Consider the following 72,089-nt stretch of genomic DNA (forward strand, 5'->3'; position numbering starts at 1 on the left):
CATTTACATAAATAGATTTATATACACTACTTCTGTTAATGAAACTTGCATGTATACGCAACTGTGTTTAGAGCAAACAGCGTATATCTTGCAAAATTATAATTTAGTTAGTTTATTTTTAATTTGTGTTCAGAACCATATAACCAGTAATCAGATGTAGTAAACAGAACAAGCAATCACACACATGAACACACGATATAAGGTGGAAACTCAACATGGGTGAAAACCACCTACTGCGATTGTCTCTATCTTTCAATAATAAGAAACTTCTTTTTACAAATTTTGTATTGGTGCAGCCTTATACCAGTACGCAGGCTTCTACCTGTAGAAGGCTACAACCTTCTCTCGTTCTCCAGCTTTTCCTGGAAGGGAGCTACAACCCCATTAGCTCTTGTACTAGCTGACGTGTTTACTAGTACGTAGGTGCTAACCTACAGAAGGCTACAACCTTCTCTTTCCTTCCAGGGACCACATTTCATATATTTTCAGACTGGATCCATCAATAACTTCAATCAAACATCAAATATATCTGCATCAATCAGTCTCCTTTGTACCAAACAAAACTGAATCAAACAATCACTTTTCTGAATGTTGTAACTAGAATACAGTAACAGTAACCAGAACCCAATCCAAAACCCAGAACACTACAACAGCAAACAAAAGTAGCTAAAACATATTTTATGAGACGTACACTACTTCAATGTGTTGAACTTGCATTCATACACTGTTATATGAAGGCAAACCTGAGTATATGTTGTTTTGAAATGATGAACCAACGTGTATACGTGCCTTTGCTATACTCAACCTACGTACAAATCTATAAAAGATGATTTAACCTTTACAACTATTCAGACATTAGTTATACCCAGATCATCAGATTTACAGATTATCACATGCGCCAATAAAAGATCAAAACCACACAAAGATACTTCTATTCAAGCCTTAAGATCTTGACCCATCAATAGAACTTATCCTTCTCAAGCACTCAGGTTCCTCCTTGATTCAGATCTAGCTGTGCACCATAACCCAATGACCATTATTATAGATCTTGCTCTTCATTAGATATCCAATACTTGAGTGCCTTTGCCCAATGATCTCATCCTCCTTTTATATTCTTAGGCCTTACTCAATACCATGGTCCAAAACCACTTAGAACCAATACCTTAGACCAAATACCTGGGGTCAACACGTCAGAAAATATACCTTGGACCAATACTATGGATCACAATACCATGGACCAAATACCATGGACCAAAACCAAGTTTTCCAACATGTATGCACTTTTCCTTGCGTGAAGTGCGTGTATACGTATACGCACATTTTGGTCTGCGAACCCACGTGTATAGGTGGTTTGGTCAAGGGGAAACTGCATATACCTCTTTTTCCTTCATTCTGTGATCTTGAACTGTGATCTGTCATCTGAGCGAGTTGTCATCAAGGACAACACCTGTGTCATAGTGCCAAATGTGTGTCATAATGCCAAAAATCTCCCCCTTTGGACTTGATGGCAACCCCAAGTCACTCTCCCCCTTTGTCATCAAGGTAAAAGGGTTATGCTCCCCCTGAGTACAGGCTGAATTCTCTGATATGCTGAAGTGTGATGTTCATGCTCCCCCTGACTGTAATCAAGGTCTGTAAAAAGATGTTCTAAGAAAAACATGGCTCTATACATCATAAATGACCTTCCTATCACCAAAGACTCATACATACATTCATCTCCCAACCAAGTGGGGATACACCAAGATTGACTCATCCACCCAACCGGGGATACACCAAAATTTTATACATGATAAAACAATAATATTACAACATCCATCTCAGGCATGGTGGGGAAAAAAATAGGTCATTATATGACCTTGATAGTAAAATATATACATAGCATAGAGACAAAATATCTAAAACAAGAATATGATAGTCATCAGCAACTATCATCAGCAACATCTGTTAATCACCATCCAGACCAGCAACCATGATCTCCCTCTGCACCTGAATCAAAAACAACTATGAAATTGTACCAAGATCTTCTAAGATAATGGAAACAATGCATTATTAGAAGTATATGCTCCCCCTGAGCCTGTGCCAAATGATCACTGTCAGGCCCATATCAGACTCTTTTCATCCTGAGTATGGCCCACTGATATTCTTCAAACCAACATATACGCAGCTGTATCCACAGAAACTGGTGTATGTATGTGGATACACTTCATGAAACTCACGTACAACCATCGTCTCTCAAACAGATAAGTGTCAACAACAAGATGATGCATCAACTACTCCCAACTTCTATTTGAGGTATTCAAATGTCTCTCTAGGTAGTGGTTTCATGAATATATCAGCAATCTGTTCCTTGGAGGGAACATACTCCAATTTGACCTTTTGTTCATGCACTTGTTCCCGAATAAAATGATATTTGATAGGTATGTGCTTGGTCTTGGAATGCATGACTGGATTCTTTGAAATACTAATTGCACTTGTATTATCAAATAGAATGGAGATGGGTGGAGTACATTTGATCTGAATGTCTTGTAATTTTTGCATCATCCAAAGAAGTTGTGTGCAACAAGATGCAGTAGCCACATATTCTACTTCAGCTGTAGATAATGTAATTGAACTTTGTTTCTTACTGAATCAAGACAGTAATCAGGAACCCATATAGCATGCACCACCACTAGTGCTTTTTCTATCATCCATGCTTCATACCCAATCTGCATTTGCATATGCATGAAGTGTAAGATCTGTATCTCTAGGATACCATAAACCAAAGTTTTGTGTTCCTTGAAGATATTTGAAAATCTATTTGACTACTTGAAGGTGTGATTCTTTTGGATTTTCTTGGAATCTGTTATGAAACTAGCTCACAAAAAGATAGAAAAGATAGATCAACGCCTTAGAATTCAGCCTCTTCGAGGGGGCAACCTCCTTTACATTACACAAATGAATGATTCCTTAATGATTCAAATGAAAAGAACTCCTTTCTATATATAGGAGCCTAAGGAGTCACAATATAACCTAGCCAACCTAAAAATAATAATATAAAGGCACAAAAATAACAATAGAGGGATTCTACGTGGCACAGTAATAATACTATGGGGACAATAGGGGCACAACAATATTAATAAGGGACACAACTACAATAGTAATGGGGTAATAACTAGTATTATAGGGACCTAACATGCCCCTCTCCTTCAAAAAATTGTTGTCCTCAATGCTTGATTAGTTCTAGATGCTTCTGTATAAAATTCTCATCCTCCCATGTGGAATCTTCAGCGGATAAGTTCTTCCACTTGATGAGATACTCTGAAATTGATCGATTTCGTCGCTGTCAAGTTCTTGTTTTTGTGACTGTTTCTAGTTATAATATAATTTTTCCTTCCTCACCAAGTTCTGGCAATATTGTTTGAACTGGGAGTTTGTCTCCTATAACCTTCTTTAAACATGAAACATGGAAAACTGGGTGCACTTGAGAAGTTGTAGGAAGCTCCAATTTGTATGCCATAGTACAAATCTTTTGCAACACCTTGTACAAACCATAATACTTTGGTGATAATTTATTATCCTTCTTAGCTTTCTTGAGGGACATTTGTTTATATGGTTGTAACCGTAGGAATACCCAATCACCTACATCAAAACTTCTTTCACTGCGATGTTGATCTACCTGTTGTTTCATTCTATTCTATGCCAACATGAGGTTATCCTTTAAGAGTTGGAGGACTTGTTGTTGATGCTCGATGTGATGTTCCACTACTTGAACCTTAGAATTTTCTCTTAAATATGATGTGATGGATGGTGGCTGATATCCATAAAGTGCCATAAATGGGGTAATTTTTGTTGTTGTATGGAAGGAAGTTTTATACCACCATTCAGCCAGAGGCAACCATTTGACCCATTGTGTTTGTTTATCAGATACAAAAAAATGAAGATATCCTTCTAAACATTTGTTTACTATCTCAGTTTGCCCATCAAATTGAGGATGATAAGATGAGCTATGAGCTAACTGAGTACTGAGACAAGAAAATAATTATATCCAAAAATTTCCAGTGAAAATGGGATCTCTGTCATTTACAATAATCTTTGGGTTTCCATGTAGCTTTTGAATTGTTTCCATAAATGCAATAGAAACTGTACTGGCTTCAAAAGGATGTGATAATGCACAAAAGTATGCATACTTGGTAAGTCTGTCAACTACCACCATGATGAAACTCTTTCCCTCGGACTTGGGTAAACCTATGATAAAATCCATTGAAATCTCCTCCCAACATTGGCTTGGAATGTATAAAGGTTGTAATAGACCTGGGGTCTTAATTGTTTCAACTTTATTTTGTTGGCAAACCAAACATTCTGCCACAAACTTTTGAATATCCGATTTAAGGCCATCCTAAAAAAATTCCTTCTTAACCCTGTGGAAAGTTTTTAAAAATCCTGAGTGCCCTCCTAAGGGAGAAGTGTGCAATTCCATAAGAATTTTTTGTTTGAGTTGGGAATTCTTACAGAGGTATAAGTGATATTTGTACCATAACGAATCATTTTGCCAGCTAAATGTATCGGATGTATTGGAATATTTTTTTAACTTTCGAATAAGTGCCCACATTTCTTCATCATTCTTCCATTCCTCCCTTGCTTCGTTTATCCAATCTGGTTGGATAATAGAAATGGCACACAACAATGCTTCCACATCCTCATCCTTTCTTGAGAGTGCATCTGCCACCACATTTTGCTTCCCTTTTTTGTAGATGATTTAAAAGTCATAACCCAACATCTTTGTGACCCACTTTTGTTACTCTTCAGAGGATAATATTTGTTCTAAAAAGTATTTAAGGCTATCATGATCAGCTTTTACCTTGAAGTGTCTTCCCAATAGGTAGGGTCTCCATTTCTTAAGTGCATGTAGTATTGCCAACATTTCCTTCTCATAAATAGCTTTGTGTAAAAACTTTCCCTTGATTAGACGACTTTCAAAAGCAATGGGTCTTTCATCTTGCATTAAAACAACACCAATTCCATTTCCTGAAGCATCACATTCCACAATAAAGGATTTTGTGAATTTCAGTATAGCTATGACCGGTGCTTAACACATTGCCTCTTTAAGATGTTTGAATCCCTTTGTTGCTTCTAGAGTCCATGAAAATGCATCTTTCTTCAATAATCTTGTTAGAGGTGCCGCTATTCTCCCATAATTCTTAAAAAACTTGCGATAATACCCTATCAACCCAAGAAATCCTCGCAGATGCTTTATGGATGTGGGGATTTTCCATTCCTTAATGGCTTTAATTTTGCTAGGGTCTACCTTAACTTCTTCATGAGATACAATATGACCCAAATATTCCACCTCTTGTACTCCAAAGAAACATTTGGATCTTTTTGCATATAATTGTTTCTCCTCCAATAATTGTAGCACCCTGTCAGCATGTTCAACATGATCCTTCCAAGACTTGCTATAAATTAGTATATCATCAAAAAATACTAACACAAATTTTCTAAGGAAGGGTTTGAAAATGGAATTCATCAAACCTTGAAATGTAGAAGGTGCATTGGTAAGGCCAAAAGGCATGACGAAAAATTCATAATGACCCTCATGAGTTCTAAATGTTGTTTTCAGAATGTGTTCAGTCTTCATTCTGATTTGATGATATCCCGAACAAAGATCCAACTTGGTGAAGTAAATTGATCCATGCAATTCATCCAGTAATTCATCAATGATAGGAATGGGAAACTTATCTTTAATAGTGAGCTTGTTGAGCTCCCTATAATCTGAACACATGTGCCATGATCCATCCTTCTTGTGTACCAATACTACTAGAGCAGAGAAATAAATTTGACTAGGTTGAATTATACCAACCTCTAGCATTTCTGCAACCATACGTTCAAATTCACTCTTTTGGGCATAGGGATATCTGTACAGCCTAATGTTTGGACGAACACTTCCTAGAATCATATGAATAGCATGATCATGATTATGAATAGGTGCGAGACCTTTGGAAGTCTCAAATACCTTGGAATGGTTGTCCAAGACATTTTGGAGATCTTGAGAAATAGATGATTTTGATGTAGAAACATCTAGCGAACATAATTTTTCAATTACGCCTCTTTGTTCCTTTTTTAGAAGCTTTGTCATACCATTAGAGCTGATTATCTTTCCTGGTTTCCCTGCAATGCCCCTTAATTCAACTTCCTTTCCTTCCGTAGAAAATTTCATGAAAATTTATTGAAAATTAAAAGCTATTGTACCCAAGGATTGTAACCATTGGACTCCTAGTACAACATCAGCACCTCCCATTGGAATGGAAAGAATTGGGCTAGTCAATACATATTCTACCATGGATAGCTTGATATTATGGCACTTTGCAAAGGAATTTATCGTTCCTCCATTTGCAACCATCACTTGACACTCTAGTGCTGGATATAGGAACAATTCAATTCTTTTGCTATCTTACAATGAATAAAATTGTGGGTACTTCCTGAATCAATCAACACTATTAGCTTTTTCTTCTTGATTTGTCCTTCTATCTTGATGGTTTGAGGATTGGTAATTCCAGCAAATGCATTAAAAGATATGGTCGGATTCATTTCTTCTTTATATAGGCTTTGTTCTAGGAGTATATCCTCTTCTTTTGACCTTTCTTGCTCCTTTTCTTCTTCCTCTTCACAATCTATGTAGAATAATTTCTTCTCAGCACACTTATGACCTTCAGTGTATTTGCTATCACAACTGTAACAAAGCCCTTTTGCTCTTTTTCTTCCAATTGTTGTGGTGTCAACCTTATAGGTTTTGGAAGATTAGGGGCAACAACACTTCCATCTTTATAGTTGTCAGTGGTATGCTTCCTGGTTGCCATAATTTTGCTTTCCATTTTTCTTGCTAACCTGAATGCTTTCTATAATGAATCAGGTTCCTAAAGGTGAACATCATGTTGGATATTATCCTTTAAAGTCCCTATGAACACATCAATCCTATGCTCCTCTGGAATATTTTTTACCCTTATGTTCAATTTCTGGAACTCCTCAATGTGCTCCATTATTGAACCCTTTTGTTTGACACTTATCAATTGGCTAAAAAAAGTGTTGTTTTTTGTATCCTCATAATGTGCTGTAAATTCTTCCGTAAAAATTGCCCATGTGATCATTTTTTTATGAGAGCAAAGCCATTGATACCATACAAACTGATTTTGTTCCAAATATAAAGTTGCAATACGTACCTTTTGTGTGTTTTGCACATTATTGAGATCGAAAAATTGCTCCATCTGTGATATCCATGTTGCAGGATCCTTGCCATCAAACTTCCTCATATTAATTTTTTGAATATGGTGGGTCTTTGATCCAACATTAGAGTGTATGAAATCATGATTAACATTTCTTTTGTTTCCATCATTGTTGGTCACTTTAATTGCTTATTGAATTAAACAACAAAGTGCGACATTAATTGTCAACCCAAGGAAGTCTTGTTATTTCAAAGGCAACTGCGTACTATATGCGCTCAATTTTAGAAGCAACAAAAGTTGTAGCACAAACAAATCACACCTTAGATTAACAAACTGAAGCTCCACTCTGCATTACAGCAATTACACTCTATTGCAGATAACTAAAGAATGCTTAATTCCATTCAAAGAATCATATAATGAAAAGAAGTCAATCTGTAAAGGAAAAAAATGGTTGTGCTTTAATAGAAAGTCAGGACCCTATCCCCAGAGCGGGAATCTCCAGCACCTGCCTCTAATTAACTAGCTTGCCAATTCACTCTATAACTTAATCACTGGTGAAACACTCATGAATTAACTTTGAATAACACAACAATCAATTGAGAAAGAAACAGAGTTTCAGCAAAAGGTATTATAAACAATATTAAGGAAACAATACTTGTTAACAAGGCATGAATAAAAGACACACTTGAGAAACTGCAGAAATATAATGGGTGAATCTTGTGATGAAGGTGGGCCCTGTCCTTCTCACAAGATTCCCCAGGAAACAAGAACTAGAAAAATATGTTCAGAACAAAATATTATTCATCCATCAATATGTCATATTACAAAAAGAATTCCAGTCCTATTCCTTCAGCTAAGCCTTTTTCCATAGTCTGTTCCTCCCCTTATAATGTAGATGTCTCCTCTTTATAAAGAGGATACATCTATTACAAAGGATTTACATTATTTTAACCCATTATACAAAAATAGGGAAATCAATTCCCTGTCAACAAAATGTTGTTACAGTAATGTTGTCTTTAGATTATAAGCGTTATATTTAGTGTAACAGCTTCCTCGGTGATCAGTTCTGGTTCCTTTGCTGCTGTCAAATTTAGAACACAAATCTCAATTGTTTTAGCATCAAGATTCGCGTGCCGTTTTTACTGTTTCAGCAACTACAAAAATAGTCCCGCAAAATCCAGGTTGTTTCAGCAGCGTGGACTGCACATCATTATTTAACTGTTCAACACTTAATAATTCAGAAATTAACTATGAAGATGTCGTGATTATATGCTAAATAATTAAACGTATAGTGATGAGAAGAATCATTACATACCTTTGAGATAACTGGGTTAAAAAACTAACAAAGACTTTTAAATGTAAGTTGAAAAGGATGATATCATGGCAATATGTATGGTCAAAAAGTGACAATATGAGGTCCTGTTGTGCCCTACAACAACCCGCCATTTCATATCATTCTTATTTTTCAAAAAATTAACATATGGAATGGGTCCCTTTTAAAATTTTGGCATCAATGCTTGCATGTTCAAAAAAGGCCGCATAGTCAAATGAGTTTTCAGGTATTTAAGCCTTTTTGGGATATCAATATTTCAAATAATAAATAATCTTTTGTTATTGCGATAAAGCGATCGCAAGATCGCATATCGCAACAACATGAGAGACGCTTTCAAATGGCATTTTGATCTCCGCCGATAAGATATCCCTGTCGGCAATCGGCAATGTTACATGCACACCACTAACGGCACATAACTCATGTCCCGACGCGACGCGATATCGGCGATCGGCTATCGGCGATACCTCATGTGAAACCGCTTTATGATTTAAATCCCAACCCGATGCGATATCGCTATCGGCCGTCGACAGAATTCCACACACTTCGGTGAGGCACCCGGTTCCTACCCCCGATGCAATGCGATATTGCAATCGGTAACCCCAAACCATTTTATGTGCACCTACTTCTGTTTCCATGCGCTATCCCGATGCGATATCGCTTATCAGCTATCGGCATGATCTTTTGGTAATAATTATGCAGCACCTATTCCCCGAAGCGATGCGATATCGCTCATCGGTGGTCGGCAGTCTAAAAAGCCATCACTTAAAGCTTTAATTTTATATTCATATCCGGTTGACAAAGCGCGAATCCCAAAATGCCGTTAATGCAAGGGATAAGGTAATGCGTGTGTATTTAAAAGATTTTGCCCCTTCGATTAATGAACATCTGCGTTTAACCGCCAGAATATCTGTTGCACGCTTAAGTGAGTCATTCACCCTGATAACGGTGTAATCATCACATTTAATGGGTAGCAGGCCTCAAATCACCATTAATGCATCTGCAATATCCTCTTAGCGATTGGATCCGCAGCCACTTTTGAAAATTAATCTTGGCACGCTTCAAATGATATATCTATCCCACCGTGAAGCGTTATTGCTATTATGTTGTTACGATTTCTCTTGCAATTGTGTAGGATTCGGCTTTTGAGAGAAGCTTAAGCATGATGGGGAAAAGATCCAAGAGGGCTACGGGCTCTGCTATTACACCTGTAGCAGGTCAAGCAGCCGTAGATAAGAAAAAAGGCCTCATTTCAGATACTACATGCACTGGTCTTAACAAGACTACATGGCAGGGCACATATAATCTATTAGAGGCCGAACAACCACAAGTTTCAGTGACAGTGGCTACTGCGGACCCACTCAAAAAGTCCGACGCAACTCTCAAAGAGTTGGCCGATTCCTTTCTTCACAGAATAGCCGCCAGAGAGCAAGTCCTTCCCTACACTGATGTAGTGCGATGGGCAATTGAGGAAATTCCAATCATTGACAGAACGTTCCACACAAGAGACGGACGGATTTTCGGGTCGTTCAAGCCAGAGCACCTAAGGGAAATGTATCATTTTCCTGAGCCAGAGAAAATCTACAACAAAGACTTCGTGGAGAAGTTTGCAGCTGAAAATGAAGTACCATCTGAGCCCATTCGCGATTGGAGGCAGAACCCGGCCAAACACAAGCACGAAAGCTCGGGTAAGTACTCCGTCGATTCCTTGGCTTCTCCCTATTGCTATGCGGGAATTATGATGTGTAGGTTATGGGGATTGCATGATTCTGCCAATTTCGATATAGAAATGGTTCCCCTAATGGAAGCAGCTGTTAATAGTTTTATCATGGATTGGGCCACCATTCTTTCTGATAAATTGGCTGTAGTTGTTCGGGATTTTAGAGCTAAATCTGTAGTCACCGAAAGGAAAATCCCCCCATTTTATTATAGTGCCTACATTATGGATACATTGTGTTTTAACTCTAAGTTTCCCATCCTCGGTTGGAGATGGACCACCCAAGACCCTTCGCCCATTCATTTGTATCATCAGAAATTGTGGAAGTCCTCTTACAAGGACCATTTGTATCAAATTTGCAATGGTTTTATGGTTCCCATTCATTATTCCATTTTTGATCGGCCTATTCCCAAAATCTCCTATCTCGCTTCCTTTGACTTACCAGCTGTAGCAGGATGGTTTGGAGAAGAGCACTTTACCTATATTAGGGTTTATGGAAGCCAAGCCAAACCGCATGTTCTCCCTCTATATGTTCCAGACAAACTGTTAGCCCGAGAGATATCCTACCAAATTATGGCTGAGAGTGTAACCCAAACACTCAAGAAAGAGAAGAAGAGGGGCTGGCCCTCTTTTCCCTTAAGGATGGGTGTTTTTACTCTGCATAATCTTCAGCATGCAGAAAAGGAGGCTATAAAGATGCAAGCTTTATCCCTGCCCACTATGCCATCCAGACTCTATGATCCACATAAAACTGCTTACAATGCCCTAGAACAGGCCAAACTGACTAAGATTGACCATCAAGAGGATGAGTTTGACGACCTGTTCAGAGCTGCTGATTCAATAAGCCAAACCAAGCAGCTTGCCAAGATGAGATACAATGATGAGAATTTAACTGAGTTCAATAAACTCAGAGAGCAGAGGTTGCAAACTCTGCCTCTAGATTTATCGTCATTAACCTCAGCGTCCTCCTCAAGCGAGCCCAGTCAAAAACAGACAAGCCAACCTCCTGTTATAAATAAAGAACAAAATAAACAACAGGAGGAAAGGCAAGAGAAGCAACAGGCAGAGAAGCAGAGAAAGGAGCAAATGGATAAGCAGAAGAAGGAAGAAGAAGAAAAGCAAAGGAAAGAACTGGCAGATAGGCAGAAAAAGGAATTAGCAGATAAGCAAAGAAGAGAGCAAGAAGAGAAACAGAGAAAGGAGTTAGAAGAACAGCAGCAGAAAGAGTTGGAGGAGCAAAAGAGGTTGGAACAAGAAAAGGAGAAGAGTAAATCCCAGACCTCCATAGATCCTGAATTGCTGAAACAATGGAATCAATTCGATTCCATTATCAGTGGAAAGGAAGGCTCCAAAGACGCACCAGACACCACTTCTTCTCAGGTTCTAAGCGGAACCAGTGGCCCACCCACTTCAAAGGATCTCGAGGTAATCACCAAAGACCCTTCCGATCAGATTGTGCTCCAGGTGGAAGATATTCCTCCCCTGGACGTTTTCTACAGCCCTAGGCACAAAGCAGTTGTTAAGCGCTCAAGGAAGAGACGAAGGCTTGATCAACCTTCCATCTTTCCTGAGTAGACAGTCACGGGGAATGTAGTCTGGAAGGAAGAATTGGACCCCTCTAACGATCTAACCAAGCTATCGCAGTATGCGGGAGCTTATTCTGCAGTGACTATTGATAAAGCATCAAAGGTAAGTCTTTTGTTAAAGACTAAGGACTAGGAAATTTGTACATTGCAAGCAGAAGTAGCCGAGGCACGAAACAAAGCAGCACAGGTAGAAGAGAAGTTGCTGGCACAATAGCAAGCAAACAATGTATTAACCCAGCAACTGCAAACTGAAAAGCAGAGGATTGATCAGAACGCAATCCAAAAGCAGAAAGAATTAACAGAGGCATTGGCACAATTGAGAGCAGCAAACGAGCTAATGACGAAGTCAAAGGATGAGAAAATCACTCAATTATTAGCACAGCTCGAAGATATCAAGGGCACCAAGAAAGTCGAAGATTTCAGAGCAGAGGCAGCTCAAATAAATAATGCATTAATCTCTCAGGTTAGACTCTTGTGCCAACAATTAACTGAGGCTGAGCCATTATGTGAAGTATCTACAGTAGTATGTCAGCAAATTGAAAAAGCCAGAAATGAGCTAGATCAGACCGAAGAAACCATAACCTCATATCTTGATTGGCAAGATACTGATGTGGGGAAAGAAGCAAAATTGCCTAGGATCTATGAGCCATTCAAAGACATACTCTTCACGGAATGGAACACTCAGATGATGAAAGCGGAAAGGGCAGCTTCAAGGTGTAAAATGATTGCCAACAATATGATTGATTTGGTCAACAATACACTCTATTGGGCCAACATGATCTCTCAGTGTACACCTGGAAGCATAACCACGGCAAACATGATTGAACAAACAAGTTATCATGGACTGGAGGAAAAGAGAAAGTTAATCGCTGGAGTAAAAACTTTAACCTCCGACGCATATTGGCTCTTTCTAATCAAACCGCACACTCAAAGGTCGGCTCTTAAGTGTTTAACAGATGCTCTCAAGTGCCTAATCCCCGACTTTCAGGATGCCACATATGATGCCCAGCTCACGTCTCGTCTTAACACTCCACCGGAAGTAGAGCCAATGCTGGCAATATGTCAGTTGAGGTTTAAAGGCAAAGAGCCCACCGAATGAAGCATTGCTGCCGACTGCCAGGTCGCCAAAAAAGATGGAGAAATATTTATTGATGCCAATTTAATAGTGTTTCAGTTTTTCTTAGATATTTAGATTAGATTAGTATTTATAGACCCTTTCATTGTTTTGGAAAGGGTCGTAAAATTTTGTAATAGACTTAAAGGCTGAAGTTTGCACTACTGTGCTTCAGCCTATATTCTTTTGTGAAACTCGACCGATAGTCCTTAATTTGACGAGGAGGCTGTTTTATGCATTTGTGCACTATTGTCTCTTGTTTGGAATGCTTTCTGGTTTGAAGGAAGGACCGCGACATAGCGATTTACATAATGGATTGTTGAGCAGCTTACATGGTACTTTTATCTGCATCTGTCTTCTTTCCTTTCATATGAATTGCTGTGTTATTATCTTTTGCTATTGTTGAATACATGTATGCGCTGTAACAGCAAATCTTCATTTCATTCCACTATTGGATGTTTTGTTATATGCCTTTCTTTTAATCATGCATGTAGCAATGATATGAATGACAATGTGTAGTAATTCGCTATTATCGCTCTGCATAACTAATTATGCAGAGCAATCTTAAATGGTTTAAACGTCTATGCTTTAGTGTTAGAGTCATCTATATGCCTGCCTTAAAGCACAGGTTATCAAACGCTACGCTTGGAAAGATTGATAAGTCCCGGGATTAGATTATAGTTAATATATATTTTGCTGATAGTTTTAGTTGTTCCCTTATCACTATCATACCTCATAAATTACTCGTCCATCCCACTTTTATCCATTATTGGGAAACTGGTCCCATTATCCCCAGTCAGAGCCACTATTCCAAACGGAAAAGGAGCTGTACTAAGGTCCGGACCGGGTGGTTTCCCCTTTGTTGTGGCAGCAATTTTCGAGGTCTCAATAGGTCCTAACATCCCCTCCAACTGAAGCAGTTGCATGTCCCCATGCGACATTTACTCTGAGTCTGAATCAGAGTACTGGGATGTACAGTGCAAATTACTTATACAGTAAGTATAGAAGGTGCTATCAGTCGAATCTCTGAAACCCCAGACATTCTGTAATCTCTGCCATGCTGCAAGCTCCTCCTTTTTGGACACCTTGAAGTACGCCTTATATTTTTGTACTCGCAACCAGAGAAGCGGGAAATGAAAATGATAACCCAACCACTTTTCGCCACACTGCTGAGCACATTAAACATAATTAGGCACTCGTGAAATTTCTATATGAAGATTAAGATGGTTAAAGGGATGGTATTCCCTTCTCTCCTTAGGGCAATGTTCCCAGAACAAATTGTTTGCCTGCATGGCAAGAGGTCCTTTCTTTTTGACGTACTATTGATATTCTTCTAACATTTCTACCTATAATTCTCTGATATGCTCAGTCATTCCTGGTTCTCTTATAACCCAATGATGTTCAGCAATGAAAACAACAACATTTCGTGGTTCAGCTCGGATCCATAGAAGGCGATTTTCTTCGTTATGTTTTGCTGAAAGAAAAGTGTTTTTCCACATGAGCTGATTGGCCATAAAAGAGATCAAGGCTCTAATCTGAATGTCACCAGCCACAGGAATCAAATTAAGCTTTCTATCTTCTGGCATGGTCTCATTATGGAGATAGAGTTCACATAAGAGATTCTATTCACTGATTGACGTTGCTGCAAAGGTTTCAATAAACTGCTGGGTTGTAGACACTTCATGAGGTCGTCCATCTCTGACTACTTTTACCTGAAGGAATGCTAGGCGTTCTGCTAGGAACACAGAATAATTAAAGGATGGTTTCCTGATAGCCAGAAGTCTTTGAACTAACTCAAAGATAAGAGATAGTCTAGTTTTTAACTTTTTATTTTCCTTCTGTTGTGCATGGAACTGTTCCAGGACTTCCCAATTTCTATATACATGATTCTGCCATAATGATTTATGTTCCTGTAATGCATTTTCTTGCGACAGGGCATACTCTTTCTTCCATATATCCCTGAGTTCTTGAATGCTTAAGGTTTGAGTGAAGACAGTCTCTGCACACAGAGGTTCAGTCTGGGTAAATACCGTCTTTGCAGACTTTGGTGCAGGATTCTTAGCTTTAACAACTAGGGTAGGCCGGGGTACTTGCGGTTTCTCTTCTTCTTCAGAAATCTTTGAAGGCCCTGCTGGTTCTTGTGTAACAGCAGGGCATTCATTTTTAACTACAAAAGGAGTAAATGCAGGAGTGGGTCCAACCAATGGGACTTCGATTACCTTATAACCAGCTCGAGAATAGAGGTCACCACATTGGCTGCACATGTATTCATCATACCGATCCTTATCTGCACTTTTCTTGGCTGCAGATGCTACCTGAGATAAAGTATACAGATTAAGTTCCTTTTCATAAGCTTCCCTTGCTATTGTTAACTCTTGCTTATAAGCCTGAATCTCAACTTTTAGAAACTCATTCTCTTGTTGAAGGGAAGCTAACGTGACAGGCCTTCTATAGCAATTGCAGTCTCTGTAGCTGGTTCAAGAGGATGGGAGGATGGTTGTTTGGTGGTAGCTTCATTATTTATATCTCTAGCAGGTGGTTCTTGTGTGACAACTGCTGGGCCATCAGCTAGTTTTATAACAGCTATATCCTCCTGAACATGCAAATTCTGCATATCAACCAACTGAGTGGCTAGTTCTTCTGTAGTAGCTATAGTTTGTGTAGTATTCTGGGTATCTACACTTCGCTCATCGGCAGGTGGCTCTTGTGTATCAACTGTTGAGTCAGTAGCAGCTAAGTCTTGCTCTATTTCCTGGTCATGGTCATCAACAGGTGGTTCTTATGTGACACTTGCTGAGACAGTAGCTGATTCAGCTATATGTTGATTATCCATTTCCTGTTTATCAGCAGGTGGCTCTTTGTGTAACACGTGCTGAATCAGTAGCTGCTATGTCCTGATGTGTTTCCTTATTATGATCGTTAGTAGGTGGTTCTTGTGTAGCACCTGCTGGACTAGTAGCTAGTTCAAGTGGGACAGCTACCTCTAGATCATCTAACTTTTGCTCCTCAGCACCTATTGAGTTAGTAGCTGGTTCTTGTGGGGCAGCTACCTCTAGGTCGTCTATCTTTTTCTCCTCAGCAGGTGGTTCTTGTGTAACACCTGTTGAGTCGGTAGCTGGTTCTTGTGTAACAGCTACATGCTGTACATCGTCTTGGGTGTCTACTCTTGATAAATTAGCAGCTGGTTCTTGTAGAGCAGCTGCGTCTTCTGAAAGGAATGATGTCACAAAATCCTGGACATTTTGCATTTCAGTACACGAGGGTGAGGAAGGTAAGGATTCGGGGTTTGGTGGGGTATGGGGTTTTAGGATAATTGGTGGGGAATTTGGGGTGGGGGTCTCTATTGCTATTTCAAAAGACATCCTCCTTCGTCTTCGGGGTAAGGAGGTAGGAAAAACAGTGGTTTTTCTTTTATGGATGGCCTTCTCTGCGGCAGGAGGAACATCAGAGGTAGTACCTTGTTTAATTGAGGCCCTTGTTCGTATTTTTGATGAAGGAACAACCATTTCTTGCCTTTTCCTTTTCCTTCTTAGCTTGGCCAGGGGAATGTTGTCATTTGAATCATTGCTGGGGATATGGACAGTGGGAGTGGATGATCCAGGTAAATTATGGGAGGGGGTTGATGCAATGGAGGGGTTAGTTGGACTAACTATCACGGATGGCTGTGGATTTTCAGCATTCACTTGGGGAGTTTCAGTTGCTTCTTGAGAAATTTCAGCAATTTCTTGACGGTTTTCGGCTGCTGGTTGAGTAACTTCAGTAGCTTCCTGGGGGTTTTCAGCTGCTGGTTGAGGGATTTTAGTAGCCTCCTAGGGTGGGTTGTTAAGGGGAGGAGGATTCTGCAGGGCAAAGCCCGTTAGGATTAAAAGCTGAACCAGGCGATGGTGAGTAAGGGAGAGGAGTGGGTACTTTGCATCCTTGGAATAATGTGACATATTCTTTAGACACCCAAGCAGATAGTATGGCATATTTAATAAACAACCATGTCTTAAAGGATTCAACAACACAAAGTCATGCTGGTACACTACCTGATAACGTCCTTTGCATGTGAGGTAGTGCTTGAAAAACTCTGCAACCTTTGGCCATGGAGGTGGTAATGAATGTAGTGCAACACCCCTACCTTTAGGTTCAACCCGCTCCGTAGGTAGAAGAAAATCTTACTATGCATTCAGAATTATGTGTTTACGGCTGAACCAATGGATGCCATTGGCTGGTAATCCTGAAACCTGCGCTATATCCTCCTCTGTCACTGAAATTCGCACTCCCTGAACAGTAGAATAACATTCCTTTAAATTACGTGCAAATTCCAGGACTTTCTGAGAATCAAATTCCTAGAGCCTCCGGAAGTAATCCACCCAGCCCGCTTGCAGAAAAATTTGATATGCTTCTGGGTGTAGTTCCAATAGAGCCGCTGAACCAGGTTCATTTCGAACAATGTTACCTCCCATAGTTACTGGTTCAATAAAATGCACAATACAGAGCCAAGTTACCGCATCGGAGACAGAGTAAGATATTGCAAATGGGGTTATGAAATAATAAGACAGAGATGGGGTGACGAGACTTGGTCGTGATAAAAAATGACGGTGAATGGCATATCAGGTAATGATTGCAAAACTTTGATATTCCCCCCCCCCAACTGTGGCTAAAATGATAAGTTTTTAATGTACAGCGATTTCGGCAATCATATCAGAATCTTCTCATTAACTATAGTTTAATATTTACACATAAACACGCATACCTCACGTTTTACCTTCGATTGCTGTGCTGAAAGTATATTTTCGTCGTTTAGTAGATCACCAATGGTTATGGGAAAGGGTTATAAGATATGAGGGTATTTATATAAAAGGATTTCTCTATTCACAGGAGGTAATGGTGAAGGAACACAATTATCAGGATGAATGGCTGATTCTCTCGATGGAAAGTGATATATATTAGTCGTTTTTTTTTAGAGAAGTTGATGCCTCAATTACGAAAAAATGGGAAAATTGACGCTTCTTCGGAAAGATGGAAAAAGTCGGTGTTTTGTCAATGGAGAAATTGGTGTATCAGCAATGGAGAGAACAGGGAAAGGTTGGTGTTTCAGCAACGGGGAAAAATGGGAAAAGATTGGTGTTTTAGCAACAATCGAAACTTGTGTTTCAACAATGAGAAAAAGAGATGATGCTGTTAAAGAAGAATAGGAAAATGTTGCTGAAAGGAATATTGTGAATTGTGAATTGAAGTGCAGTGGCAATGTTTCCCAAACTAAAACCTGATCCTGTTTGTAATGCAGTTGTTCCTTCAGCCAGCCTCTGAATCCAAGACCTGCAAAATAAATTGTAATATGGTAGCCCTTGACAGGGATTATTAGTTAAGTAATCTAATCTAATAATAATACAAGAATATATAATACAGAGATTAAGTGCAATGAGGGGCAAGAGGATCCCCCAAAAAGATATAATGTGAATCTGCCATGCAAGTGGCCATAAAGTCCTCCTTAGAAATTGGTTGCTGGCACAGACGAAGCCGATACCCATTTACTAACAATGGAGTTCTAGAACCATAGATTGTTAGGAGCCTTACTGTTCCATTGGGAAAAACAGTATCTATCTCATAAGGTCCCTGCGACCTTGTTCGTAGTTTCCCTTAAAAATTTTCAAACTTGGAATCATATAATAAAGCCCAATTACCTTTTTGGATCTGCTTATGCTTAATAGTTTTGTCATGCCACCTCGTTCTTTGCTGCCGAATCATAGTTGTTTGATGGATGGCATCCAATCTTTTTTCATCCAATTCCTACAGCTGCTGCAACCTAGCTGTCTGTGCATCAGCCAAATCAAGGTTAACAGCTAAAGCATTTCTTAAAGTTTTAATTTCAAATTCCACAGGAAAAACAACACTTTTACCATAAACCAATTCATAGGGTGAAAAACCTGTAGTGTTCCTCCAAGTAGTTCTGTAAGCCCATAATGCCTCAGGCAGTCTTTGAGACCAATCTTTCCTATTCTCCTTCAAAGTTTTTGTTAAAATATCTTCTATGACTTTATTTTTACTTTCCACCTGACCATTGGCTTGGGGGTGGTAAGGTGTAGTCATTTTATGATTGATATGATATTTTTGAAGCATATCTTTGAAACCATGTGAATTGAAAGGAGGTCCTCCATCTATGACTAATTCTCTAGGAACCCCAAATCTAACGAAGATCTCTTCAAATAAAAAGGTTAAAACAAATTCGTCATTAGCTTTAATAAGTGCCTTAGCTTCCACCCATTTAGTCATATAATCTGTACAAACCAATATGTAAACTCTTTGGTTGGATGGAGGATTGATGGGCCCAACAAAATCTAGGGCCCATATTTCAAAGGGTTCAAGTATTACCTGAGGGTTTAGTGGCATTTCATCTCTATGATTGGGTTGGCCCATTCTCTGACAACTGTCGCAGGCCCTGACATATTTCTTTGCATCCTTGAAAAGTGAGGGCCAATAATAACCCATCCTGAGAATTTTATGTGCTGTTCTGTTATCAGCAAAATGCCCACCACAAGGGCCATCATGACAAGCCTTCAATATATCATAAACCTCATCTCTAATGCATCTTCAGATCTCCTGATCAAGTCCTATATGAAAAAGACACCCACTTATCTAACTATACCTAGCACTTCGTTTAATGATCTTTCTTTTCTCCTGGTCTGATAGGCGTGATGGTAGCTTCCCTGCAACCAGATAATTGGCAATGTCTGCATACCATGGTGAGTGAGCAGATACTGCAAAAAAAATTCATCAGGAAAGGAATCATCTACTGGAGTATTATCATCAGTTTTTATCCGAGAAAGGAAATCAACAACTACATTTTCTTTACCTGGTCGATCCATAATTGCAATATCAAATTCTTGTAGTAACAATAACCACCTGGTAACTCAAGCATTTGTAACAAATTTATTCATTAAATACTTGATATCTGATTGGTCATTATGAACAAAAGTAGGATAACCAGTAATATAATGTCGAAATTTATTAATAGCATAAATAGCTGCTAAAAATTATTTCTCGGTAACTGTGTAATTAAGCTCAGCAGGGGTCATATTCTTACTAATGAAGTAGATAGCATAAGGAAGATTTCTTTCTTCTTGACCCAAGACAACTCCAATTGCAGTATCCGAAGCATCAGAGGATATATGAAAGGGAAGTGCCCAATCAGGTCCCCTCAGAATAGGAGTTGTAGACAACTGATGCTTAAATTCATCAAATGCTTTCTGGCAGGCATCAGTCCACTTAAATTCAACATTTTTCATAAGTAACACAAACAAAGGAGAAGCTATTTTAGAAATTTTTTTGATAATCTTCTCTAATATCTATCATGTCCTAAAAAAATTCTTACATCAGTTTGTGTTTTAGGAATAGGAAGGGTTTGAAATACCTGTACTTTGGATGGATCCACTTGAATCCCAAGGAATGAAATGAAGTGTCCTAGTACAATTCCTTTGTTCATCATCATATGACATTTTTCGGTACTCAAGGAAATATTAGCTTGTATGCATCGTTTAAGTACTTTCTCAAGGTTTTGTAACGCAGCTTCAAAAGTCACACCATAGGGAGTGAAATCATCCATAAATATCTCCAAAGAATCATTAAGCATATCAGAAAGGATTCCTATCACTTCCCTTTGAAATGTTGCTGGAGCATTACATAGTCCAAATGGGAGAACTCTATAAGCAAAAGTCCCTGTTATAGACATTTTTGTGCCTCGCGACATGGAGCATGAAATGTCAATAATTACAGGGATCCTCAGTCCCTAAACATGTTGTTCTTACCCCTAAAAGAACAAGGTCATCAAACAACAGCACTTGCAATCAGTTCTCCACCTGAAAACACTTCAAAACAGGCTAATTTTGGATCATGTCAGCTGCTCCACTGAGCATCTGCGCTGGAATGCAATTGCTCCTCCTTGTACCTGCGCTGGAAGTCAAATCTAACGAAGGCTACCTGCGCTGGGCGAGATTGGCCAAGTGGCACAGTCATTCTGCAAGGTGTCAACTGCCCAGGCAGCTTCCAAACTGACACTTGGTTCATGAGATTCGCCCTGTGATGAGTAAGAGGTACTTGATCACCATGTGTAAGCAAGGATCTCCAAGTGGACTCAAGAATTGAAGATTAACTGAAGAGGGAGAGGACACAAGGTAGCTTCATGTCAGTCTCAAGCTGACTCATCCTTTCATCTTCTCTCCTATATATAGAGCTCTTCTATGAGGTCTAAGGAGGCTGGAATTTTGTGTAAAGCAAGGAGGTGTTGTTGGTTTACAGTTAGAGCTATTGGGTGATTGTTTTACTAGAGGTGAAGAGGAGAGTTCTTGCTGCTGGGGAGGTGCTGCTGGATTGGAGCCATCATTGGTTGTAACCTTCTCAGAACCCTGTTACTTCTATCAATAAAGTTTTGCATGTTCTCCTATATACTTGTATTGCATTGATGTATTGTATTTACATGTATATTTGATTCACCCTAATCCATGCTTCAGTTATGAGTACATGTATCTTGTAGTTTCCTCTCTTGTTTTGTGCAGGATCTGTGTGTAGCTGGACCGGCAAAGAGAGCAAGGAGCTGGGAACAAGAGACAAGGAGAGAGGACAAGGATCGACTAAGCGAAAGACACCAGGTTGGTTGGCCTTCTTTTCATTCTCTCTGTACTTTCATAAAGGAAATCATCAAAGCTTTACTTTCAGTTGTTGCTAAAGACTGTCACCTTTAGAGTAGGGATAGGGTCATCCGCATCGGATAGTTTTCCCCACAACAAACTGGCGACTCCGCTGGGGAGCCTAGTATCTTGTTGGTGTTTGTAGTATTTTGCTATTCATTTCTTGAAGAAAAGAGTACCAAATCGAAAAGCTTTTGACTATATCAAAAGCGAAGTAGAGGGACTGTTACTCTTGCTCATTTGCTGAGCAAATTCAAGATTTGAAGAGCTTATCTACAAAAGACTCTTTACTCTTTGTGATAGATCTTCATCCTCTTGATCATCCCTTAGCCTGTACTTGACCTATAGCTTTTTATTTCAGCAAAAACAGTGCATTTTTGAGCTTTTTATGACCCGGAAAACTTTGTAGACGTAACTCTCGTGTCCCAGAGCAGGCTGTCCACAGGCAGTCTGCATTACAGCGCAGGTGCTCCCTTCGGGAACTGTGCTGAGAGTCAAACTGGTAGACTAGAACCTGCGCTGGTCCAGTTAACCATTGTCTTGCTCAGCTTTCCCTTGGTGTCTTGGCCTTGTTTTCACTGATTTTTTGCTGATTGCTTGCTGGTCATTGTACTTGCTGTAAACCATTCTCCTTGACATTATTCCGCCTCAGTTGTGTGATGAAACTGTAAGTGTTCTTTCAGTATTTCTTGTTTCAGTTACAGTTTCCCATTGTGAAAAGCAAACCAGTATAGCTATGACCTCTTAGATCCTGAACTGTAAAAGTGTCTTTGTGATCTGAAGAGCTAATTTTATTACTGTTCATGGCTGTTTGAGTTTGTTTATTTTTCATATTATGGTTTGAATTCATGTATTTTTAGTGTTGAAACAAGTACCTGTAAGGTGTCTTTTCATTTTAGACGAAACTTGTTTGTTTACGCTTCAAATTGAATTCGAAAATTATACAACAATTTCCTTTTGTCTACATCAACATTAAAGGAAAAGAAAAGAAATACATGCATCTTGCATTTGCATTTTTGATAAGTTTGTGTGTCTGATCTAGGAGAAAGTGCATTAGTTTGTGCTTTGTGCTCTGTGTGGAAAGATATTGTTTTTCTCTCCCCTCAGTAGTTAGGATTTTCAAAGCTAAAAAGATTGTAAAAGCTTGCTTATCATTTTAGCTGCATTTAGGAATTTGTACCAATACATCTCGTGGTGATCCTGAAAGACAAACTGCTAAACAAGATCAACTTAAAATATATTGAATGAATCTAAAAACGCATTGTAACATAACGCTCACAATAGAGGTCTAGGTAGAGACGTGTTCCGGCGTCGTTAAACGTAGTGACTGTCGATCTCTACGAAGGTGGGTGATTCCTCCTGAGGGACGATAGCACTAATACGGACTTGAGCTCCCGCGTACCGTCGCGTATATTGGGAGACCCCTATAGGCAATTATCCTTTATCCTTAGGAAGCCATGTCGACCGCCCTACTGATCACGATGCAGTGAACACAGCATTCACGAAGATCGACCACCCGTACCGTAAAACGTATTCTGTGGTTTCGCGAAAGGTTTGGCACACCCTCTGCCTAGATCTCCATAGCAGTTTCTTTTGGCCCTTTTCAAACTCTATAACTGAAAAGGTCCAACCGAGCATTTGTCACTTCGGGCTCGTTAATACATCGAAGGCGACTAGAGTCATCTTTAGCTTTTTCTCGACTCTTTAAACATGAAAAAGCAAAGTTGTGTCTAAAAGCGTCTAATAAAATTCATTCAATACGGAAACATAATTCCCCTTTTTGTATTTTAGTTGATCAAGTAATCCACAACCGTGGAGGAAAGTCAATTAAAACCCCGTCGTTCAGGGAGACTTGCGAGTCAACCACCTTTGTCTCCGGAACCGAGAGTAGTACGGACGAAGCGAACTCGCTTGACCAGGTCAAAATCTCCTTTTAAAGTTAGAACAGAAGTTCCAACAACATCTGAGATTCTGGTCACTCCCAATATTTCTGGAATCCCTGCCTCTATTGAAGAAGTTCAACAGCAACAGAAGGACAGTTGTACTGATCCTAGTCTGAAGACAAGTACTTGCATAACTGAACCAGTTCCATCTGAAACCGGTCCACAGAGTCTTGTTGTTCAAACAACTATCGCTGTCGAAGCAACCCCTTCTTCGGCACCAGAAATCTTTTACGGACCTGACAGTCTTCCTCTTCCTCCTGGTCTGATTGCAATAGAGGAAATCGTAGAGGACCAGCAAGCAAATACTCCAATTCATTTTGGAGTAGGTACCACTTTTTTTCCTTCTGCATCAGAAGTTTGTCCATCGCCGCTGGAAGTTCCTGAAGAATCGTTAGGAAGTTTATTGGATAGACTTAAAATGTCTGAACAACCGTCGACATCTAGAACTGTGCCAAACGACACAGCGACAGCAGAAGCTCCTGCTGCCAATCCAACGATGTTTGCCGGCATACCAGCCGTCCCGACTAGCTCTCATCAGCTAGAAGGAGTCCACCCAGGGACTATTATGACAACTTGGTCTGTTCCAGTTTGTTCTTCCGGTATAATACCCGGTAATTCTTATGTTGAAACTAGACAAATTGATCCCTTTGGGAATCATTTTGGGCCATCCAGTCCTCAAAGGCCATCTATACCCTTGAGCTCCGGATTGTTACCGTATGGGGGGAAATATGCCCTTTCACTTCCCCTTCCGGGGGGATACCCATACGGCAGTTTTCAACAACATTCAGGTTTGACTGAAGTAACGACGAGTGGTTGGGTACCTATGTTACCCCAACAACCAAGAGTTGTATATTCCATGCAACAGTGTGTACCTATGTCTAGTATCCCGACGACGCCAGCAATTGTAATCGTGTCGCAAGTTCAATCGATGCCTGTTGTATGTCAACCCCAAGTTGTAATGCAACAGCCTATTGACCCTGCAACACAACCACAATCGCCAATTGCCGGGACGACACAGATACAAACGGGAACCATAACCCCGCGTCTTGGTCCGTCGGTTAGTGTCGCACAGCAAAACATGGCTTCACAACCATGGATGGTGCAATACCAACAACCTTAGTTTCAACAGGTGTACCAGGGATCTGAGCAACAGATCTTTGCGAATAGTGGGCAACCCTATATTCAGAACGGGTTAAACCAACCACTTTACAGTGGCCAAGCCCACCAGCCGTATCAGTCATATCAACATCAGTTGCATTATGCTGGCATGCAAAGACCTACTGCTCAGGCGATTCCATCGTATCCTGGGTACGCCTCGCCAAACCTGAATCAGCAGTTGCCATTCGTGGCGACCCTAGAATTACCAGATTTACATCGATTAACGAACGATCCAATCGCCTATGCCCATTGGTGGCCAGCGATTCCTCACAAACTTCCTTCGGACATTCCTAAATTCAATGGAAATCCGGGCGAAGACCCGTCGAATCATGTGATGACATTCCATCTGTGGTGTTCATCGAATACCTTGAATGATGATTCGATAAGGCTTCGTCTTTTCCAGAGGACATTGACTGGTCCGGCGGCCAAATGGTATATTGAATTACCTAGAGCCTCGTTCGACAATTTTAGTTCCCTAGCCACGACTTTCTTAACACACTTTCAGTTACCTATAAGGTACGAAACTGGAACAGAGATCTTGACCAATTTCAAGCAGAAAACAGCCACACATATATCAGATCATATACATGAGTGGCGCCATCGGCGCAGAATGGTAAAAACCTATGTTCCAGATCAGCTATTAGCTGAGTGGTTTATAAAGTCGCTTCTGCCTGCTATAACAGAAGATGTGGCCAAGGGAGGCGTCGTAACAGAGGAGCAAGTTATTTCTCGTGCTCAATATTTGGACTTGGTGTATACTCAGTCGGGCACACTCTATGATAAGATACCTGATGCCCCCAGACCGGAATTTTCAATCCCTCCTCCTCCCGGATCGAATAGTGACTCTCATGCCGGTGATGGCGTGATTGGAACTGCAAACGCTAAGTCGACAAGGGATTCGAATAAGAAAGCCCGTAAGACTTCGGATCAAAAAGAAAATCAAGAGATTCTTGCTTCGGAGGTAAATGCTGTATCTACGGATAAAGGCAAAAACTCCAATCAACCAGGAAGCAAGAAGAAACAAAACGAAGGGAAGAAGAAAAAACGAGGTGAGTCATCCCCTCAAAAAACTTCTTCAAGCCCTCCTAGGAAAGGGAAACCAACGAGTCCATGTCATATATGCGATGAGGATCATTGGACAGCAAATTGTCCATATAAAGCCAAGTTTAAAAGATTCTTAAAGAATTCACAAACCCCAGCTGTATTAACTGATCCGTTTCCCAATCCAAGCCAAAATCTGGTTGACAATGGAGATACTTCCCGGTGCCAGGTACTAATGGTGTCGACCTCTGAACAGCAAAATGATGCTTTGATTTCGACAAAGTGCAAAAACTGCGGGCATCAGTAGTTGTCGAACAGTAAAGGAAATGATCAACCAAGCAGTTCGACGACAACTTCGACAAAAGTTGTGCCACCATTTACTACGGGAAGCACTCCTATGATCCAGGGAAGGAATCACTCTCTCCAAAATATCGGAGTCATTCTCCTAAAAGACCCTACTTTAATGGGTACTTCCGCATTACCGCCTTCAAACAATATGGCGGAAATGACCACAATGGAATATGAGACCTTCTGTTTCTAGCGGATCTGAAAGATCGAGGATAGTTCCTATCTCAGGTCAACCTCGTTAAAAAATGAACAACCATGAGGATAGTTCTTTTACTATGTCAACCTCACTAAAAAATGAAACAATCCCCTTTCCAGATCTCAATGGTAAACCTTCATTCCAATCAACAAAGTTGAATGCAATGAAGCTTGGGGGGCATGCACCTCGATTTGCATTATTATGCTGGGGGCATGCAAACTTATCATCGAGCAGTTTTTGTGCAGAAGTTCATGCTCGTTAAAAAATAAACGTAAATTGTGAGCAATCTTTCCCTAGCAGTTCAAGCTCATCCAGAAAAATGAACCAGTAAACAACCTCGAGAAATGTAACCTTTGAAAGCCATATTAAAAGCCCTTGGTCGTGTTTATATGCCATCACCTCCATCTATTCATTTGGCCAATCGTTCACCTCCATATGTTTGTTTACCCATTTTGAGGAACAGCTGCGAAGAGTGATTTCACTTAGCCATCCTTGTGACACTGCCGTGATTGGAGAATTCCAACCTGTACCTGGAATCTGCTGCTATCCCTGTTCATCACTCGTTCCTCAAAAGACGAGTCTTCTTTAAGCTCTTTTCACTGACTCGTAAAATATGAAAAGTTTGCCGAGTTTTGGCCTTCCAGCTCGTTAAAGCAACCGGAAAGCTATCCCTCCTCTAGATTTTAATCTTTTTGGACCTGAGGGATTATTGCACAAAAAGATCGAGCGCTTGTTTTGTTCGACTCGTTAAAGCAACCGAAAATTCATCCCTTCTGTATTGTTTTAAACTTTTTCGGACTGAAGGGATTAGATGACGAAAAAGGAATTTTGGAGTTAACTTTTCGTACCTTTTCAGACTCTCTAAAAATGAAAAGGACCGAGTTTTCCTTGTCGTTAGACTCGTTAAAATGATTAAATAGCGACAAACTTGTCTTTAGACGAGAACGAGTTTCCCTATCGCTAGGCTCGTTAAAACATAGCGATGGGCTTGCCCGAAGGGCAGGTTATAGAACAAGCATATGTTATCCTCCTCAAGCTTGACAAAAATAAAGAGGTACTGGTCAGAAATGACTGGGGAAAAATTGGGAGAACATCAAAGTTTAATGGTAGCAAGTCACTCTTGAACATGACACTTTTCCTCCGTACCACATCGGGTTGGGTTGTTTCATTCACCGGTCTCATCACCATGGTCCTCGCCAAACCATCCACATTTGGGGTAATGCTACCGATCCATCGCATCAGTGTCGTTATATGTTCAAGAGGGGTCATTCTGAAAGTGTCAACCGTGTCCCATCCACTGCCATACATTATCCTTCATCCATTCATGATCGCCACCCTGAATCATATGTCACAGTTTGTTTTCACCTCCACTAAAATCATTAGCTCCGTTCCGTGTCATTGATGTGGGATTCATTAAGGCCCTCCTTTGACGGATCGCTTCTTGTCGACTTCAGCTCATTATCCAAGAAGTTGATCTAGGAACACCCCCATCAGTACTTTGAACCTTGCATGCCTCAATGGCAAGTTTCTCACTTCCGGCGACAGGTATACATCAATGACCTTCGACCAGAAGATTTTGCATGGCGTTCGACGCCAAGTCCTTTATTCACGCCACGTGAATTGTACTGCAGTACCTTGAGGGTCATCGTCATTATCGGTGATTCCTCTCGCGCTTGTCAACGGTTTTCATCATTGACCGGTAATCAAGCGATGTCTTTCCATGTTCGACTTCAGCGAAATTCTCACATGGATCGACTTGTACTTAGAGTGAAGATCGAACGAGTTTGAAGACCCCGGATCTAGTTTCATCCATCCGGGCTGCGATATATATTCAGGAAATATAAAAGCATTTGCCATGTACATCATTGCAGCAGATGATCATCCTATTCAAAGGATGATAATTTCAGCAGAAAATTATCAGTCTACCTTCAGACGATCGTCTGTCATATGTACCAAAATGTATTTATAAAAGCTGAGCATGGGAATGCCCGCCTCAACTAGATCATGAAAATAGAATGAAAAATAATGTATTGTATTGTATTGTATTACAGGGCGCCTCCTCAGCACTGGAATGAACTTCGGACCCTCTAGATAAAGCATTTCACCCGATAAACGGCCTCATACTTTAGGGGGCAACTGTTATAGACATTTTTGTGCCTCGCGACATGGAGCATGAAATGTCAATAATTACAGGGATCCTCAGTCCCTAAACATGTTGTTCTTACCCCTAAAAGAACAAGGTCATCAAACAACAGCACTTCCAATCAGTTCTCCACCTGAAAACACTTCAAAACAGGCTAATTTTGGATCATGTCAGCTGCTCCACTGAGCATCTGCGCTGGAATGCAACTGCTCCTCCTTGTGCCTGCGCTGGAAGTCAAATCTAACGAAGGCTACCTGCGCTGGGCGAGATTGGCCAAGTGGCACAGTCATTCTGCAAGGTGTCAACTGCCCAGGAAGCTTCCAAACTGACACTTGGTTCATGAGATTCGCCCTGTGATGAGTAAGAGGTACTTGATCACCATGTGTAAGCAAGGATCTCCAAGTGGACTCAAGAACTGAAGATTAACTAAAGAGGGAGAGGACACAAGGCAGCTTCATGTCAGTCTCAAGCTGACTCATCCTTTCTTCTTCTCTCCTATATATAGTGCTCTTCTATGAGGTCTAAGGAGGCTGGAATTTTGTGTAAAGCAAGGAGGTGCTGTTGGTTTACAGTTAGAGCTATTGGGTGATTGTTTTACTAGAGGTGAAGAGGAGAGTTCTTGCTGCTGGGGAGGTGCTGCTGGATTGGAGCCATCATTGGTTGTAACCTTCTCAGAACCCTGTTACTTCTATCAATAAAGTTTTGCATGTTCTCCTATATACTTGTATTGCATTGATGTATTGTATTTACATGTATATTTGATTCACCCTAATCCATGCTTCAGTTATGAGTACATGTATCTTGTAGTTTCCTCTCTTGTTTTGTGCAGGATCTGTGTGTAGCTGGACCGGCAAAGAGAGCAAGGAGCTGGGAACAAGAGACAAGGAGAGAGGACAAGGATCGACTAAGCGAAAGACACCAGGTTGGTTGGCCTTCTTTTCATTCTCTCTGTACTTTCATAAAGGAAATCATCAAAGCTTTACTTTCAGTTGTTGCTAAAGACTGTCACCTTTAGAGTAGGGATAGGGTCATCCGCATCGGATACTTTTCCCCACAACAGTCCCCCAAGGACTAGTAAAAGTGGCCTTGTCTTGATCTTGAGGCGCAATTCTGATTTGGTTATATCCACTAAAACCATCTAAAAACGAAAATAATTTCTTTCCTAACAAGCTGTCCAACACCTGATCAATAAATGGCAAGGGGAAATGATATTTTTGGGTAGCTTTATTTAAGGCTCTATAATCTACACACACTCTCCATTTCCCATTTTTCTTCGATACTATTACCAATGGAGAAATCCATTCACTGTCAGATATGGGGTATATAAACCCTGCATCAAGCAACTTTTGAAGTTCTTCCTTAACAATTTCCCTCAAATTGGGATTCATTCGCCGCTGGGGTTGACAGACTAGTCGGGCCCCCTCCTTAATATAGATACGATGAGTACATAATTCAGGAGAGATCCCCTTCATGTTTGTGTAGTCCCATGCGAACGCTTCCTTGTTCTCACGAAGCAACTTCATTAGCTGTTATGTTTCAGCATCTGATAAATTGGGGTTTATGTTCAATGTTTTGCTAGGTTCAATTTCTACTGTTATGCTTTTAGAGGAGATAGCAGTTGATGTTTGATGTAAATTTTCAAATTTAAGCTTTTGTTATGTTTCAGGATCCAGAATTGCAGTTAACTGATTATGTGCTTCAGAAGTAACTGAGGAAGGTTCAGAAATAAAATTACTAATTACTTCATCTTTTGTGGTATCTTTAAGAGTTAAGGCTTGTCCAATGGTGAAAATGGGTTGAGTATCATTATCCTCATAGTCTAACCATACAAAATCATCATTGTTAATCATAGGTGTAGCATGAGGGTACAGCATAAGCTGCTTAGTTTCACATCCATTAGAAATTGTCATTGAACCTGATCTATGGCTGATAAAAGCATCTGCTGTAGCCAGCCAGGGTCTCCCCAAGATCAGAGGATGCCCCCCCAACTTTGCTTTAGTCTGTAACACAACAAAGTCAGCTGGGTAATTCCAGGATTCATCTGAAATGATCAAGTCTTCAATAACCCCCTCTGTTTTGATTGTGGAATGATCAACTAATTCCAGGATAGTTGGTGTCTCTCTAATTACATTTTTCAATTGTAACAACTGTGCAGTTTCAAGGGTCATAATATTTATAGCAGCACCTCTGTCTATGAAAACTCGCGAAACAATAATTTTTCCAACTTGTACTGTGACCATGGGGTGACCAGGGTCACCATATTCTATAGGAGGAACTTTCCCTGACATTAAAGCAGCTAGATCTCCCATCACATGAAATGTAAGGGGATCTTTAGCCTTCCTACCAGGTTTCTTGATGCAAATGTCTCTAACAGCTCTGGCATAGATTGGCACATCCCTGAGTGCTTGTAAAAGTGGAATTTTAACATACAGATTCTTCAATTTCCCTAAAAGGTTAAAATCAGGCGGCTCAGGCGTCTTAGTGAGAGCCAACCGCTCAGCGAATGGTGGTTCTGCTGTTTCAGTAGTTCCATTAGAAGACGACTTGACTGTTTCAGCAGTTTTATTAGAGGATGGCTTGACTGTTTCAGCATCCTTATTAGATGATTTACCCTTTTTTGTTTCTTCTTTATCTGAGTCGGAAGAGGTAATATCATCTATAATTGGCTCGACTACTCTCCCATATCGTAAATGAATATCATTACATTGCACAGCAGATGTAGGCAGGCTCTGAATTTCGATAACTTGCATAGCTTTATTATTATTGGGGTTAGGGTTCGGTTGTATAGGCGGCTGAGGCTTCATGGTATGATTATTCAGTGGAGTACCTGATGAGAGAGAAAGTTGTTTCTGGAATTGAGGAAATTGATTTGTGAATGGAGTTTGTTGAGCTCTCCAGTTTGGGTTCCATTGGTTAAAATAGGATTGTTGTAGAAGCCAGGGAGTCCACATTGCAGGGTCTATAAAGGGAGGGTTTGTTTGCTGCATGGGTGGGAATTAATTTGATTAAAGGGTGGGTATTTCATTTTGTTAAAGGGCGGGTAATTTTCTTGATTAAAAGAAGGATAATTATTCCAATGATTAAATGGCATACTAGAGTTCGTACCTTGTCCTCGTGGTTGTCGTTGCCTCCTTTGTGTCAGCAGATAGACTGCTTCAGCTTCCTCCTTAGTTGGTTGTAACGCTGCCTTTATCCCTGGTAAAGAGGGGCATTGTTGAGTTTCGTGGTCCTTTTCACAAATGGTATAGATTGGTACCTTGTCCAGTGGGAATTCCCTCAATGGGTGTTTTTCTCTGCATTTAGGGCAGAAAATGGCCAAAGCAGCTTCTGCCTCTGCTTGCTTCTTTTTAACCTGCAGGGTATCAATCTGTGAAGCAACAGAACATGACATTTCAGTCTTAAATTACTCAAGTAGATTACCTATTTCAGCTCTTGTTGCTCCTCCATTGGCTGATTTCTGGACCCTTGAATAAGTACTATCCCTGCTCTTTGATTTATTTGCAGCTACTCTTGAATACCTCTTACAGAGGTTAACAATTTCATCATATGATTCTTTAGATATATCCCCTTTACCAAGCATATTTAACATATCTAAACAATCATCTCTTACCCCTTTCAATAATATTGTTTTAAGAATATCTTTACTTACATCAGGGTGCTCAGATCTCTGCAGATTATACTGGAGTCTTTCCACAAATTCCTCTAGATTTTCATCCTCCTTCTGAACCATCTTGAATAATTCCTCCCTTTTTTCTCTCGTCCAGCAATAGTCTTGGTATTTAGCCAGAAATTTCTCCTTCATCTGATCCCATGTTGTGATCACATGACCTCCCAAGCTCATAAACCATCTTAGTGCATTTCTTTTTAGTGTTGCTAGAAACAACTTTAACTTTTGAGCATTATTAACATAATCATAACTTCTGCATAATATATCAAACTCAAAAAGAAACTCATCATGGTCTTCAGAGGATAACCCATGGAATTTAGGTAGGGCTAAGAGTGGAATATTCTTCATAGGAGTTGTACCTCTGGGAAGTTCCTCAATAGGGAATTCCAAGGTGGAAAGAGAATTCTCACCTCTTCCTTCACCTCTACATCCTCCACCAAAGATTCCTTCATTTTTTCCATCCATTGGTTGTTTTCCTGATGCACTTGCCCGATCTTCAGTGTTTTTCATTGGACTCTCAATGTCCTGAACTGGTTCCTCAACTTCAATATCTTCTATTGGCTCTTCAATTTCAATATCTTCTACTGGTCCTTCAACTTCCTCCACTGGTTCCTTGGTATGTTCTGTTGTTTCTATAATCCTTTCAAGTCCCACTACTTCCTCCGTTTTATGGTCTGTTTGGAGAGAGTGCTGAGTCTGTGGCCTCTGAGAGCTTAACCTCTAGGATGTCTTAGCTTTTGAAATAATATCATCGATGAAAGTCTTTCTTCCTCCTTTTCCTTTGCCCTTGCCACCTGTAGGATTAGTTTTCTTGCGTCCTCTCATGCATCCTGCATATCTACAAGAAAATCATCAGTAGTTTTAAAATCTATAATTTCCTTCCCCGGCAATGGCACAAAAATGTTGGTCAATTCAATTGCTTATTGAATTAAACAACAAAGTGCGACATTAATTGTCAACCCAGGGAAGTCTTGTTATTTCAAAGGCAACTGCGTACTATATGCACTCAATTTTAAAAGCAACAAAAGTTGTAGTACAAACAAATCATGCCTTAGATTAACAAACTGAAGCTCCACTTTGCATTACAGCAATTACACTCTATTGCAGATAGCTAAAGAATGCTTAATTCCATTCAAAGAATCATATAATGAAAAGAAGTCAATCTGCAAAGGAAAACAATGGTTGTGCTGTAACAGAAAGTCAGGACCCTATCCCTAGAGCGGGAATCTCCAGCACTTGCCTCTGATTAACTAGCTTGCCAATTCACTCTATAACTTAATCACCGGTGAAACACTCATGAATTAGCTTTGAATAACACAACAATCAATTGAGAAAGAAACAGAGTTTCAGCAAAAGGTATTATAAACAATATTCAGGAAATAGTACTTGTTAACAAGGCATGAATAAAAGACACACTTGACACGTTGCAGAAATATAATGGGTGAATCTTGTGATGAAGGTGGGCCCTGTCCTTCTCACAAGATTCCCTAGGAAACAATAACTAGAAAAGATGTTCAGAACAAAATTTTATTCATCCATCAATATGTCATATTAAAAAAAGAATTCCAGTCATGTTCCTTCGGTTAAGCCTTTTTCCATAGTTTGTTCCTCCCCTTCTAATGTAGATGTCTTCTCTTTATAAAGAGGATACATCTATTACAAAGTATTTACATTATTTTAACCCATTATACAAAAATAGGGAAATCAATTCCCTGTCAACAAAATGTTGTCTTTAGATTATAAGCGTTATATTCAGTGTAACAGCTTCCTCGGTGATCAGTTCTGGTTCCTTTGCTGCTATCAAATTTAGAATGAAAATCTCAACTGTTTCAGCATCAAGATTCGCGTGTCGTTTTTACTGTTTCCGCAACTACAGAAATAGTCCTGCAAACTCCAGGCTCTTTCAGCAACGTGGACTGCACATCATTCTTTAACTGTTTAGCACCTAATAATTTAGATATTAACTATAAAGATGTCGTGATTATATGCTAAATAATTAAACGTATAGTGATGAGAAGAATCATTACATACCTTTGAGATAATTGGGTTAAAACACTAACAAAGAATTTTAAATGTAAGTCGAAAAGGATGAGATCATGGCAAAATTTATGGTCAAAAAAGGACAATATGAGGTCCTAACAATCATGAGTTTCCTTTACTACCCTTTCACCATTAGTAAGTATTTCTTGTAGAAAATTTGTCAAATCTATCTTCAAATATGCCATGCCTGTCTTTAAATCTGTCTTCAAATCTATCTTCAAATCATCCATCTTAGTTTCCATGCCATTAATCTTAGCTTCCACATGCTTTATCTTAGATTCCACACCATTTATCTTAGCTTCTATTAGCTTTTGTGAGAGTGACATTTTTTGCACTTGGTCTTGTAATTTTGATATATCATGTATCATTTCTTCCTCTTCTTCATGAGTCATGTTATAGCTTTCAGGTTGCTTACTAGGTGTTTTCATTTTCATTCCTCGGGGCATCAGTTACCGATAATAATGCTCTACTATGCCCTTTGAATTCCTTCAAAATAATTTTTCAAACCAAGCTTAAGAATTTTTTTTTTAAAAATCTACACACCTCTTTTCACTTTGTAGGAGCTCGATATTGCCTCTGATGTATCTTTGTAATTTCGAATCATCCAATTCTGAAATTGTGACCTGCAATAGCCCTCTGTCTCCTCTTTCCAATTTCACCATTTTGATCCAAATTGGATTCTCCAAGGAAGAGTTATGCCAAATCTCCCACAGTGACCTGATTATAGACTATTTCAGTAGAGCAAACTTGTACGACATGCCACGTGTCCCCGTTTCAACCTTTGGTTCTGAAAAATATCTAAAAGAAACTACAGTCCATCCTCTTTCTATACCTTCTTACGAAATTTTAATCTGATGCACAGAGAGAAAGTTATAATGATTTTCCCCAGGTCACCTATTTGGAATGTAATTCAGGAGTCTGCAAAAAGACCAACTTCCTCAGATCATATCTCCGCAAATATAGCACAAAATGCTCAGAAATTCGGACCCAAGGTTCAGTGCAATTTCGTCTCAAAATGGGTTTTCCTTTTCAGTTCTGAAACATCATAGAAAAAAAATTAGAGCGAAAATGCCACGATGACCTATTTGGAGCAGCGAAACACTAGAATCCAAAGCTCTGATACCAAATGTTATGAAACCAACTCACAAAAAGATAGAAAAGATAGATCAACGCCTTAGAATTCAACCTCTTCGAGGGGGCAACCTCCTTTACATTACACAAATTAATGATTCCTTGATGATTCAAATGAAAAAACCTCCTTTCTATATATAGGAGTCTAAGGAGTCACAATATAACCCAACCAACCTAACATTAACAATATAAAGGCACAAAAATAACAACAAAGGGATTCTATGGGTGTCAGGCGGAAAGAGTCGATTGTGCGGACACAACCAACCTCCCTAGGAGCCTAAGACTCTCTAGTGACAAACAAGACAAATAAGATCTATCCTTCTCTAAACATGCATTATGATATGAGATATCAAGTGTTTTGTTCTTACCTTTGTCCAAACGCTGTTGTAGAAGTCCAAGCTTTGTTGATCTGGATGAACTCCTCCTTTTCTCCAAAACCTGTAATCACCAACAGTCAAACAATTAAATAGCACCTGATTATAACATAAAACAAAGCATATTTAACATGTAGACCAAGGAGTACATGAAATAACTCATAAACAACAAGTTATTGAGAAGAATGGACTCATTTGCATTAATAGGTAACAAAAAGAACAAATACAACCTGAGCCTTGGTGTTGTGCAAGTCCTTCCCAGGGTCCATCAAGAGTTCTCCTTTACTTTGACAAAGCACACCCACTTCCAAATAGAACAAGCAAAGATGGCAATCTCTCCTCACAAGCTTCTAAATGGGAGTCCTAATTCCTGCAGCATTTACCCTTAGAAAATGTATAGCTTCAACCTCTCCTCCTTCTGGCCCAATGCATGTATTTATAGTGCTCAAGAGGAGGTTAATCAGGTCCACCATAAATGGGATAATCCCCTCTTTGGGTGGGATAGCTCCCTTATTGATGGGATAAGTTCCTCTTTGATAGGAGTGCATGAACCATCTAGAGGTGCCCAATACACGTCGAACAACCTTCTAGAATGCTCTAGAAATGACCACAAGTAACTTTTTAAAGATGAAACTTGCGCATTCTAACCTTTACAGGGGTACGCACCTGTCCCTTTACATACAGAGCGTCTTTGGACGCAGCTTTTGTGAACATTGGGAGCGTCCCCGCAGGTAAGGTTGAGAGAACCTGCGTCCCCAGAGATAAATACATTTATACAAGACTTTCTCTCTTTTTTGGAGTTTGACATGGAGAGCAGAGGCATAAGACTTGCCTAAGAGGGTATCATGACTGTTGATTGAGCCATACTAACTGTAAATAGTCATGGTGACATTTTTTAGTGTAACAGATTGCCCCCTAAAGTGCGAAGCCTAGAATAGATTAGGGTTTGTAATATCTAGGAAGGGTGAAGTGCTTTATCATTTCAAGGATTATCCCGTGGAGAGCCTGGTCAGAACCTGCAATTTTCAACACAAAATACATGTATAAGATTATATCATCACTGAGGTAGGCATTCCCATACTCAGATCAAAACTTTAACTAACAAACAAACTACTCTGATACAGGAATGATCTTGCAGTACATCACAATCATAGACTTTTGTAGACACAGTATGGACGCAGCCATCTATTTATGATTAGTCTACTTAGATAATGAATACAAAACTCCTCGCAGCCTGGATGGTGGAAACTAGATCCAGGGTCTTCATTTCTAGTTCCCGAATTGGTACGATTCTAGCCATGCGAATAAATGAGTTGATGTCAAACATGGTAGAAACCACATGATTACCAGCCGATGATGTAAACTGTTAACAAGTGTGAGAGAGACCACCAGTAATGTCAATGGTTCTCAAAGTACCCAGTACAATCCATGAGATGTGAATGAATGAGTTGATGTCGAACATTTCACGGAATCCTTCGATCGAAAGTCAGTGATGTAAACTGACGTCAAAGGCGAGAAACCTGCCATTGATGCATGCAGACTTCAAGGTACTGGCGATTTCTAAGTCATCTCTCTAGATAATGTGCTGATGTCGATAGAAAGTGACCCGTTGCAGGCAAGCCCGCAACACGAAATCATTGTTCAAGTTGAAGAAATGTTGCTGTAAGGACTAACTCAGGGATGGTCAAATGGATGACAAGTATTTTGCAGATGAAAGTTTTGCTTGTAGACCTCTTGAACACATAACGACACGACAGATGGCTTGGTGACGAATAACTCAAAGTTAATCCCCAGAACCCGGTTAAAGACTTTCAAAGTGGTTTGATCAACTGTGAGGTAAAAGATTTCCCAACCCAGGTGAATGAAAAGTGTCGTGTTCAAGAGTGGTAATAAAGTTTCTTTTGAGACAAAAGGTAACAAACAGGTTCATTCTTCTCTCTTTTCCCCCACCATTTCTGGCAAGTACCTCTTTATTTTTAACAAGCTTGAGGAGGATAACATATGCTTGATTATAAGCTCATCCTTCGGATGAGTCCAACCTAGTTTTGATTCGAACCCTAGGAAGGAGTGGTTCGTTCCTGTTTGTAATTGAACAGGTCCTTTACTGTGAAATGTTTAACGAGCCCAGTATAGGAGAAACTCGGTGTTTTTCAATTTTAGAGAGTCTGAAAAACTTAAGAAGACTCCAAGTTGAACTTTTTCGTAGATTTGTGTCCCTCAAGCCCGAAAAAGTATAAAATAATACCTGGGGGAACCGCTTGATCTTGCGACCAAGGAGTACTTTCATAATTAGTGTCACTGACCTGAAAAGTAAAAAGCGATCAAGGACACGTCGTTTTATTTCCGTATCGAGTTTGAAACGACAAAAACCCGGCAATCTTTTCCTGATTTTACGGTCAGAAAAGAGCTATAAGGGGACCGTCTTTTAATTCCGTTTTAACGAGTGTAAAAGAAACGCTCGGCAATCTTTTCATTTTTTAGGAGTCAGAAAAGGGCTTAAAAGATGACTCTGCGGTTTCACTTTTTCGTAAGTTTTAACGAGTTCGAAAAAATGATAAAAATGTACTCATGGTTTTCACTTTTTCATAAGTTTTAATGAGTTCGAAAAAATGATAAAAATGTACTCATATGGCCGACTTTCGATTTAATTTACGAGCAGGAAAAGACGGAAAGAACTCGGCATTTTCATTTGTTTTACGAGAATGAAAGATAGCAAAATAATCTCGGTATTTTCATGAGTTTAATGAGTCTTGAAAATAACTGAAATTGACTCGAGATAGGTTTCATTTTTACAAAAGCTTGAAACAGAGAAAAACTATGCTTCAAAGTAGTTTCATTTTTTCACAAGCTTGAAACAGAGAGAAAACTGTGCTTGATGCCCCCTAAGCATAACTGCTAGAGCGCATGCCCCCCAGCTTCATCTCATTCAATCAGTTGGATGAAATGAAGGTTGAGTTACGAGATCATTTGAAAGACTCGACCTAAAACTGTAAGAAAATTATGCAAAACACTGAAATAACTAACCTAAATATACAACCTAACATCTATGAGGTCTAGTCAATCTCTCGACTCAAGTAGAGGAGGATTTGTTTCATTTTTTAACGAGCTTGACACAGGAAAAGAACTATGCTCGGATTCGGTTTCATGTTTATGCAAGCTTGAAACGAAAAACTATGCTTGTTATAAGTTCACATGCCCCCAGCATAATGACGCAAAACGAGGTACATGCCCCCCAAGCTTCATTGCATTCAATGAGGTGGATGGAATGAAGCTTTACTTTCAAGATCTTGGAAAGACTTGTGGGAGTTGTTTCATTTTTTAGTGAGGTTGACACAGGAAAAGAACTATCCTCAAAACCCTTGTTTCATTTTTTAAACGAGCTTGACACAAGATAAGGAACTATGCTCGTAACTACGCTCTACAATCTACCTAATAAAAATCTCTACTCTAAAAACCTTGATTCATTTTTTAACGAGCTTGACACAAGACAAGGAATTATGCTCTAAAATCCTTGATTCATTTTTTAATGAGCTTGACACAAGACAAGGAACTATGCTCATGACTACTCTCTACAATCTACCTACTTAACCTACCCTTGTTTCATTTTTTAAAGAGCTTGACACAAGACAAGGAACTATGCTCAAGACTCCTTGTTTCATTTTTTAACGAGCTTGACACAAGACAAGGAACTATGCTCCAGAAGTTCGCATGCCCCCAGCACAACGATGCAAAGAAAGGTACATGCCCCCCAGGCTTCATTGCATTCAACCAGATGGATGGAATGAAGGTTTACTTTCAATATTTAACTTGAAAAGGGAGTTGTTTCATTTTTAAGGAGGTTGACACAAGAAAAGAACTATCCTCATACCTGATTCATTTTTTAACGAGGTTGACTCAGTAACAAGAACTATCCTCAAAACCCTACTTTCTACAGTCTACCTACATAACCTAAAAATCTACCTGATTCATTTTTTAATGAGGTTGACTCAGTAAAAGAACTATCCTCATGCACACTGTTTCGTTTTTTAACGAGGTCGACACAGTAAAAGGAACTTTCCTCGTACACACTGATTCATTTTTTAACGAGGTCGACACAGTAAAAGGAACTTTCCTCGATGCAGCCTGTTTCATTTTTTAACGAGGTTGGTACAGGAAAAAACTATCCTCGCAACATTGATCATGGCTTCCAACTGGAAGAAAGACATGTCAATGGACACACCTTGATCATGGCTTCCAAAAGGTCTTCATCCGAAGGAAGAATAGTTTTTTCGAAGGAACACACGTCAAGGGACTCAAAAGGGATAAGAACATCGTGTTCAAATAATCCCATAGAGTTTTCCATGTCAATTACCGGATCTAAATCAACAGTGAGAGGATCACTTACATCGGTAACTGAAAACATGGGACCAGTTGCCACATAATTAACCCGTGGCGGGGTGGATACCACTTTAGAATCAGGAACATTTAGGGGTGTCATATTATTGGTAGTTGAGACAAGACTAGGGAACGAAAGCTGGTCTACAGTCACAATACTGCCATTGTGAGGGAAAGACATCACGCGAAAGAGTGTCGATACGACAGCTTTCATTGCATAAACATAGTCTCGCCCAAGGAGTAAATTGAAATCCAAGGGACCTCGAACTACCATAAGATCAATACAGACAGTTTTACCTTCCAAGGTAATAGAAAACTTAGGAAGAATCCCTAAAGGTTCACTGATGGTTCTGTTAAAAGCTTTCAGATTCTGCGTAATAGGCGCAAGCTGAGGGGAACCCAAAGCTTTCCAAACAGTTGAGGATAAAATACTGACAGAAGCACCTTCATCTACCTGAGTACGATGTATGTCCCTACCACCAGCCTTGACAATGATTTGGAAAGGGATGGAGGAAGGAAGACGAGGTTCTGTCAGTCTATTCCAATCAAAGGAAAAGACCTCAGTGCTTGGAGGGGGTTCTGTAGAAACAGGTGAAATGCCCCCCGGCATAGAAGAGTCTGATGTAACAAGAAGAACCTGAGCGGTATGAAGTTCATTCTCCAAAGGGAAAGTGTGATCGACCGAATGTGAAATTGAATCGACCATTTGATCAACTAACGGATCATCAACCTGAGTGACATGAGTTTCACTCTCCAATGGAAGAGTGTGATCGACTGTACTTGAAATTAGATCAATCACTCCGTCAGTGGACGGTAGGTTGGGAGAAAGTTTACGGTAACCAGTTCGAAATCCTTGCTGTGGAACAGTAAGGTTTTCCAACAATGTTGAGGCTTCATCCATGTGAGGGCAAATGTGAGTTTGATGACTCCCTTTGCATAACTTACAAGGAAACCTAACTTTACCCTTTTTCCCAGGAACCTGACTATCACTGGTTGATAGATCAACGGAAAGTTGATGAGATTTTTCTGACCATACTTCCAAGACCTTTGGAATACCAGGACAATTGACAAGGAAGTGGTCACCCTTACAAAGTCTGCAAGGGTATTTGGGTTTACGATGCACGTCGGAGTTGCCCTCAACACAATTAACACTTACAGTCGTGGTTGGCTGGTTGACTTCTTTCTTATCGTGCTTCTTCTTCTTCTTTTTCTTCTTCCCTTTCTTCTTCTTCTTAGCCTCCTGTTACTAGCATCAAGGCTTTTACCAGGCGAAGAGGAAGAAATGGAGGAAGAAAAATTAGGCGAAGAAGGTAAAGGGTCAACGGAAGGTTGGTGATGTTGAGATGGTGAACTCTGTTGAGGTGAAGCATCCGGTTGAGGTGGAACAATTGGAGTACTTTGGGCCAACAAAGTTGAAAATAACCATATTGGTAATCCTATTGTAAATGTAGGTAATGACAAAGTAGCCATATAAGGAGGACCAACATTTCCAAAGTAAGGAAAAGTACTAGGATTCTCGTTAGGAGGGGTTCCTAGGTTGATAAATTCCAGAACATTTGCCATTATATGCAACTTCAGTGAATTTTATTAACAAATTAAAACTAAAATTAACAATTCACAATTCACACCTAACAATTAAAATTCACAATTCACACCTATGGTCTCTAAAACTAAAAACAAACAAATTAACACGCGCTATCAAATATAAGAGTCAAACCATACACAAACAGTAGCCTTCCGGACCGAAAACACTAGTTGGTGATGAAACCCAACATCGCAGAATTCAGTACAGAAGTGGCGGGTGGAACAGTTACCCCGGCAACCTGATTAATGAATAGACCGGACCAAGTTCCTCCACTTTAACCGTCTCGAGTGAAGTGAACACCCCGGAAAATCCAAGTGAGTATAACCGACGTCTGCTCCAGGTACAGTGGGATCTTCCCTCCACCGTCACCTTGGGTAGAATCCTAAAGATTATGGTCACTAAGGTTACCAACGGCCACAAGTACACCTGGGGGAACAGTCTAAACTCCGACAGCACGCAAGGGCAGAGTAGCAAGCTCAATCCACTTACCGGCTCCTTGACAGTAATCCAAGGTTTACCGATAAGTGACCCCTGGCTCCTCGACAATGGTTAATCCGAGGTTTACCGTTTGTAATACGTACTGTCTGGCGTCGTTCCCAACGAGGGAGGATGGATCCCTTCACTGGTTCGGACACGAGCTCGTGCTTCTCCTTTAAGAGGAGCTTTCCCAGAGTGTAAATGTAACAATTGGATTTGATTCTATCACAAGATCAACTACTTGTTTGGTTTTACTGTCTTGGAGAGTTAAGTACTCACCTACTCCAAGACACTAGCCTAAGCTATGTTGGTGCTTCAGAGCCCTAGAAATGTAAAAATTACTAGATGAATTTTAATTAAGCGCTGTGTTATTAAGGCTGTTATTACTCAAATGGGTAAATGGATACGAAACCAATGGTGTTATGACCCGACTCAACTGAATGCAATCGAATATGATAATGTAATCTTTTCAATTCGATGAATCCTAACTAAAGTAAGGAGAGAGTTTCCATTCACTTCCAACAATGCAAAAAATTGATCACTAAGAGAAAATTTAACAAATTCTCTAATGCACTAATTTCATCAAGAAAAACTAATGCAAATCAATTCCAAACCAATTTTTTTATTTTTATTTTTGTGTAAATTCAAATCAAAGAAAGCTGATCTAAATCTACGATTGATTTTTCAGAATGTAAACTATGCAATGGTAATCTAAGCACAATTCACTTGAAAAGTATGCAAATGTAATCTATGCACATTTTTCATTCATATTCTGAAAGTGAGAATTCTAATTATGCAAATGTGAGCTATGCAAGAGAATCCTCAAACACAAGATGATTCTAATGTGATCTAAGAACCAATAAAGTGCAAGTCGAGAAAATTGGGTGAGAGTTCCAAAGATCAAAACATAAAAACACTCAAAGGCGATTAACACTCATACACAATTTAGCCCCCAAGTAATGACCAAAGGAAATCAAATCAAGAATTTCTCAAAAAGAGACTCAAAACACCCAATTGATGAAAGCTTAAAGCAGGAATGCCAATGAAACAAGCTTAGGTGAAGATTTATGGCAGGTAACTAGTGGATCTGGGCAGTAAAAACTAAGAAAAAACAAAATCTAAGAGGAAAGATGTAAAAAATGGAATTTTCTTAAATTTTAGCAGGGGACGCAGGCAACCTGTTAAGACAGGCGCGGGCCCGCTCTATGTACACAGCGACAGTGCGTCCAGGGACACACTGTGCAATACTCAGAGGGTGCGTCCTACTGGAAACTTCAAGAAAAACTAAAATGAATCTAATCCTAAGCTAACCCACCCAAAAACAAAGTCACAGAGCCAAAAACCAGAAAAATAAACCAATTTTCTCAGAGCAAAGTTCATACAAAGGAAAAGACTTTCACATCAATGGAATCCCCAGCGGAGTCGCCAATTTGTCAGGCGGAAAGAGTCGATTGTGCGGACACAACCAACCTCCCTAGGAGCCTAAGACTCTCTAGTGACAAAGAAGACAAATAAGATCTATCCTTCTCTAAACATGCATTACGATATGAGATATCAAGTGTTTTGTTCTTACCTTTGTCCAAACGCTGTTGTAGAAGTCCAAGCTTTGTTGATCTGGATGAGCTCCTCCTTTTCTCCAAAACCTGTAATCACCAATAGTCAAACAATTAAATAGCACCTGATTATAACATAAAACAAAGCATATTTAACATGTAGACCAAGGAGTACATGAAATAACTCATAAACAACAAGTTATTGAGAAGAATGGACTCATTTGCATTAATAGGTAACAAAAAGAACAAATACAACCTGAGCCTTGGTGTTGTGCAAGTCCTTCCCAGGGTCCATCAAGAGTTCTCCTTTACTTTGACAAAGCACACCCACTTCCAAATAGAACAAGCAAAGATGGCAATCTCTCCTCACAAGCTTCTAAATGGGAGTCCTAATTCCTGCAGCATTTACCCTTAGAAAATGTATAGCTTCAACCTCTCCTCCTTCTGGCCCAATGCCTGTATTTATAGTGCTCAAGAGGAGGTTAATCAGGTCCACCATCAATGGGATAATCCCCTCTTTGGGTGGGATAGCTCCCTTATTGATGGGATAAGTTCCTCTTTGATAGGAGTGCATGAACCATCTAGAGGCGCCCAATACACGTCGAACAACCTTCTAGTATGCTCTAGAAATGACCACAAGTAACGTTTTAAAGATGAAACTTGCGCATTCTAACCTTTACAGGGGGACGCACCTGTCCCTTTACATACAGAGCGTCTTTGGACGCAGCTTTTGTGAACATTGGGAGCGTCCCCGCAGGTAAGGTTGAGAGAACCTGCGTCCCCAGAGATAAATACATTTATACAAGACTTTCTCTCTTTTTTGGAGTTTGACATGGAGAGCAGAGGCATAAGACTTGCCTAAGAGGGTAGCATGACTGTTGATTGAGCCATACTAACTGTAAATAGTCATGGTGACATTTTTTAGTGTAACAATGGGGCACAGTAATAACAATATGCGGACAATAGGGGCACAACAGTATTAATAAGGGATACAACTACAATAGTAATGGGGTAATCACTAGTATTATGGGGACCTAACAGAATCTTCCAACTATTCCCACTGCATGCATGATGTCTGTTTGGGTACTTGTTAGATAAAGAAAACTACCAATCATGGATCTGTAGGTTGGTTAATGTACAACTGCTGATTCATCATTTTACATGAGGCTACATCCTATTACCATAGTGGTACATACTGGTTTAGAATCTTCAATGCCATATTTCTTCAAGATCTGCTTGAGGTACTTGGTTTGTGATAGAAAATACCATCTTTATTTTGTTCAACTTGTAAACCAAGAAAATATGTGAGCTCACCAAGTAGGGACATTTCAAATTCTTTTTGCATTACTAAAGCAAATTTTTGACTCATGGCTTCTTCATTGCTACCGAAAATGATATCATCAACATACACAACAAGTATTAGCAATTTATCATTAGCAATTTTTATCTATAGATTGCTATCAGCTGATCCTTTTGAAAAACCTTGTTGATGAAGGTATTTGTCAAGACGATAAATACAATCCTTCCTTTTCTTCTAAATAGATTTTAAGTTTAGAAATTTCTTCATAGAGACCATCTTCATCTAAAGCATCCAAGAAATCATCATCTTCAAAAGCCATCAAAAGTTGATAATCATTACAATATTCATCTTCATCACTATTTGATAAACCATCACTATCTTCATGCATATAGTAGCTCTTCTTACTTACATTCTGTTTTCTATTCCATTTTTCTGGTTCCTTAACTTTATCAAACTTATCTTTATGAGTACATTTAGCTACATAATGACCGACTCTTTAAGGTAGTTTACCTCTTAATCTTCCAGAACCTCGTTGAAGGTTTTTGACAAAGTTTTCTTCTTTCTCTCCTTCTGAAATGTGTACCAATTCATTGAGCTCTTCTCTTCTTGAGGCCTTGAATGTGGCTTCTCTCATATCTAATGGACCTCCTTTTCTCATTTCAAAAAAAATTAGGATTCCGTGCAGTTGAGTCATAGCCATACTTTGAAGATCCTGCTTTTCTTCTATGGCAGAAACTTATGATTCAAACTTAGAAGACAAGGATCTTAAAACCTTTTCAACTAAAGTAACTTCTTTTATCTCTTCACCCAATTTTTTCATGTGATTAACAATCTCATCTATGCGTAGGAAGTAATGAGATATACTTTCATCATTGTGCATTTTGAGAGTTTCATAATGAATTATGAGAGATTGTAGTTTTTGCATGTTTTACCTGATTGTCTCCTTCATAGCTTAGAACTATCTTGTCCCATATTTCTTTGGTGGTTTTGAGCTGCATAACCTTGACAAATTCTGATTGTGACAGACTCCCCAATCGTGTATTGACAGCCTTGGCATTTGTTTCATACTGCTTTTTACCTGTCGCATCTGTAGGAATTGATGATGGAAATGTATATCTTCCTTCCACGATTTCCCAAACATTTGGTTCAAGAGATTGAAGATAGGTTGTGGTTCTTACCTTACAATAGATGAAGTTTCTCCCATCAAAGATTGGTGGTCTAATGGATCCCTCTCTTTTGTAGCTGCCCATGATGATAGATCTTCCTTCAAGCGATCAAGCTTCTTCTGAAGGACCTGCTCTGATACTAATTCTTGGAAATAATACTGAGAGGGGGGGTGAATCAGTATTAGCAATTTAACAATATTTCATTTCCATAAATAGATTTATATACGCTACTTCTGTTAATGAAACTTGCGTGTATATGCAGTTGTGTTTAGAGCAACCAGCGTATACCTTGCAATCTTATAATTTAGTTAGTTGATCTTTAATCTGTGTATCAAAACCATATAACCACTAATCAGATGCAGTAAACAAAATAGGAAATCACACACATGAACACAAGATATCAAGTGGAAACCCAATGTGGGTGAAAACCACCTACTACAATCGTCTCTATCTTTCTTTAATAAGAAACTTCTTTTCACAAATTTTGTACCAGTGCAGCCTTATACCAGTACGCATGCTTCTACCTGCAGAAGGCTACAACCGTCTCTCATTCTCCAGCTTTTCCTAGAAGGGAGCTACAACCCCCTTAGCTCTTGTACTAGCTGACATGTTTACTAGTACGTAGGTGCTGACCTACAGAAGGTTACAACCTTCTCTTTTCTTCCAAGGACCACGTTTCATAAATTTTTAGATTGGATCCATCAATAACATCAATCAAACATCAAATATATTTGCATCAATCAATATCCTTTGTACCAACCAAAACTGAACCAAACAATCACTTTTTTGAATGTTGTAACTAGAATAGAGTAACAGTAACCGGAACCCAATCCAAAACCTAGAACACTGCAACGACAAACAGAAGTAGCTAAAACATATTTTATGAGATGTGCGCTACTTCAATGTGTCAAACTTGCACTCACACACTATTATATGAAGGCAAACCTATGTATACGTTGTTTTGAAATGCCGAACCAGCATGTATACGCCCCTGTGCTATATTGAACCTGCGTACAGATCTGTAAAAGATGATTTAACCTTTACAACTATTCAGACATTAGTTATACCCAGATCATTAGATTTATAGATTATGACATGCACCAATAAAAGAGCAAAACCACACAAAGATACTTCTCTTCAAGCCTTAAGATCTTGACCCATCAATAGAACTTATCCTTCTTCAAGCACTCAGCTTCCTCCTTGATTCAGATCCAGCTATGCACCATAACCCAATGACCGATATTATAGATCTTGCTCTTCATTAGATATTCAATACTTGAGTGCCTTTTCCTAATGATGTCCTCCTCCTTTTATAGTCGTAGGCCTTAATACCATGGTCCAAAACCACTTAGAACCAATACCTTGGACCAAATACCTGGTGCCAACATGTCGAACAAGATGCCTTGGACCAATACTATGGATCACAATACCATGGACCAAATACCATAGACCAAAACCAAGTTTTTCAACATGTACACACTTTTCCTTGCATGAAAGTGCGTGTATATGTATACGCTCAGTTTGGTCTGCGAACTCATGTGTATACGTGGTTTGATCAAGGGGAAATTGTGGATACCTCTTTTTCCTTCATTTTGTGATCCTAAATTGTGATATGTCATCTGAGTGAGTTGCCATTAAGGAAAACACCTATTTCATAATGCCAACAATCTCCCCTTTTGGACTTGATGGAAACCCCAAGTCACTCTCCCCCTTTGTCATCAAGGGAAAAGGGTTATGCTCCCCCTAAGTACAGGCTGAATTCTCTGATGTGCTAAAGCGTGTTGTTCATGCTCCCCTTGACTATAAGCAAGGTCTGCAAAAATATGTTCTAAGAAGAACATGGCTCTATACACCATAAATGACCTTCCTATAACCAAAGACTCATACATACATCCATCTCCCAACCAAGTGGGGATACACCAAAAGTTTATACATGATAAAACAAGAACATTACAACATCCATCCCAGGCATAGTGGGTGTTGGATAGGTAAATCCCCTCTGCAGATAGAGGTGATCCCACTAGCCTAAAACAGAACTAGCCACAATCAATTCACGCTGCTACGCAAGTTCCTAGTTGCACATAAAAGGTGAATTAAGAAGACCAACCTGGAGTCCAACGCTAATGTCGAAGCAGAGTTGAGATTCCCGCTCCCTTGCTCCAGCAGGTCATAATCCTTGCGATCCTCGCAAACGGACACCTGCACATGCAAAGGAAGAAACAATTACAAGCATAAAATCCACCAAAGTACAACTATATTTCAGTCAGAAAGGAAATAAATCAAACATCATTATAGTAGACAATGAGATTGGAACCATAACAGCAGTCGTTCATTAATGAATAATAGACGGGAAAAGTTACAACCAAGGTTCTGACGTTGAACCTCTCCTCTGGCTGGGCGAGCAGCTATGTGTGTCTTGCAATATACCTCCTCTCCGGCAGCATAACCTCTCTATGCTTCACTATCACTCACGACAAGCATAATCAGAACTAGCATTACCAAAACTAGCTTGTCTAATGTATGAGGACAGACATTTATAGATGGAGAAGGGAGGAAGATTCAATGAACCAGGACACCCATTGTGGATTGGCATTATCTCTGAAAGGATAGATGTCAAGGATAGATGATGACTCTCGACCTCTATCCGATGGATTTTACCCTCAAAAGACTTCGTGATCTGAAGGGAAAAAACATATGGGCACGCATTTGTCAAAAATCATTACCAAACTGGGTTGGCGCGGGTGTTGTTCTGTGACAGAGCGCCAATCGTCGCACCCCCTTTTGAGGATCTCAGTGATTGGCGCAGGTAGGACACTGTGGACCTGCGCTAATGGAAAAATAGCACTTTTCAGGGATAATTTGCAGAAGGTGTCTTCAGGGAACATGAAGTACATACTCAGGGGAACATAATGCAAGTGTTTTTGGGTTATGTCACTGCTCACAGGTCCTGGAATGCGTCCTCCAATGTACGGGAACGGGGCGATAGGGACGGTGACCAATGGTGACAAATTACTGTGTAACAGATGCCCCCTAAAGCATGAGGCCCGAGAGGGAGAGAGGGGTGAAATGCTTTACAAGAACACATATAGCTGTTGCCGAGGATCTGCATTGAGAGACACGACTGATAGTCCAATTACATGATATACGTGGTATGGTCGCAGCCATCCATAAGAGAGTACATAAATAATCTAGATCCATAGTATGGACGCAGCCATCTGGTTAGGATCAATGGATAGACTCAGGCATGGTCGCAGCCATCCAGTGAATGAGTCGTGTATGAAGAATCACACCTGGATTACAACAGACACAATCCAGGGTCTTGCGCTCAATCTCGACCCGAACAAGAGTACAAGTTCAAGCATGCGAATATATGAGCTGAATTCGAACATGCATGAACATCGTCTGATTACCAGTCAATAGTGGAAACTGTTAACAGACGCGAGAGGTACCACCAATAATGACAATGGCCCTCAAGGTACTATAGGTACAATCTACGGCGTGCGAATTAATGAGCTTGCGTCGAACACCCGTAGAATCATTCGATCGGAGGCCAATGATGAAAACCTCACATCGAACACGAAGAACCTGCCATTGAGGCATGCAGGCTCCAAGGCACCAGAAGGGAGTCTCTAGATCAGCTTCCCGGATAATGAGCTGAATTCGACAGGAAGTGACCTTGATCGAAGGTGGGCCATAATGTTTCCCATATCATCGACGCGAGACAGAGAGATAATGTTGTGAATCAAGATCATGTGAACTATCAGATGGAGGTTGTTTCTTTTCAGAGGTCAACTTCTCTTGAACATATCGGCGGCACGACAGTGGAATTGGCAGTATTTGACATCAATGGATCAGAGGTCATGATGACGAGGCAATGAGCAGATGAGAGGTCAAATAGGATTACCCAAATCCATGGAGGCCAGTGAAAAATGAGATGAGATATCCCCACCCAGACATGAAAGCAGACAAGTGCCATGTTCAAGAGCGACATACTGCCGACACGACAATAATTATGGTTCCAAAATTTTCTTTTTCCCCACCATTTCTGGCGAGTACCCCGATTATTTTTAACAAGCTTGATGGGGATAGCATATGCTTGTGGTGTGTCATTTTGACAAAATCCGATGTCATCAGGTTTTAACGAGTCTGACAAAGGAAGAACTCGACGTCTTTTCATGTTTAGAGAGTTTGAAAAGACAGCAGAAAAGAAAACTCCAGGGGTGTCCTTTTTCGTAAAGTTGTGTCTCTCGAGCCCGAAAAAGTATAAAACAATGCTCGAAAGAACCGCCCAACCATTACGATCGAGGAGTACTTTTCATAAGTAGTGATTCCGACCTGGAAAAGTAAAAAAGCGGTCAAAATCACGTCGTTTCGTGACCATTAACGAGTTTGAAACGACAAAACCCGGTAATCTTTTTATGTTTTAACGGTCGACAAAAAGAACTTAAAACGACCGCCCCTTATTAACATTTAACGAGTCAAGAGGAGTAACTCGGCCATCTTTTCCTTTTTAAACGGTCAGAAAAAGAGCTGAAAGCAGACCTTAGAGTAACCTTTTCATTTATTTTACTGAGCCTGAAAAAGTAGGAAAATGAGCTCGTTTTGTTGCTTGAGTTGCACCAACCCCTGTCATCATACAAAGAACAGCGTAAAACCCACTTTGACATAAATATATTCCAAAAATACTCAAAAAATATCATTTTTAATGTATTTTTAGGTCAAAAATGCTATAAATAGTGAAATGGTAAAAAATAAATTTACTTTTCACTTTTTACCTTGTGAGTTTACCATTGGAGGGTTTTGGGTGCAAAGTTCAAGTGCTGATTGCGATCAATCCAGGAGACCATTCGAGCCGCCGTCTGAAGCAGGTAAGAGGCCTCATCCTTAGCTTTATTTTCATTCCATTTATTCAGTTTTCCATCCACAGAATGATCCTCTGCAAGGGGGATTGCAAAAACTAGGGTTGCGCCCATTGGCGCGAGTTTCCCGCGCGGGTTCGCGCCAATGGGCTATTTTCCTAAAAGGAGGCGCGACATTTTCGCGACTGTTTTGAAAACAGTCGCGCCAATCGCGCGAACCAATTTTGCACACGATTTTGACCATTGAATTTGCAATTTTTCCTGGTTTTTGTCTTCACCATTGATCTAATGATGACATTTTTGACTCTTTGGTTGCAGGGTTTGGTCAGAATGGCTATAGAATGGAGAGAAAGGGAACATGAGGCCATAGATGCCATGGCATTGGAGGATGATGCATGCATGGATGCTTTGAGAGATTGCGGCTTGAAGAAATTCTTCCTTACCTCATATTTACGTGCACAACCTGAGTTACTGAGATTTATTGTGGATGCTTGGGACACGGAGGATCAGGTATTCCGCCTGAAGGACCAGACATTGGAGTTGGATGTCTCCGATGTCTACTTTATTACTGGTCTATCGCGGCGAGGTGCACGGCCCATCTTGACTGGTAGCAGGCCTTCCGGTGAGAAGATGGGAGAGGTGATGGAAAGAGTTTGTCCTGGGGCACATTTTGGATCTAACAGTGCCAAGGTAGATATTGTCACTATTCCGGACCTGGTACTACGAGTGGTACTATTCACTATCACCCGGACGGCTGGGGTACAGGCACCCCACGAGGCCAGCAAGAATCACTTGCTGCTGGCAACTGAGTGTCTGAATCCTACATTGTTTGATTGGGCCACGACAGTGACAACAAACATCAAAAGGCAGCTTACCAAGTGTAAGCGTGATGGGAACAAACAGTTCGGCTACGGATCTATCATAGTGACTTTCTTCCTGGAGCGACTGCCGATATTCCGGGTACAGGGGGGTATAGTGGCAGATCCAGTGCCACGGGAGCCGAGGTTGAATCGATGGGCAGAACTCATGCCCAGAGGAGGAGGGGGCCAGCAGATGGCCTGGAGGCCCGAGTTCTTTATCTGGCTCCGTCACCAGATGATCGTCATAGAGGACTGGCCCTATGCGGGCACGGATTTCACTGGAGATCCCGATCTCCCACTGCCTGCAGGAGAGGAGTGGGACGAGGAGCTAGGTAAGAACTCTTTGTGTTTTTAACGTTTTTTATGTATTTCAGTTTTTTTTTTTTTTTTTGTATAATACATGCCTGTTTCTTACAGCATCTATATGTATGCAGATGTTGGTGCAGAGCGACCAGCTGACTTGCCTCATAACGTACGGAGAGCACAACCTGCAGCAGACCCTTAGGTAGAGGGTGATGACGTTCTAGTTCAGAACCTTGAGGCACTTACTCGAGGAATTCCAGATTATGGCAGATTGGCCAACGTGCCTAGAGCGTACCAGAGGCACACGGTGGGAGTATCTACTCGCGTCCATCATCTGTTGAGACGTTTGGTGCGGGCAGTGACATGCTATCATGAGCATCACCGTGCTTAGATGCCTAGGTTTCATTTTTGCATATTTTTGAGAGACATGTCGTCAGCGGCTGTATGGGACTTGGACATGTATCATTTTTTGGGTTATGTAATGCATGTGGCGCAAACATTATGACACACACGTATATATATACATATGTCTATGGTTCATTATTGTGTTTTCATGTGTTTGCTTATATACTGTTTTGATTACAAATTATGCAAATGTCTATCTAATACATGATTGGCCAATGCATCAGATAATGTGTTTAATTGTCTTGGAACATGTTGATATGTGATAAAATCAAAATTCCTTTCTAACAGTCTTACACGTAAATACAACCTTAGAATATGATGGTTTCTGACGGAATATTGCCCGTTGAGCTGGTGGACAACAAGTTGAGAGTCCAGGTTCACTACCAATGCGCGAATGCCGAAATTAATTGCTTTAGCAAGTAGCTCGATTACAGCACAGTATTCGGCGACATTGTTAGTAGTACGACCTAAACAAACACCCTGAAAATCTATTAGCTCGCCATGAGGATCGTAGATCACCCATGCCGCAAAGGACAAATCGCGAGTACTGCGGCAGGCACCATCAGCGAAACCAACATAAGGTGCATCCGACATCTGCACAAGAAGCAAAAAACACAATAAGTGGTTGCTATGTCTTGAAAACTTACACACACACACAACACACTAAAGTACATGTATGTACACAATAAAATGTACTAGCATCATGCATAGTACTTTTTCAAATAAAGCCCATTTCGGGGCTTCCCAAGAGGGTTTCCTTTATAATCAATCAACTCGTAGGCCCCTTTCTGTAGAACTTTCTTGACAATGTAAGGGCCTAGCCACATAGACTCGAGCTTTCCTGCTCCTAGCTTATCTTTTGCCTGATCATAGAGCAGGACTAAGTCTCCCTCAACGAAAGAATGTGGACGGACGGTCTGATCGAAGTGAGTCTTGACTCGCTTCTTTTGCGTTTCGATGGCCAAAGAGGCCAGGTGACGAGTCTCATCTAGCCGTTCTAAATAAAGAAGGCGTTCTTCTAACGGAGTGGTGTTGGGAAGTAGCTCAACAGCTAATTTCAATGAAGGTATCTCACATTCAATCGGAAGGGTAGCCTCTAGTCCATAAACTAGTTGAAATGGAGTGAAACCAGTGGCATCCTTCACGGAGGTTCGGTAAGCCCACAAGGCAGGGAACAACATCAAATGCCAGTTAGACTTATGCACGCCAACGATACGTTGAAGCATTGTAACCAAGATCTTATTGACAGCTTCAACTTGACCATTGGACTAAGGGTAGTATGGAGTTGAACTATCGTGTTGCAAGCCTAGCTGGGTTGTTAATTCCGACATCATATGATTACGAAAATGCTTTCCGTGATCGGTGATGATGGCTTGAGGGACGCCGAATCACGAAATAACATGATTGAACCGCTGTGTGACCGTCTTCAGTTAATGTAGGCATCGCCTCGGCCCATTTAGTAAAGTAATCGACAGCAACGATGATAAACCCATGCCCCCCGGCCGAGCGAGGGTTACAGGTCATATAATCAATGCCCCATTTTGCAAAAGGGCCGACGGTGACAACAGGGTGCAATGGAGCAGGAGGCGCTCGCATTTTGCGCTGGTATATCTGGCACTCATGACAAGAGCGGACGGCAAGGATGCAATCCTTGAAGATAGAGGGCCAAAAGTAGCCAGCACGAAGGATTTTTTGGGCAGTAGCATATCCGGACATATGTCCGCCACAGGCACCAGAGTGGCAGTCATTCAAAACCCGCTCAGCTTCCTCGAGAGTAAGACAACGACGGAGAACAGAGTCGGCGCCGAGACGATATAATGTATCTCCAATGATACGGTATGGTTGAGATTGATGACGAATCCTTCGCCGAGCGTCTTTAGAGACACCCGGGCAAAAGGAGGACGTTTGCAGATATGTGACTATATCTCCGTACCATGGATCGAGGGTGCTAATGAGGAACAGGGTCTCATCCGGAATTTGATCCTCTACATGCGAGGTCGAGGAAGAAGATGGCAAAGAGCAAATTAACTCAGCAAACACAAGGGATTTCTTAGACTTGGCAGTGGTAAATTCCAAGTCAAACTCTTGGAGGATAACAATCCACTTCGAGTATTTGCCCCCCAGCAACTGGCGTGACAATATATATGTCATGGGGTTGCAATCAGAAATCACGGTAGTTGTTCGCAGCAGGATATAATGACGGAAACGTTGGACAGCACAAACCACGGCTAAAGCCAACTTCTCGACATAAGCATATCGAGTTTCCGTATCTAGAAGGTTGCGGCTGAGATAATAAATAACATGTTCAGTGCCATCATCGTCAGCTTGAACAAGAACCATGCCGATAGTGGTATCGGCGGCAGCCAAATACAGCGTGTAATCGCGATAATAATTCGGAGGACGGAGTAATGGAGCAGAGACAAGGAGACCCTTGAGACGCTCAAAAGATTCCTGAGCAATGGTATCCCAATGAAAAGGGACATCGCGTTTTAATAACCGTGTAAAACCTTTGGCTACCTCGGCATAGTTTGGAACGAAGCGACGTAAAAAATTTGCTTTACCCTGCAATCTTTGCAATTGCTGTAAAGAAGCAGGGGGAGGAAGATTCACTATGGCCTCGACTTTAAGGGGATCCAAACGGATTCCCTCTCGGGAAACAACAAACCCGAGAAGTCGGCCAGATTCAACGCAGAAGACACATTTGTGAGGATTAAGCCTAATTCGGTAGTATCGACAGCGAAGAAAGATTTCGCGAAGGTGTTTAGGGTGGTCCTGACGTTTAGCTGAATGAGCAGGGAGATCATCCAGGTAAGGCTATACAATGTGTCGAATGTCATGAAACGCATAAGACATTGCACGCTGGAAGGTAGCACCGACATTTTTTAGACCGAAAGGGAGCTTCTTATAGGCAAAAGTGCCCCATGGGCAAATAAAGGCAGTTTTGTGTTGATCAGCAGGAGCAATATTGATCTGGTTATAACCAGAGAAACCGTCCATAAAAGAATGCATTTCACTTCCAGCACACTCGTCAATAATTTGATCAATGAATGGTGTGTGAAAATTATCTTTAGGACAGGCTCTGTTTATATCACGATAATCGACACAAACCCGGATTGTACCCTGTTTTTTGGTTACAGGTACAATATTAGAAACCCAATCTGTGAGAGGAATAGGATAAATAAAACCGGCATTAAGAAGCTTCTCTACCTCGGCCTTAATCGCTGCAGCCTTTCGGGGGTGTACAGGGCGTAAACATTGACAAACAGGCTTAGCACCTGGGTACATGATTATCTCATGCACCACTATACTAGGATCAATGCCGGGCATTTCTTCATAGGACCAGGTGAAGACATCACGAAATTCGCGAAAAAGGTTGGAATAAAGTTGAATCTCCTCTGGAGTACAAGTGACTCCAATGTGAAGATGCTCGACAATCCCTGGTTTGACAGAGATGTCGATGGGTTGGGTTTGCGTAATGTTCACCATATTCCCTTCAGAAAACACCTGATCAATCTGAATAGGCGTTTGAAGGATTTGTGATGGGAGACAAGGAGCAAACCGCTCGAGGCAAGTCAGAAAATTCTGCTGGGCAGGTAGAAATGAGGAACGATGGTGAGAATCATGCCAAGGAGGTTCCTCTAGAGACATGGTCTCAATAATGGCTTCGTCGGAGAGGAATGTTTCTCTTAAGGAATCCGAAGAAGCCTCGTCTAGAAGCCCTGAGGATGGAGTAAGCGTAGAAGAGGGAGCCGAGGCAGCAATGATTTCAACATAGTTAAGCTCGGCAGGACTCAACGGCATCCGGTCGCCCCAGGAATCTACTTGGTCTGTGGGAGGGATGATCCACGGGTCAGAACCAGTAGTGATCATATTGACAGAGGCGATATTTGGAGGAGGGAGTGGAAAAACACCCATAAGAGCGGGATCTTTGAAAAGTCCAGCTCCCAGACTCTCAGATAATTTGGAGGTATGCTCCACAAACGGGATGGTGCCTTCGGAAGAAGAAGCAAAGAAGGATAGCTGGTCAATGGTAACGATCTTCCCTTGATGAGGGAAACGAATGATACGAAAGAAAGATGAAGCGACAGCTTGCATCGCGTATATCCAGCTACGTCCGAGAAGGAGGTTGTAGGTTAGAGTAGCATCAACGACTTCAACTTCCATCTCGACCGTCTTCCCTTCCAAAGAGATGGGTAAACGTTGGAGTATACCGTAAGGACGGGACGCTCTTCCATCAAAAGCTTCCAAGGTAGTAGGAGACTGGCTCAGCGTTGGAGATCCAATAGCTTTCCAACAGGCAACAGACATGATGCAAGTTGAGGCACCTTCATCAATGACTGTACGATGAATCATCTTGGAATCAATAATAACCTGTATTAGGAAGGCGATTTGGGGAGGCAGTCTCTGAGTATGGCGTTCTAAGTCAAAAGTGATTAAATCCGAATCAGCCGGGTCTATGCCACCAATGGCAGATAGCAAGGACTTCCTCTGAGAAGGGCAACTCTGGAGAACTTCTAAAGCGGACATAGCCGACGGAGTCTGTGCTAAGTCCTCAACGATATTGTAGTGCTGTGCAGCACGAGCATTCGGGTTGTAAGAGGATTTCCGGAGTACTCCTTTTGGAGGGGGTCGAAGAGGCGTCTCAGTGGTAGGTCTCTCAATGTGGAGTGGACCTGAACTGAACGGAGGAGCACTAGAGGGAATCTCAGGCTCCTTCCCGGCAGATGGCGGATAATCTTTCGTTCGAGTACTGATATTGATAGGTACCGTACCAGCCATAAACACTTGAGAACCAAAGGAAGAGGGAGGCTGAGAAGGGTCAGCCACCATTTGAGTTTTTTGAGTTTGTTGAGTGGGAAAGGGCTCTTTGAGCACCGCAGGAGTCACAGGGGCGCCTTTCAACAAACGACTAACTTCGGACCGCCTCGGGCAGTCCTTGGTATAGTGATCCTCATCACAGATAAGACAAGGATACTTGGGTTTGCGTTTAACGCCATCCTCGGTTGGAGGTTTAGTGGCTTCCTGTTTGGGTTGCTCTGGTTTATTTTTCGCTTTCCCTTTCTTCTTTTCTTTCGAGGCCTTGTTTGCCGTATTGGATTGGACGGCATTAACCTCGGAAGTGACATTTGAAACGGGTGGTGCCTGGGAAGGTTGTTCATTTGAAGCAGTCGATTTTTGCTTCCCAGGGTTCGCGGGATTCTTCTTTGAGGATGAACTAACCGAACCGATAATACCGTCAACAGTTGGTGTTGGCGGGGCTTTAGATGTTCCTGGTCTTGGGGCATCAGGCAAGTAATCATATAATGTACCTGATTGAGAATAGACTAAATCGAGGTACTGAGCGCGCGCAATAGCTTGCTCTTCAGTGACACACGCTCCCATGGCAATATCCCGAGCTATTGGAGGAACGAACGAAGTCGTAAACCAATCGGTAAGAAGCTGGTCGGGAATCCAAAATTTGATCATACGTCTACGCCGTCTCCATTCATGGATATGATCAGAGATATGCGTAGCCGTCGTTTGTCTTAAGGAAGTGAGGAGGTGTGTACCCGTTTCATATCGAATGGGTAACTGGAAATGAGTGAGAAATTCCATAGCCAAAGAATTGAAATCCTGAAAGGACCCACGATTAAGCTCGATATAGCACTTAGCGACAGAGCCAGTGAGAGTCCTTTGAAAAAGGCGAAGCCGAATTGAATCATCAAGCCATGAATTGGATGAACACCACAAGTGCTAAGTCATGACATGGGCTTGTGGATCTTCATTAGCTTTACCATCGAATTTCGGACAGTCACCAGGAATTTTGGTTTGAACCGTTGGCCAATAAGGATTATGAAGAATAGGATCATTGGTCAATTTGGACACATCTGGTAATTCTAAAGTCACTAAGAATGGTAATTGAGGATTGAAAGACATCTGGGGCTGCTGGTAAGATGGAGCACCAGGGTTCCAACCAGGTGGTGGTTGCCCCCATGGACTTTGTCCGGGCGGATTTGGCCCCATAGTGTATTGGCCGTAGGGATTTGTATTTTTCCCCCCAGCATAAGGATTACCAAACGATGCTGCAGATGCACCATATGGCTGTTGATACTTCTGCGAAGGATTCGCCTGCAGTTGTTGGTAATTCTGGTATGGGGCGAAAAAAGGTTGCCCTTGAGGTTGCTGGTAACCATACGGTGGTGGGACTCCAAATTGAGTTTGAGCACTAGGCTGGGTTTGATAAAAAAAATTTGATTGAGCTCCAGCCTGCATTTGAAGACCAGATGGGTTTTGGGGTCCCGCTTGGGGCCACGGACCGGATTGAGCAGCGCCAGTAGGCTGTCCTGTAGGTTGGGCTATCTGGCTAGAAGGATAACCTTGTTGATACTGAGGTTGGCCTACCTGCCTGGAAGGTTGTATCTGCTGATACTAAGGTTGGCCGACCTGCTGGGATTGGAGCTGTTGTTGTGCAGCGGAAGGTTGTCCTAACAGACTAGATGGCTGAGAGGGCTGGGCAGTTGGTTGGCCCAACTGTGTTTGAGGCTGACCGGGCTGACCGGCTTGCCCAGAGGGTTGAGAATACTGGACAGTAGGCTGACCAAGTGGTTGAGTAACTTGTCCAGATATTGGACCATACTGGACATTGGGTTGATTTAGATTAGCAAAGGATTGACCAGTGTGTCCAGTAGGCGAACCTTGCTAGATGCCAGGTTGGGCTTGTTGCATAGAAGGTTGACCTGGGTTACCAATAGGTTGAGAGGTGAAAAACGGACCACCAGAGGCAAAAGGATTTCCTTGGAAGGATTGACCTTGTAGGTTTTGCTGAGGTGGTTTGTCGGGTTGTGCATACGAAGCTTGACCACCATGGAAAACGGTGGAACTCCAATCGATTGACAATGGAACTGAAACCTCAACATTCGGTTGACCCATCAAATACCCATGAGGTGGTAAATACTGATCGTATTGACCTTCAGGTGGGGCATTCAATGTAGGATCAAAACCTCCGAATAAAGATTGACTAAACATAGGAGTCGACGAAGCCACAGATACCGTTGGAGCGGTTGTGACTGAGGTAACAGATGTACTATAATTTGGTGGAGTCAAAAGCCCCGTGTTGGAAAAACTGAGTTGTGACCAAATAGAGGTCGGAAAGGGAGAAGACATAACATGGCTTATTGCTCTGTAACCTGGAGGTAGCCTCTCAGCAGTAGGAGTGCCACTGACAGGTGTAGAGACCATTGCGGTGGGATTTTCACCACCTGGCATACCGGATTCATCAGTCGTAGTAGGGGATGTGTCTTCCATGTCGGAAGGAAATGGAGGTGGTGGAACCCGAGGAGAAGTGTATTCCCAAAAAGGGATACCGTTTTCAGAAGGTTCCCAAATAGGGTTCCAATGAAACTGATAAGTCTCGTCGCCCGGAGCACGAGAATTGAGCGGTTGTATACTTGGAACAATAGAAAGAGTTTCACTCACAACCGGTATCTCGGAAGACGAAATTGGTAATTCCGCCAGGATGGGACTTCACAAAACCCTAGGCAATCTGACGAGACAAGACCCTACTCAGACTAACGCAAACAAAAGCTAACCGGGTAGTATGTTATCGTGGCAAATAAATTTTAAGACACTGAACTTGACCTTTTCATATTTTAAGAGTCGAGAAAAGGACAAAAAGATGACTCTAGTCTCCTTCGAATATTTAATGAGCACGAAGTGACAAGAAGCTCACTGGCACCTTTTCTTTTAAAGAGTCCGAAAAGGATCAAAAGTGACTGCTCTGGAGAACTAGGCAAGAGGTTACCAAACAATCCGTAAAACTGCTTATACACCTTGGCAATCAGATGAAAACCAAGGACTTCCCGTACGGCAGTCAATCTTCCCGAATGCTGTGTTCAGTGCATTACGGCTTGTAAGGCGGCAGACTCGGCTTCCTATGGATAAAAGGTTTTAATCCTATAGGGGTCTCCCAATGTATACGCGACGGTACGTGGGAGCACAATCCGTACTGGCACCTATCGTTTCACCGTGGAGGAATCACCCAACCACTCGACGGTAAGCTACCAAGTTTAAAGACGCTGGAATATGTCTCTAACCTAGACCTCTAGAATGTTTGTGTTAGGTTCCAATGTGTTGTTATGTTCATTCAGTTTATTTTAAAGTTTATCTTCAATTATGTTTCAGTTTTTTGGTCCTACCGTATGTGATCTCTCAAAACTTCCTAAATGCAAACTACATGCCAAAATTATGTCATTTCATTCAATGAATTCTATCTATAGGAGGGTTGAGATCTTTACACAAACGAAATGATCACTCAGCAAACAACAAAGATCCTAATGCAGCTAATAACAAGAAATGAAAATTTTTTCTTTTTCTTTTTAAAAGCAACAAATAACAATAAATGCTAACTAATATGATGCAAAAGATCTTTTGTTTTCCTTTCTCTTAAGATGGCATGATGCATTTAAACAAATCTTAAGAGATATTCACAAGTATAAACAAACCAAGTTCACTCAATGAAATAGAACCAATTCTGAAACACCAAGATGAACTATCCAAGCAAGGAGAAACACAAAGACTTTTAATGAACCATGTGATCTAAGTTCAAATGAAGTCAAATAAAATCCAACAAGCTAGAAGTGAACTACTCGAAGCACAGAATAACAAGCTTTAACAACCACTAGATATGTGCAAAAAACAACCAAAAGGTTGACTGGAAAATCAAAGAACCGGCACTTCCCACAGAAGGCTCGACATGCAAAGTCACTAGATGTTCTAGGGCTGGAATACAAAGTCGATAGAAATAAGCAAACAACTGAAGGATAAATGCACAACCAGTCAAACAGAGTTTCAACACACTCCCAGAAGCTGCAAAAGATATAAAAAGACAAAAATCCGAGTCGAAAGAGCTTCCAACAAACACACAAGCAAAATTCACAGGGTTGGCGCGACTGTCAGCCTGCAACTTGCGCTACCAAAAGATTGGCGCGGGTTGCTGTTGGGCAACATGCGCCAACTGGCGCGACTGTCAGAGTAAAAAACGCACCAACAAAGCTTGCCGGCTTAAAAAATAAATAACATGACCCCAAGTCGGGCCAACAGTGTTCAGATGGATCAAACAGTAAATAACAATCTCAAAACCGACCCAGAAAGCTCATTTACTCAAGCAAGCAAGAGAAAATTAACATACAAGACAAACTCCAAATAGCTTCTCCCCAGTGGAGTCGCCAAATTGTTGGATAGGTAAATCCCCTCTCCGGACAGAGGTGATCCCACTAGCCTAAAACAAAACTAACCACAATCAATTCACGCTGCTACGCAAGTTCCTAGTTGCACATAAAAGGTGAATTAAGAAGACCAACCTGGAGTCCAATGCTAATGTCGAAGCAGAGTTGAGATTCCCGCTCCCTTGCTTCAGCAGGTCACAATCCTTGCGATCCTCGCGAACGGACACCTGCACATGCAAAGGAAGAAACAGATACAAGCATAAAATCCACCAAAGTACAAATATATTTCAGTCAGAAAGGAAATAAATCAAACATCATTATAGTAGACAATGAGATTGGAACCATAACAGCAGTCGTTCATTAATGAATAATAGACGGGAAAAGTTACAACCAAGGTTCTGACATTGAACCTCTCCTCTGGTTGGGCGAGCAGCTATGTGTGTCTTGCAATATACCTCCTCTCCGGCAGCATAACCTCTCTGTGCTTCACTATCACTCACAACAAGCATAATCAGAACTAGCATTACCAAAACTAGCTTGTCTAATGCATGAGGATAGACATTTATAGATGGAGAAGGGAGGAAGATTCAATGAACCAGGACACCCATTGTGGATTGGCATTATCTCTGAAAGGATAGATGTCAAGGATAGATGATGACTCTCGACCTCTATCCGATGGATTTTACCCTCAAAAGACTTCGTGATCTGAAGGGAAAAAACATATGGGCGCGCGTTTGTCAAAAATCATTACCAAACTGGGTTGGCGCGGGTGTTGTTCTGTGACAGAGCGCCAATGGTCGCACCCCCTTTTAAGGATCTCAGTGATTGGCGCAGGTAGGACACTGTGGACCTGCACCAATGGAAAAAATAGCACTTTTCAGGGATAATTTGCAGAAGGTGTCTTCAGGGAACATGAAGTACATACTCAGGGGAACATAGTGCAAGTGTTTTTGGGTTATGTCACTGCTCACAGGTCCCGGAATGCGTCCTCCAATGTACGGGAACGGGGCGATAGGGACGGTGACCAATGGTGACAAATTACTATGTAACAGTGGGGAAACAAAATAGGTCGTTACATGACCTTGATAATAAAAGATATACATAACATAGAGACAAAATATCTAAAATAAGACTATGATAGTCATCAGCAACTATCATCAGTAGTATTTGTCAATCACCATCCAAACCAGCAACCACGATCTCCCTCTTCACCTGAATCAAAAACAACTATGAAATTGTACCAAGATTTTCTAAGATAATGCCAACAATGCATTATTAGAAGTATATGCTCCCCCTGAACTTGTGCCAGATGATCATTGTCAGACCCATATCAAACTCTTTTCATCCTGAATCTGGCCCACTGATATTCTTCAAACCATCATATATGCAGCTGTATCCATAGAGACCGGCTTATGTACATGGATACACTTCATGAAACTCACGTACAACCATTTTTCTCTGAAATAGATAAGTGTCAACAGCAAGATGATGCATCAAATACTCCCAACTTCTATCTGAGGTATTCAAATGTCTCTCTGGGAAGTGGTTTGGTGAATATATCAGCAACCTATTCCTTGGAGGGAACATACTCCAATTTGACCTTTTGTTCAAGCACTTGTTCCCAGAGAAAATGATATTTCATAGGTATGTGCTTGGTCTTGGATTCCATGACTGGATTCTTTGAAATACTGGTTGCACTTGTACTATCAGATAGAATGGAGATGAGTGGAGTACATGTGATCTGAATGTCTTGCAATGTTTGCATCATCCAAAGAATTTGTGTGCAACAAGATGCAGGAGCCACATATTCTAATTCAGCTGTAGATAATGCAATTGAACTTTGTTTCTTGCTGAACCAAGAGACTAATCTAGAACCCATATAGAATGCACCACCACTGGTGCTTTTTCTATCATCCATGCTTCCTGCCCAATCTGCATCTGTATATGCATGAATTGTAAGATCTGTATCTCTAGGATACCATCAATCAAAGTTTTGTGCTCCTTGAAGATATTTGAAAATCCGTTTGACTGCCTGAAAGTGTGATTCTTTTGGATTTGCTTGGAATCTTCCAACTATTCCCACTGCATGCATGATGTCTGGTGGGGTACTTGTTAGATAAAGCAAACTACCGATCATGGATCTGTAGGTTGGTTGATGTACAACTGCTAATTCATCATTTGAGCTGAGGCTGCATCCTATTACCATAGGGGTACATACTGGTTTAGAATATTCCATGCCATATTTCTTCAAGATATGCTTGAGGTACTTGGTTTGTGATAGAAAAATACCATCTTTATTTTGTTCAACTTGTAAACCAAGAAAATATGTGAGCTCACCAAGCAGGGACATTTCAAATTCTTTCTGCATTACCAAAGAAAAGTTTTTACTCATGGTTTCTTCATTGCTACCAAAAATGATATCATCAACATACACAACAAGTATTAGCAATTTATCATTGTCAATTTTTATATATAGATTTCTATCAGCTAATCCTTTTGAAAAAACTTGTTGATGAAGGTATTTGTCAAGACGATAATACTTGGTCCTTGGAGCTTGTTTTAGACCATAGGGAGCCTTTCTGAGTCTGCATACAAGTTTTGGATCATTTCCAAGGATGAATCCATTTGGTTGCTCAATATATACTTCTTCTTATAGGTCTCCATTAAGAAAGGCAAAGTTCACATCCATTTGATATACCTTCAAAGTCTATACCTTCTTATTGAGCATAACCTTTACAAACAAGTCTGGCCTTGTTTCTAATAACTTCTCCATTGTCATTCAGCTTGTTTTTGAATATCCATTTAGTTCCTATGACATTCTTATCATTAGGTCTAGGAACCAATTCCAAAGTATTATTCTTTTCAATCTGCTCAAGTTCTTCATTCATGGCCTTGACGCAACATTCATCTTTGCATGCTTCATTTACATTTTGCGGTTCGATGGAGGAAAGCAATGCTAGATAGCTTGAAGCTTCTATAATAGTTCTTGTTGTCTACACACCTGCCTCTTTCTGCCCCAAAATTTGAGTCTCTAGATGATTCTTCTTAACATACCTAGATGGTGTCTTTTCTTCTACCCTTATCTGTTCTTCTGGTACCTCATTGGTTTCTTCTTTTGAATTAGTCTGATTTGATGTGGAAGGATAGTCCTCAGCTTTTTCATAATCTGCGGTTTTTACTTGCTTTAGATTTTTGCCTGCTTCATCAACCACAACATCAATACTTTAAACAATTTTCCCAAGTCTTTTATTATAACACTTATATCCTTTACTTCGGGAAGAGTAACCAAGGAGAATGCCTTCATCTGCTCTAGGTTCAAACTTGCCAAGTTTTTCATCAGTCCTTTTGATGTAACATTTGCTTCCAAAAATTTTGAAGTATTTTACAATAGGAGTCTTACCATATCAAAGTTCATGTGGAGTTCGAGTGTTGTTTACCTAGACATTGGTTTTTTTGAGAATAGTGACAGTAGCAAATGCAGCTTCACCCCAGAAGGTTGCAAGAGTTCCAGACTCATCTAGCATAGCACGTGCCATTTGTTGAACAATTTTGTTCATCGTTTATACCACTCCATTTTACTAAGGAGTTCTTGTGGTAGATAATTCCCTTCTTATTCCATATTCTTCACAGAAGTCGAAGAATTCATCTGAGGTAAATTCCCCTCCTCGATTTGATCTTAGACATTTGATTTTGCGATCTAATTCATTTTCAACTAAAGCTTTGAAGGCTTTGTACCTTTCAAATGCTTCATCTTTATGCTTTAGAAGTCCTATCCAACACATTCTTGAAAAATCGTCAATGAATAATATAAAATATTCTTCTCCATGAGGTAACTTTTTCCTTAATGGTCCACATAAGTCAATATGGACAAGTTCAAGAGGCTTACTAGCTGATCCTTCCTTTTCAGGGAAATGTGTTCTGGTTTGCTTACCAAATTGACATGATTTGTGTATTGTATTTTCTAGAATGCAAATATCCAGAAGGTCATGAACTACCTGGTATCTGCATGATTTTCTTATTTGAGGGAAGCTTAGATGCCCTAGTATTATGTGCCATAGCCAGTGTTAATCATTTTTTCTTAGATTGTTGTTGTCCTCCCTTGAGTATGTAGAAGTTGTTTGGAGTTCTTACACCTTTGATCATTGTTTCTCATGTATCAAGCTCACAAACAACACATCCATTTGATCGAAATAATGCTTCATTTCCTTGATCACACATTTGACTGACACTTAATATGTTATGCTTTAGACCATCAACATACATAACATTCCCAGCTTTAAACTTTTCTTTTAAGACCACAAAGCCTTTACCTGTTATGACTACAAGAGTGTCATTACCAAATGAGACGTTCTTTTCCTTTTCTAAGGCATTATATGACTGAAGTTTTTCTTTATCACCTGTCATGTGTTTCGAGCATCCACTGTTGATATACCACTGATTTTCTTGTCCTTCTGCATACAAGGCTATTCCACATCTTTTTGTTTGTGGTTCTTTCTTTCTCCATGTTTTGGGACCGAATGAAGTTTGCTCCTTCTGAGATGTTTACCGAAATTTACTCCTACATTCAAAATCTTCCTGACCAAAGTTGTTACAGATAGAGCATTCTATTTCATTTTCAAGAGCATAAAAGTTATTTTAGTTCCTTTTCATGATCCCAGTCACATTCCTTTGATTTCGTGCTTCTCTAGTCATGATGGTTTTGTAAGCAACACATTGAGCAGCTTTGTGTCCAAAGTTATGACATGAAAAACATTGGTCATTAAAGAAATTCCTGCGATTATCAAATCTACTGATCTGATGATTGTAGTTTCCATTGACACTCATTCTTGAAGCAATTGAGACGGATTTACCTATGGTTGGTTATAGCTTCTGTTCATCCTTCAAGTAGATTGAAACCGATTTACCTGATGATCTGCTTTATGCCTTTGTTGATGCTTGTCAACCTGTTCACTTCTCCTTGCTGCATGAAGATAGCTTTTGGAGGTTGATGGCTTATGTGCTTAAGATGCTTCTTCAGTATATCCAAAAGCTATCTTTATCAGAGGACAACACTGCACTTTGATAATTTCATCTAAAGTTTCTATTCCTTTCACAAATCTAAGATTGAGAGCTTTTGTTTTCTCAATATCTTTTCTTAGACCTACAATTCCACATTCTAACTTTTCATTGTGTTTTTCCATTTCAGCAAGTTGGAATGTCATAGTATCTATAATCATACTCTTTTCTTCTAAACAAATTTTCAGTTTTGAAATTTCTTCATAGAGATCATATTCATATAAATCATCCAAGAAATCATCATCTTCATGTAGGAATTTACAGGGTAAGTTCCTCAGAAAGAAAACCAAAAAGGACACCGCTCACAACCAGATCACAGATCAATACACCAGTATTTTTGACGTGGTTAAAACCCTCAAAGAGGGAAACAGTCCACGGCCTGTCCCAACGTGGGTACTAAAGGCAATTTATTAATCAAAGAATGAAAATTTACATAAGCTTCTCTCATGCACGGATTACCCGAACAATGACCCTCCATGCGCTTTAAATAGAACTCATGGACCAATCGGGTGTCAAGCCACGGATCAAGTGTCGGTAATACCGAGGAGAGAATGAACCTTCGGATCACTACATATCGTGACCGTCGGATTGTAAGTTACAAAATGTACAACGGTAAAGAAACACACTTTACCTAACTCTATACATAACTCTACACTAGACCAAGTTGAACCTAACTATATCCTATGTGTCGGAATATCCTAACACTTCAAAAGCCATCAAAAGTCGATAATCATTACCATATTCATCTTCATCACTATTTGATAAACCATCGTTATCTTCATGCGTATAGTATCTCTTCTTACTTACATTGGTTTTCTATTCCATTTTGCTCGTTCCTTACCTTTATGAAGCTTATCTTTATGGGGAAATTTGACTGTATAATGACCAATTCTTCCACAAGAAAAGCATTTGAAAAGTAGTTTACCTCTGAATCTTCCTGTTACACTAAAAAATGTCACCTTGACTACTTACAGTTAGTATGGCTCAAATCAACAGTCATGCTACCCTCTTAGGCAAGTCTCATGCCTCTGTTATCCATCTCAAACTCAAAGAAGAGAGAAAGTCTTGTAAAAACTATGTTTATCTCTGGGGTCGCAGGTTCTCTCTAGCCTTACCTGCGGGGACGCTGACCATGTTCACAAAATCTGCGTCCATGGACGCTCTGTATGTTAAGGGACAGGTGCGTCCCTCTGTAAAAGGCAAAATGCGCGAGTTTTATCTTGAAAAAGTTACTTGTGGTTACTTCTAGAACATTCTAGAGGTCGGTTTGATGAAATGGATGCGCCTCCAGTTGGTTCATGTATCTCTATTAAGGGGGAACTTATCCCATCAATAAGGGAGCTATCCCACCCAAAGAGGGGGATGATCCCATTGATAGTGGACCTGAATAACCTCTTTACAGCACTATAAATAAAGACATTGAGCCAGAGGGAGAGGAGGTTGGAGCTATACATTTTCTTTGGGTAAATGCTGCAGGATTTAGGTCTTCCATTTAGAACCTTTGTGAGGAGAGATTGTCTTTGCTTGATTCTACTTGGAAGTGGGTGAGCTTTGTCAAAGTAGAGGAAAACCCTTGCTGGACCCTGGGAGGAACTTGCACAACACCAAGGCCAGGTTGTAAGAGTTTCTTTGTTTCGTTATTAATACAAACTGGTTTATTTTTCTCAATAGCTTGTGTTAATAAGTTATTTCATGTGTTCCTTGGTCTGCATGTTAAATATATGTTTTATTATATGAAATGCAAGTGCTTGGTAATTGTTTGATTGTTTGTGGTTGCAAGAATTGACTTGAAGGAGGAGCTCATCCGGATCGTCAAGAACGGACTTCAACAACAGCGTTTTGGAATAAGGTAAGCCTAAACACTTGTAGTTTTCATGTTGTAAAAGGTGTATTTAGAGAAAGATCACTCCATTTTGTCTTGTTTGTCATTAGAATGTCTTAGACTGCTAGGAAGGTCAGCTGTGTCCGCACCCTTGACCAATTCCGTGTGACAAATTGGCGACTCCGCTGGGGATAGTTTCCATTAATGAGAAAAGTCTTTTCCTTTGAATGAACTTTGCTATGAGAAAATTGGTTTATTTTTCTGGTTTTTGGCTGTGTGAACTTGTCTCTGGGTGGGTTAGCTTAGGATTAGTTTTATTTTGGTTTTTCTTGAGTTTTTCAGTAGGACGCACCCTCTGAGTGCTGCACAGTGCGTCCTTGGACGCACTGTCGCTGTGTGCACAGTGCGGGCCCGCACCTGTTCTGACGGGTTGCCTGCGTCCCCTGCTAAAATTTGAAAAAATTCCATTTTTTGCATTTTTTGCTCTTAGATTTTGTTTTTTCTTAGTTTTTTCTGCCCAGATTCATTAGTCTCTTGCCATAAATCTTCACCTAAGCTTGTTTCATTGGCATTCCTGCTTTAGCTTTCATCAATTGGGTGTTTTGAGTCTCTTTCTTAAGAAATTCTTGATTTGTTTTCCTTTGATCATTACTTGGAGGTTTCTCTCAGTCCATTCACAATTTTGCATCTTTTTGCTTGTGTTTTTGCAAAAAAAATTCCCCCCCATTCGCCGGGGGGGCCTAAATTGTGTATGAGTGTTAATCGCCTTTGAGTGTTTTTATGTTTTGATCTTTGGAACTCTCACCCAATTTTCTCGACTTGCACTTGATTGGTTCTTAGATTACATTAGAATCATCTTGTGTTTGAGAATTCTCTTGCATAGATCACATTTGCATAATTAGAATTCTCATTTTCAGAATATTAATGAAAAATGTGCATTAATTACATTTGCATACTTTTCAAGTGAATTGTGCATAGATTACAATTGCATAGTTTACATTCTGAAAAAATCAATTGTAGATTTAGATCAGCTTTCTTTGATTTGAATTTACACAAAAATAAAATAAAAAAAATGGTTTGGAATTGATTTGCATTAGTTCTTCTTGATGAAATTAGTGCATTAGAGAATTTGTTATATTTTCTCTTAGTGATCAATTTTTTGCATTGTTGGAAGTGAATGGAAACTCTCTCCTTACTTTAGTTAGGATTCATCGAATTGAAACGATTACATTATCATATTCGATTGCATTCAGTTGAGTCGGGTCATAACACCATTGGTTTCATCTCCATTTATCCATTTGAGTAATAACAGCCTTAATAACACAGCACTTAATTAAAATTCATCTAGTAATTTTTACATTTCTAGGGCTCTGAAGCACCAACATAGCTTAGGCTAGTGTCTTGGAGTAGGTGAGTACTTAACTCTCCAAGACTACAAAACCAAACAGATAGTCTATCTTGAGTAGAACAAATCCAATTGTTTCAGTTACATTCTGGGAAAGCTCATCTTAAAGGAGAAGCACGAGCTCGTGTCCGAACCACTGAGGGGATCATTCCTCCCTCGTTGGGAACGACGCCAGACAGTACGTATTACAAAGGGTAAACCTCGGATTAACCATTGTCGAGGAGCCAGGGGTCACTTATCGGTAAACCTTGGATTACTGTCAAGGAGCCGGTAAGGGGATTGAGCTTGTTACTCTGCCCTTGCGTGCTGTCGGAGTTTAGACTGTTCCCCCAGGTGTAATTGTTGTGATTGGTAACCTTAGTGGCCATAATATCTAGGATTCTACCCAAGGTGACGGTGGAGGGAAGGTCCCACTGTACCTGGAGCAGACGTCGGCTATACTCACTTGGATTTTCTGGGGGGTTCACTTCACTCGAGACGGTTAAAGTGGAGGAACTTGGTCCAGTCTATTCATTAAGCAGGTTGTCGGCGTAACTGTTCCACCCGCCATTTCTGTACTGAATCCAGCGAGGTTGGGCTTCATCACCAACTAGCGTTTTTGGTCCGGAAGAATACTGTTTGTGTGTGGTTTGACTCCTAGATTTGATAGCGCGTGTTAATTTGTTTGTTTTTACTTTTAGAGACCATAGGTGTGAATTGTGCATTTTAATTGTTAGGTGTAAATTGTGAATTGTTAATTTTAGTTTAAAATTGTTAATAAAATTCACTGAAGTTGAATATAATGGCAAATGTTCCGGAATTTATCAACCTAGGAACCCCTCCTAATGAGAATCCTAGTACTTTTCCTTACTTTGGGAATGTTGGTCCTCCTTATATGGCTACTTTGTCATTACCTGGATTTACAATAGGATTACCGATATGGTTATTTTCAACTTCGTTGGCCCAAAATACTCCAATTGTTCCACCTCAACCGGATGCTTCACCTCAACAGAGTTCACCATCTCAACATCATCAACCTTTTGTTGACCCTTTACCTTCTTCGCCTAATTTTTCTTCCTCCATTTCTTCCTCTTCGCCTGGTAAAAGTCTTGATGCTAGTAACCAGGAGGCTAAGAAGAAGAAGAAAGGGAAGAAGAAGAAGAAGAAGAAGAAGCAAGATAAGAAAGAAGTCAACCAACCAACCATGGCTGTAAGTGTTAGTTGTGTTGAGGAAAATTCCGACATGCACCGTAAACCCAAATACCCTTGCAGGCTTTGTAAGGGTGACCACTTCCTTGTCAATTGTCCTGGTATACCAAAGGTCTTGGAAGTATGGTCAGAAAAATCTCATCAACTTTCCGTTGATCCATCAACCAGTGATAGTCAGGTTCCTGGGAAAAAGGGTAAAGTTAGGTTTCCTTGTAAGTTATGCAAAGGGAGTCATCAAACTCACATTTGCCCTCACATGGATAAAGCCTCAACATTGTTTGAAAAACTTACTGTTCCACAGCAAGAATTTCCAACTGGTTACCGTAAATTTTCTTCCAACCTGCCATCAGCTGACGGAGTGATTGATCTAAATTCAAGTACAGTCGATCACACTCTCCCATTGGAGAGTGAAACTCATGTCACTCAGGTTGATGATCTATTAGTTGATCAAGTGGTCGATTCAAATTCACATTCGGTCGATCCCACTTTCCATCTAGAGAGTGAATTTCATACCGCTCAGGTTCTTCTTGTTACATCAGATTCTTCTATGCCGGGGGGCATTTCATCTGTTTCTACAGAACCCCCTCCAAGTACTGAGGTCTTTTCCTTTGATTGGAATAGACTGACAGAACCTCGTCTTCCTTCCTCCATCCCTTTCCAAATCATTGTCAAGGCTGGTGGTAGGGACATACATCGTACTCAGGTAGATGAAGGTGCTTCTGTTAGTATTTTATCCTCAGTTGTTTGGAAAGCTTTGGGTTCCCCTCAGCTTGCGCCTATTACGCAGAATCTGAAAGCTTTTAACAGAACAATTAGTGAACCTTTAGGGATCCTTCCTAAGTTTTCTATTACCTTGGAAGGTAAAACTGTTTGTGTTGATC

The sequence above is a fragment of the Pinus tabuliformis genome, chromosome Q (genome assembly GCF_031772625.1).
Source record: "Pinus tabuliformis cultivar Carrire ecotype Pingquan chromosome Q, CPIR1, whole genome shotgun sequence".
NCBI classification, from domain to species: domain Eukaryota; kingdom Viridiplantae; phylum Streptophyta; class Pinopsida; order Pinales; family Pinaceae; genus Pinus; species Pinus tabuliformis.